Raw genomic sequence first — 72,089 nt, forward strand, 5'->3', positions numbered from 1 at the left:
CTTGGAATCAAATACACCTAGATGTGAATCCTGGCTCTGCCGCTTAGTCAGTGTCTTACCCCAGCCTCTTGCTCCCTCCATTTCCTCATCTGTGACCCAGGGGTAAGATTCAGGTATGAGGATTAAATTAAAATAATATAGAGAGAGTACCTGACAAAGTAAGTGGTAGTTTTTCTTATCTTTTTCAATTTGGCCTAATCTGGGTGAACCTTTTTAAAAATGAACTCTTATTCCATTAAAAAAAAAGTTTTAAAATTGGTCATCTCCATACATATCCAAATGAGTGTTGTTAAATTGTTAGTCAAACCTTTTGATAATTGTCTCCAAAATCAGTTTAAACCCAAATAGCAGCAAAGTCTTTCTTCTATTTTTTTTTAAGAAAAAAACAGCATAGCTGAGCCTTAAACTTAGCCTTGATTTGAATGATTTTTGGCAGATCCACTCTTAGAAGCAGAAATATATCCACCAATGAGTCTATTTCATAGTATTTTTCCCCCAGTGGCTAGTTGTTAAGCCCCTACTGTGTGCCAGAAAATGTGCTAGTTTCTGGGGACATATTGGTAAGCAGAAATGCACATGATTCCTGCTGCTGTGGAAGGTGCAGGTACTGAGGGAGACAGCTGAATCAATCACTGCAAATAAATGAAAAATTGCCATTTATAAGTTGTTAGGAAGGAGATGTACAGGTGATGTGAAAGTATGTGCAAACATCTTATGATCCGAGGTTGAATGGTGACTTTAGGAACAAAAATTGGCCAGTGAGTTGAAGTAAAGTGATGTTATGGGCATATGGTTTGAAATGAGCTCAGACACAAGGTGAGCCTGCCCTCAGCATGGACCAGAACATGCCACAGTCTCCAGCACACTCCAAAGTATGCATTTCATGATTTGGGGCCGTCTTTAAAATAAGTGCCCATGATATATAACTTCTCAATGTTATACTCTGAAAGGGGCTATATAATTTAGGAGTAATCTAATTATTTCATAATTTATTCATGCTATAATGATAAATATTAAATTCACATACTTTTTTTTTTTGATACACCAAGCAGAGGCATCTGAGAAAATTGGCTGTAAAGTAGGATCTTTTCAGAGAGTGTCAGAGTGTTGATCTGCATTACCCATAGTTAGAATTTGAATTTGAAGCCATTTGGCTGAATGGGGTGGCATAAGAAACACTGTTGGCAGAAGAATAGGTAGCCCACAAAGTAGCAGTGGAGGATGACCACAGGATGAGAGGTGTGAGCAATGTGTTCCAGACAGCAGCAGGACTGTGCTTGGGATGACCCATCTCAGAGCCAGCAGACGGACCCAATGTCCCATCTCTCCAAGGCATTCCAGGTACACATACACAAGCAGTGGGGTACCATTTCTCCTTGTCCTGTCCAGCTGAGCTAATGGGGCATTCTTTGGGGGAAATGTGGCCTCTCTGGTCTCTTTTAGGGTTTTGGAAGTTGGCTGGGAGGCTCTGCTCCCATGTAACATGTTAGGGAATGATTGAGCCTCGGGGGAAGAGCTGCCTGCCATTGGACTGTAGGTGGTTTCTTGTTCTGAACTGATAAATTTAAGATGAATTTCATTCATCTAAAGATTTTTAAGTTCATCTCTCTAGGCAAACCTAAATGAGTTTCAGTTAAATGAGTTACCAAGATAGGCAACTGAGCAAGGACTTGTCTTCCAAAAGCATTTGTGAGTCATGATGCAGTTTCTAGAGGCATAGTGTTGTGCATGGTGGGCAGGTTCACAGCCTTCCCCAAGAGTATTTATGCTAGGTATTTACCATAAGGGGTCACAAGCCTTTCACTTTCACCTTCCCAGGAATGCCATTGGAACTAGGAATTTCCCCAGCTCTTCAATTGCTCTGTATTTGGAATTCCTCCCTCAGGGTGCAGCAAACTTGTTTTGACCTCAGGGACTTCTCAATTGTTCTTTGTCTAGAACATTCTTCCCCTAAGAATCTGAATGACTGCTTCCTTCTCAATGGAAGGTCAGCTCCAGGGTGACCTCAGGGATACTTTCCCTAATATCTACATAAAGTACCACTGCCTGCCACCATCATAGTCCTTCACACCTGGGTTCATTGCTTGCTGACTTGTTCATATTCTGTTCCCCCAACACAGACACAAGAATATAAGTTCTGTGAAAGCATGGTTCTTGTTTCCCTTGTTTATCTGTTCTTAAGCCTGGTAGAGAATAAACTTCCCAACCTGCTGCATGTGATAGTAGGCAAAAAGTTTAACCCTTTGGACATAAATGGGGATAACATCACCTTTGCTTCCTGCTTCATAGAAAAAATGAGGACCTGTATTTTGGGTGCTGAAGATACTTTTTCTCCCTGAAACTTGAGATTAATTTGTTTGATTCCATATATATATATATATATATATATATATATATATATATATATATATATAAACAAATATCAATGCCATTTACCCAATTACATGACCCAAAAAGACTTAGAACACATTATGTGCTTCTCTTTGCTTTGCTTCCCACTAAACTACTTCTTAAACAATAGTAATCAGTTTGTCCAGAGGCCATAACCTTAAGGTTCCTCTTTTCAACGCCCTTCCATCACAGCCTCTTGATTGCCTTGTGTCTTTCCAGGACCACTGCTAATTGTCTTCTAACCAGTAGTTCAGTTTGTAGTCTTTCCCCTCTTCCACCTCCCAAATTTGCCATCCACACTGCAGGAAAATAATTGTTGTGGAAGGCAAATTCCACACCAATACTGCTTAGTTTAATAATCATGTAATGACTTGCTTTGCCACAGGATCATGTCCAAACGCCTTGGAAAGCCATGTAAGACAGTCTTCCTCTGTGTGCTTCTGCAACTCTCCAGCTTCATCTCTTGCCCCTCTGTCATTTCTAAATCATCAGTGCACACAACATGGACACAATGTGCACAGTCCTGTGCCATGCACCAACCATCTCATACTGTTTGCAGTGCACAGAGGAAGATTTCCAGGTGGCTTCACTCCCCTCTATCAGTGGTGTTCACATTGCCTTGTCAAACACCTGCCCATCTTTTAAGAGTCAGTTCAAATATACCTATTCTTAAAGACCATTCTAAACCCTTGCCCTCTGCCCACCAGTTTCAAGAGCTCCTCATTTCTTTCTCTGTACTGCCTCTGAGCCTTGTAGTACACCTATTATAATACCCATGGCAGAGATTATCTCTGCCTCCTCCTCAGTGCTCCTTCATGGTCAAGTTATTTTATTCATCTCCCAAGCTTCCTGGGCCAGGCATTATACTTGGCATGTAAATCAATATCTGGAAAAGAACGAAACAACCAAATTCAGTGTACTTATTATCTAGTAGAGAGCTTCAATCAATAAAATAGTTTTGACTGATATTTGAAAAATTGAAAGATCTCCTTGAAAGTTAGAGGTAGGAAGAAGGGATATTGTATTTATGCTGTTAAAATATATCAGTTGAATGGCCAAAATATTTTGTCAATGAGCAACTTTTAAGTGAACATTTACTGTGTTCAGAGCTCTGGATTTGGTCATTTGCAGGGGATGCTTGAGATAGCTTTTGGACATTTCTGAAATGACTCTGGCTTTATCATTTCACTGGGTCAAAATGTTAAATGGTCATCACAGGTTCTCAGCTTCCAGGAAGTTTAGAACAAAGTGCCTGAATGTTTTTTCATCCACTACCCTCTAAAAGGATTTTGAAACACTGTGTCCTTTCCTCATCCATTTAAAAAGATAATATCTAAAAATTTTATCTTGACTTTAAATCATTACAAAAGATGATGCTTCTGACTTTATAAATATTGATTTATGAAAACCACTCTTTTTAATGTACACAATGGAAGCTAAATTAAATACCAGAGTGATTTTGTATCTACCGTGTCATCATATTAAAAAAAACACATTATAAACAAACTCTTCTTGAAAAGCCAATAATTTTACATAGTTGTTTCCCTTGTGGAACTCATTTCATTCCTTTTCTCCTATAAAACTTAATCCTCATATAACATTCTTATGTTTGATATATTTTGTTGATTACAAGTGCATTCTTAGCTCACTCTCATCCATGTAAACCCACCCCTTTGCTCAGGATACCTGCTAGACATTGGTTAAACATCAATTTCACCTTTCCTGTCTCTTACTTCAAGAGACAGAAAAGGTCTTCACAAAATTGGGAAGGAGGAAAAAGAAAAGTAGAAAAGGAAATCAGTGCAGGATCTGACTTTTGGTGAAGGAGCCATAAAGGGGAAAACACTTTTTTACTGGGGCACACACAGAGAGATCAGTTGGGATTGAAGGAGATTCAATGATGGTGAGAGAAGGGCACAGCCTATGCATGGCTGACAGAACTGAAAGAAACCAGCACAAAATATCCCTGTAATCAATCCCCAGACCTTGACTTGAGCTGCTGATGCTGAGCTAGGAAGGTCTGCTGAAGCTGAGGGAGAGAGCTGAGGCTGATGGCACAGACTGAGTCTCATGGGTTTGGAGTGTGCTGTTTTCTGCGATTGGTAGTGTCTACAGAACAGAACTGCCTGGGACCTGAATTCAAAAAGCAAAATTGCTGATGAACATGGTGTGGATTACCTAGATATCTCATAGACATATTCACTATCTCTGCAGGTCCAGGGCCAAATTTGGCATTTTTGCAATAGAAGAGAAGCAGGGCTCTATCAGAACCATCATAATTTTGGTCTGAAGGACCCAGGGGAAGTTCAGGTTGAAATCAGAAACCATGGCCAAAGAATCTGCTCATTTCATAGGCACAACTGTGATTTTTATTGGGTTCAAGGAAGAGGTTGTGGATATGCTCTGTGGTTGTCTTGGTGGTCCCATGCCACAAGGAAAAGAGAGCCAATAGCAGAGATCTGGGTGCACAGAAGGGGAAGTTGAAGCCTTTCCATCAGCTTTGTCTACCACATGCAAATGTGACAATAGGGATGGCACTGACCTGGTACTGCACTGAGGACACAGCTGGGGGACTGAAAGATCATTAGAGCAGGCCCTAGTGCATGACATCTTTAGATTTGTTTCCACTGGTGTTTTGGTGTAGAATTTGGACATTCCCATGGCAATAGAAAGGACAAAGGAACTGTCATGAGTATGTATTGGAAATATTTCAACACCACATTCTACAGCCTGCACCCCAGAAATGGTTTTGAAGTCTTAATTCCAATAAAAGGAGGAGCCCTAGCCACTCTCCAATCTGTGATAAACACCTAATCAAAATGAGGCTCTGCTAAACAACAAAAGTAGATTGTGTTTTCCACAACAATAACCACATCAGCAATCATAGAAATAACAGGCAATGCACTTACAAGTATGACATGGCATCACACCATACCAAAAACAGATCTCACAGCAATATCATGGAACTGTGCACAGCCAACATAGGAAATCTTCCACTTAAAAAAAGCCCTTCAAGTCTAAAATAGATAACTGACAATCTTAACCCATAAAGATAGAGAGATATAATAAAATGAAAAAGAAGAACCATTCCCAGACCCAACCTCCATCACAATTGGAAACTGAACAAAAAATAAATTAAAAAAGGAAGCATGTGAACACCCTTTACAGATCAGACTGAAATAACAATTAGATAATGACTACTTCTTAAAAAAAAGTTTTGGTTTTCTAAAATGTATGAATTTTCAAAGCCACATTTTATATTCTCCACCACCTTTTTCTTGTCAATGAGCCTGAGTAAGGTGTTCACTCAGTGACCAAGAAGATCTCAGGTGTTGTCAGCAGGACCTAAAGCAAGCCTCTTCCTACTTGCTTCATCAAAAGATAATTGACCTATAGTTCCTGCCACTGAGCAGAGAAAACAGGCAGTGAAAAGACATTCAACATTGTTAGTCATCAGAGAAATGCAAATTAAAACCACAGTGATATATTACCTCGTGTCTATCAGGATGGCTATCATCAAAAAGACCACAAAAACACAAACATTTAACAACAATGTGGAGAAAAGGGAACCCATATATACTGTTGGTATATAGTTTATACAGAGACTAGTGTGTGAGAGCTGAGTCCTGGAGGCCTGTGATTTATCCAGGAGGTCAAGTTATTGCAGGCAGCATGTGCTGCTTGAAACCAGTTTTCAGCCCTGGCTGTCCACGGGTATCAGTCTCCCTAGGAGCTGAGTCCCCCAACATCACACACCCCCACTCAGAGATTCTGATATAATTGGCCCAGGCAACCAGATTTGAAAGCTTCCCACTTGATTCAATGTGTAGTCACATTGAGAGACACTGTGAGCAACTAGTTCACTCTGGGATAGTCAGTATAGTTTTTACACCCAAACTAGGAACAGTAGGAACAATAGAAATGCAAACTATTACAACCACTATGGAAAGCAGGATGGTGGCTTCTCAAAAAACAAAAAATAGAACTAATATATGGTCTAGCAATTCCACTTCTGGGTATTCATCCAAAGTAAATGAAAACATTAACCTAAAAAGATATATGCACCCCAATGTTCATGGTAACCTTATTTACAATTGCCAAGATTTGGAAGCAAACTAAGTGTCCGTCAACAGATGACTGGATAAAGAAGTTGTGGTATATATAAAATGGAATATTACTGAGCCATAAAAAATTGTAATGTTGCCATCAGCAACAATATAGATGGACATGGGGAGTATTATGCTGAGTGAAACAAGTCAGACAGAAAAAACAAATACTGCAGAATATCACTTATATATGAACTCTGAAGAAGAAAACTAGTGAACATAAGAACAACAACAACAAAAAGCAGACTCACAGGTACAGAGAACAAACAAATGGGTATCCATGAGACAGGGAAGAGGGGAGGGCAAGACTGGGGTAGGGGATTAAGAGGTACAAACTACTACATATAAAACAAATAAGCTACAAGGATATGCTGTACAGCAGAGGGAATATAGCTGATATTTATAATAACTATAAATGGAGTATAACCTTTAAAAACTGCAACCTGAAACTTATATAATATTGTACATCAACCCTACATCAATTAGAAAAACATTGAAGACCATTTTGCCCCATGTGACCCAGGTCCCTCCAGTTTTACCTCCTTTTCCTATCTGTAGGGTTCAGTGTCATCATCTGTTAAATACGGTACTCAGGCTAGAAGGCCAGCTGTACTTCAAGAATCCCATAAATCTACTGAAAGCAAACTAAATGATCAAATGAGAAACCTCAACCCCAGCATGAACAATCCTTACTGCTGGCAGAAGTTTCATCTCCACCATGATGAAATGAGGACTAAATAGTGCACACTTGTTCCTTGATTTCATGGACAGGAAGACACAGCTAATTTTATGTGAGATTTAAGAAGTAGGGAGAACAAGACACATACTGCACTAAACTTAATACTCTCATCTGCCTTTGCTTTCCCTTCCTTGCACATTTACTGAAGGTGAGATGTGTTTAATTAAGGTTATATACCAATAAAAGCCAAATTATAATTTTCTTTTACCCATCAAATTTGTCTATATAGAAAATGTTTTCCAATAATAAAAATAACATTTATTAACCATAAAATTTCAAATAATTTTAAAACACAAAGAGTAGAAAGTAAGAGTTATACATCTCTTGCACAGATATATTTTATTTCCTTTAAGGAGTTTAACAAATATCATACAAAATCTTTTCTTATATACATACATAAAGTATATTTTAAATAAAATGAAATAATACTATGTGTAAATTTTACAACTTGCTTTTTCACTTGACAATATATACTGTAGACATCTTTTCATTTGAATTTACATTGCTTTACCTCATTATTTTTAAAGGCTGAGTAGTATTCTACTGTCCAGATGAAATAAACTGTATTAAGCCTTCACTACTTAGCCTGGCCCTCTCCTCCCTAAGGTTCAGGTCCCTGCATCTATGAAGGGAAGACATGGTCTGGGGGAAGAGCAGGTTTTGCAGACAGTGGTGAGCAGGCAGGGAAGCAGGGCCAGCTGACTGCCACTTTTTGCCCCTCCCCTCTGGCTTTCAGCAACACTTCCTCATCCTACAGTTACATGAACTGCCTTTTTCTCCTTTCAAGTTTCAAAATTCCCTGCACTCAAAGAATTTCGGAGAAACATTACATGAGTATTTTATGATTGTTCATTTCAGATTCCTCCTTCTCTCTACAACAACACATCTGGCACTAATTTAAATACTCATGAAGCAAGACCAGCGACCTCACAGAAAGCAAGAGGGGAAGGATCCCCTTGATCTTTCAGTCAACATGGAGGGTTAAAATTGTCCAATTTAAAAATACAGCTGGGCAAATAAGAATAAGAGATACTAAAATATTTAAATCAAATACTTCTGGTTAACTGAGTCATATTGCCAAACATTTAAGTCATCCTCACTCCAAAAAAAAAACTTTATCAGGAATCTGGCCCTTAACAAGTCCTATAAAACAGAAGTCAAATAGGACTGGCTGCAGACTGATGGTAAGAGTCTATTTTTCTCAGAATGCTGGGCTTTTAATTCCAGAATGAAATCCAAGCATGTTACCCCAGCAGCTTATACCTTACACAGGAGATGGTGGACATCGATGGGACAGTTCTGTATTACTTTGTCAACAACATCTGAGATGGATTCCATAAAATCTGGGTTGGCAAACTGAATTTTATACAGATATAAAAGAAACATTACACATTTCTATCAACAACTTTTTAAAAAAGTAACTTTAACAAATACAGAATTCACTATGCCTTTAAAACTGTCACATTGGAATGAATGTGTCAAATTAATCCAAGTGACCGTACATGGAGTGATGGTGACATGTCCCCTCAAGAGATGAAATGTGTGGGTTTAGAGAGGGAGAATATCAAACACTAACAAAGACAGACCAGCACCGCGTTAGAATACACAGTGACTCACACATTTTATGAGATTTTAAAAAGCAAGTGCTCAGTGTATGTGACGTGTAATGAAAAATATTGTGAGTAGGTAATGAGCATGTGATGTATAGACACTAATGTCATGAAAAAGTTAGCCAGGATATAAGAAAAACCTAGTCAGTGACTCACACTGTAAATCTGAGCTAGAAGACTGGGAAGGGGGTAGGGTGGTGGCTTCTAAGTGAAACAATCAATACGGTAACAATCATGTTATTGAGTAAAAAATCTTACATTCAATTCCACAAGTGAAATAAGCTGAAGTATAAGTAATTCAGTTACAAAATTCTGCAATATGCTTTAAAAATCATGGAAAGTGTTGCTCAAGGGAAGAAGAAGTCACCATGCAGTTGTTCACTGGGCGTTGTTGGTTTATGTCTATTTTAACTGAAGAATATCACAAGCGAATGAGTGCCGTGCTATCAGGTACACTCAGACATACATTGTGTGCCATTTCCCTGAACAAACAGTCATAAACATCGAAGAACAGGCAGTGGTTTGTGTTTACCTATTAAATGTAAACTGAATGAGGCAGAAAATTATACCAAAATACAAATAAAATCCAATTTACTTAAACCTTAAAATATTGCCTCTTGTTACTGCTTTTGCAAAAGCAGTAATCATTCTTTGTGACTACTCATTAAACTGATAATATCTCTAATTCTTCTTTCCGAGGCTGTCCTCAGACAGAAGCTTTAACTTGCAGCAGGGAACACAGCAGGATCAGCTGTCCTGGGTTAAAAGTTGGAATGAAAACAGATCATCATGAGTGATGGGAAGGTTACATGTACGCTATCGTTCTCTTATACAGACGCAAATTCCAATCAGTCCTCGAGATAAACTAGTTTTCATATTAGTATAAGATGAATTTCAAATCCATTCTCTTCTATTGTTCTTAAAGCTTCTTCCTAACCGCTCTTGGTTTAATCAACCATTAACTGTTTAACAGATAGCCAGAGCAAAAGTGGAGCATGCTGAAACACCCAGTCAAATGGGTGGACCACGGAGGAGCCAGAGCAGCCACTGAGGCTGCAGCCTACACTCCCAAGATCCTCCCTGGAAGGTGGCCACCTCATTCGGGAGCCCCATGGGGGACACTCTTGCACACATAAGGTGGCAGCATTGCTCCACACACGTCATTCTCTGCACACTCAGAAGCAAATGTCTTACCTCTGGGTGAGAGAAAATTTCAGGGCCTGGGAATCTTTCCTAGCCAACATCGATAATGAACTTCTGGCTGATGGCATTGTTCCCTGTGTGCTGCGGATCCACGTCATACTTGGCAAACTCCTTGACTATATTGGGGCAAATGTGTCAGTAATTCTCCTGCAGACACACACACAGAAATGTCACCAGCCATTAGCCACCACCCAGTCTGCCCTCTGGCAAACACCCAGTATCTCCAGCACCACAAGCCCCCAACATCAGTCCTGCCCACGGCCGCAGCTCCAAGGGACACATACTGGGCTCAGTGATGTCTAACAGCTATGCTTTGGCCACGTACTCTGCTTTCGTTCCAGCTCTGCTGTTAGTCCCAGCCTCACATGTTGCTGCCCACTATCTGAGATGATGTCTGATGGTGCCTACCAAGTCCCTCATCTCCATCTCCTCTCTTCTTACTCCTTGTATGCCCCCACGTGGCACCTGCCCAGGCACTCGCTGCCACCCACTGGGACCAGCAGACCCGCATCACAGCCCAACCCAGATCTGAAGGCAGCAGATCTGGCCCTGTGCTCACCAAGGCTGATTGGCAGGTGGTTAACCTGCTGTGCGCTCTGACACAGCACACTCAGTGGCTGCACAACAGAGAGTTAGTGGGTGCCTAGGCACTTGGGATGCACAAGTGAATAAAACACACACAGACCCCTTCCCATTGGCCCATACACTGGCTGAGAGTCAGAGTAACCAGTGATGGTGATAAATAAGTAAGTGGAACAGCACTTTTTAAGGTGCTGGGACCATGAACCAAAGAAAAGCCCGACTTTGGCAGGATGGAGCTGCCACACATTGGGGTATGAGAACCCACTCAGTGCCAGCCCCAGCCTGTGTTGTACAAAATGTTTCCTCAGCTGGTGTTGCCTGACTTGGGGTCTCTGGGTTGATCATCTGTCCTTAGAGCTAACCTCACAAGCACAGCAGTTGGCCCCTGGGTACTGGATTCTGAAAGTCAGCTTCCTGTGGGCCAGATGGGCTTTGTTCAATGCCTACACTGTGCCAGGCCCAAAGCTGGTGCTCAGGAGGACCTCTGAAGGCATTTTCATGATACTAAGTTCAAAATTTCTTAGAATCCCTGAAACGAAACCTAATAACGTCCTCGGTATACTCTGCACAACTGTAAGACTGATGGGCCAGACATGCTACACACCCCTGTGCTCACTGATAACTGAGTTAGTGGGTCAGTCCATACAACTTCAAATCTACCAGGCTGAGGGCAGAAACTGTAAGTTGTCCTAAGACACCAGGTCAATGTCTCGTAGTATCTCAGAGGCATAACTGAAGGCAGGCAGTGCCTCCACAGAGTTGATGGTGTGCAGTGTGTCGGCCCCAAGACCTGGACCACCAATGCTCTCACCAACAGGACCCACGCATCCACAGGCCCCCTCCTGCCCACAGGGGCAACAAGACACGGGGTAACTCTGACTCACTCCCACAGACAGAAGTGGGGCAAGAACTAACTGACAGCAGGGTTGGGACAGGTGACCTGCAGGGAACACAAGGAGCTCTTCCACTTCCAAACTTCATGGCTGAGTGATACATTGTCACTGCCCAAATGGGCCAGCCCTGGTTCAGGGACAGAGATGGACCCCAGAGAGCCAGTGAGGAAGGTAAAGCCCACCACGAGGACTAAGAGAGCAGCCTCTGTCACAGTCAGCACACTTAGGGCCCCACTCACCTGCATGACCACCCTGATGATCAGGGGCCAGAGGCTCTGAGACACATTGGTAACAGGAGTGGGGTGGTGAGGGAACTTGGGTCAAATATCCAAATTTACTTCCTTGAAGAAAGGCAAGGAAAGGACTAGGGGAAGTTCTAGGAAACATTTTAATCTAAAAAAAGAAAGTCTTATGCTACTTCTCTAAACCTTCCCCCAGAGGGAAAGGATTGACTCCCATGGGCTGCCCAGGAACACACACCCAAGCTCTGAGGTGCCCCAGCCCTGGAAACTCTAGTCCTCAGCACACCCAGCCACCCAGCCACCCTACTCACAGGAGCCCTGACCCACACCAGTGCACCCTGTCCTAAAAATACCTCTACATCCACCAAGAGTGTCGTGAAAAATGTAGGACTCCCCCCAGACACTAGCTTTCCTTCAACCAGCCTGTTACTGGGTGCAAAGGTGGGAGGAAAGGGGGAGGCTAACCTCCCTTAAACTTCCCTGCAGCTCAGAAACTGTGTGTTCAAGGCCACATGTCAACTCCATGCTTAAATTCTTCTCCAAAAACAAAATCTTTGCTCTTTATATAATAATTATCCTTGTATTACTAAAAATATCTTCATTTTGACTAAAACAAAAACAAAAACAAAACAGTAATTTGTCCTGATTTTGCAACCTGAAAAGGAAGATGCTTTGAAAGGGATCTGTCAACTGCTACCTACAGAGTGACACAAAGACCAAACTGATGGATCAGTCAGGTGGACATTTTAAATAAGGACCAATGAACCATTTTCCTCTGAATCTTACTGATTTAATTTTAGAGCTTCCTGTAACTCCTCCAGCATGGTAACAGAGTCTAGAAAACATAGGAGGAATCTGTTCAATGATTCACCCTAGAACAGCATCACTCTGACTGGTAATTCTCAGGGTACAGAATCACACACAGCAAGAGATGGAAATGAGTTTGAATTCTGGCTGACTGCACAGGATTCCTCACAGTCACTGCTGCTGCTGTCTGCTCCTTACTCGGGAAATGAAGCCTGGAGGGAGAGGTGCAAAACACATTGACTAATTGAAGGTTCTGTCTAATCAGGCTCCAATTAAATGACATCGTACTACACAGGATGCTCAATACCAGTTATCAAGCTACTCTCATTTACAGCTGGAACCTCCACAAGCATCCATGTTCAGAGAAGAGGCTAAGCTTTCAGCCCCTTAACTCAAGTGGTAAACAGATGGAGACCCACCTTCATGGGGAGGGGAGGGAAGGCACGGTGGAGCAGGGGTGGCAGCCACGAGGGGTAGTGTGCAAACAACCGTTTCTCTCTCACACCCAAACTGGCCAATTTCCCAACTGTTTTTACCTTAATGGCCTTTGCAGACTCCAGTGGTTGCTCAGGAGGGATTCCCACCTCCCTCTCCCTTGGCAGCTGTTGAATGAAATACATAATTTCTCTACCTGCAACAGGGATGTGTCTGATGCAGCTTCCTAGTACCTAACCTTCCACCTGGGGAGACAGAGAGGCAAAACACCATGTGAGTAACTCCAGGAGGGAAGCCCTCCCTGGACTCTAAGTTAGACTTCTGCCCCCACCTGCCCTGGCAATGCAAGCATTTATTGAATCCCCACTCTATGCAAAGCTCAGGACTAGGGGAGGGAGGATAAAATGACCACGCATGCAATTCCGTTAGGAGAACCTGTGATGCTCTTTAAGCAACCAAAGTGGCCTTTCCATTAGGAATGTGAAGAGAAAACCACAGAAGGTAGTTAATTTCTAAAATGCTGCTGTCTGTCCAAACATTGGGTCATATTATTTTGTTCCTCTAACTAAAAGGAAAAAGTTTTAACTATTAATTTTTAAACACTTTTATTGTGTTTTAGGCATTTTACAATGTTGTGTCAAATTCCAGTGTAGAGCACAACTTTTCTATTATACATGAACATATATATATTCATTGTCACTTTTTTTTGCTGTTTAACTATTAATTTTTAAACCAACTACAAATTGGCTTGCATTTAAATGTCAACAACCTGGTTAGCATGTGGGATTTAGAGTGTGACAACCTGGACTCAGATCCTGGTTCCACATCTGTGGGAAGAGTAACCATGGCCATACCTGTTAACACATATATTTCAGCCTTGGCACCTTCACCCATCATATGGGGTGAGTGGCTGCACAGAAGAGACCCAGTAACAGGCAGCAGGTCAAGCACACAGCTTGGTGTAGGCATGCATTAAATACTAAGTAATTGACCTGCTCACTCTAGTAAGGGCTGCACTTGGTAGGAATGAACAGTCTGGCAAGTTCCCCTCAACCCTATGCTATGTGAGATCCATGCTGAGGGGAGTTTGGATCTGCTCACCCAGCTGCCCTCCCGGGCCAGTGACCAGGCTGCCAGCCATCACCAGCAGGGCAGGGCCAGGAGCTGCTGTGTGGCCCCAGGGCCTCACCAGCCCCGTGGGGTGCCACTCAATATGCAGGCCACAGGCTGGGAAGGTCCAGCTCATGCTGGTGGTAGCAGCCGTGCAGAGTGGACAATCCCCACCTGCACCAGGTACAGGAGGCACTCTGAGCTCCCTGATGGCACTGGCTGCTTGTCACACACTCATGGAGACAGGAGGCTGGAGCAAATCCTCATCCATCTGAAAGATGTATCAGTTCCACCAAGTACAAGCACAGACAGTTACCAGTGAAGTTGCAAGAAAAGGTGACTGAATTCCTCTTGTGTCTTCTGAGGTGCCCAACTTCTAGAAGTGAGAGAGTGTGTAGCATTTCTCAGGAGCCCAAGACAATTGTAGAATATTTAAGATCAATATAAAAGATATGTACACATAATTAAAATCAAAAACTTAAATTCGTAAGAACAGTAGCTCTCACAAACAGAAACTATTCACAATTTCTATACTCAATATATTATTTATAACATTTTCTAAAATTAATTCAACCCATGTTGAGTAAGTATCAGCTTCATCACAGATTAAATAAAACAACCCCCCACAGCCAATGGTAGGAAAATAAGTAAATGAATTGTGCTATACCCACATGATGGGCTGTTAGGTAGTTACTAAATATTTTTCCACAGAGCATTTAACCATAAAGATACATCAGGGATAAATCAATATGCAAAATACAACTTCAGGAGCACATTGTACAATTAGAACACGAAATCAGATGGAGGGTATCCCAACAATGCTTAAAACGTGTATCGTGTGTCTAAGAAAAAGAGCTCAGTAGACTATACCAAAAAAGTGTGGCACAGTCCTATGGCAGGTTTGTGGGTCACTCTATCTTCTTTTCTACATTTCTCCATTTTATCTAAATTTTGTACAGTAAATGCAATTTTTATAATTAGGGGGAAAAAACTGCACTAAGAAACAGAGAAAAATTTGAACAATAACTTTCTCTGTGGGCCTGCACATAGTGTGAAACTTGTTTCAGACACACAGGGGAGGCCAGGAAGCAGGCCCACAGGCACAGGCCCTGACCTCGGTCTGCACTGACCTCTGAGGATGTGACCTCAGAGAAGAGCCAGGCAGGGCCACACAGAAAGTGGCACCAAAACAGCTCACACCCCGAGACTGGCTGAAGGGGCTGCGAGCACAGAGCATGCTCTACAGGACTCCTGCCTCTCCTCATCCCAGGACAAAAGGACACTGGCAGGGTGCAAGGACACAGGGGAAGGATTTGGTTTTTTCCTCCAGACTGTAGATACGTCAGCCTCCCCCTGCAGTGATTTCTGAACTTTGAAGTATTAAAGCACCAGCATATTAGTACATCATCTCTGCAACGTCCTGAAATAAAACAGTGACAAATTTTTAACTGAAATAAGTGAATTGATTTTAAAAAATCCCAAGTTTGCATTTTTTAAATTTAAGTCTTAGTTGATTCGCAAAGTTATCTTAGTTTCCAGTGTATACCATAGTGATTCATTTATTGCATTTTTAAAAGGAGCTTAGCACATATACACACAAACCTATATTTGCACAAAAGATACTTGTAATACACAAAATAACAAACATCAGTATCAGAGGTTGCCTCCAAGAAGGGACCTGGAGAAGGAAAGGCACGTCTGACTTCCCGATGTAACCCCCTCCAGATAGCTTCAATTAATTAAAAAAAAGTTTAAATTATTCATTTAACTAGTCCATTGTACCAAATATATATATACACATATATATGTGTGTATATATATATAGTCTCTTGAAGCCTGAATTAGAAATCACTTCTGTAATATTTTGAAAATTAAAATGAAAAAGTGACATTGCAGAGCATCCTGCAAGTCAAGGTTAATAATCTGTCCTTCTTGGCTCTTAAATAATTTTTAAAAACAAAGAATCAAATCCTCTCCAGCCTGATCTTGTCACAGAACACAGAATCACCCTCCAAATGGTCATGCACCTCACCCACTGATATCCAGATGACAGTTCAGAATGAAAGCCAGGAAGACCCTCCTGACAAGGTGACACCAGGGTCAAGCAGAGCCCAGGGACATCAGACGACTGCTGACACCCGACTGCACAAATCTGCTACTGCAAATTTCCAACTGCCAGTGCCACAGACACTAGGCATCTCCCATTTTCTCACACACCTGGGTTAGAAAGCTCTTGTTACCTTTGCTAAGTACAGGTATGTCTTCAAAAGTGGTGCTTTAACAGAAGGGTTTTTTCTTTCACTGCTTCCTTCACCTCAAATCAGGTTAGGCCCACAGACAGAGCAGAATTCGGTGCCCTGCTGACCACTGGGATAGCGTGAGTGACCCCATCCCTGCTGTCAATGGTAATTCCTGTTAATGTGTGTTCACCAAATTGTCATCATGTCCAGTACACAGCTAAGGCCAGCAGTGCCTTCACAAATACCACGGAGACCATCAGCATGGGGACTTTCTCAAGTGTTCCACCAGCCTATCTTCAGGTTTGAGCAATAAGCCCTTTCTTTCTTACAGAGTCTGAATGACCTTTCCCTTCCCTACCTTCGATCTTCCTCCCAAATCCAAATTCCAAAGTGGACAACTAACATGTAAGTTTTGTGCACTTAATCTGGAGGAGTCAACTCAGTAAGAGAAATCAACGCTTTGCTAAGAAAAGCCAGAGAGAAAGGAATTTTATTGTAGAATCAGGAGGTTTTAATTTCTAATCCACTGGTTCCCAGTGTGGGTCCACAGATGGATTGCAATAAGACTACTTGTGGAGACTTTAGAAAGACAAAATACTGGGCCTGGCATCCAGAAATTCTCATCTGGCAGAACCAGGATGGTTGTTCTCAACCAGGGGCAATTTTGCCCCCAATGAGCACCTGGCAACATCTGGTGCCATTTCTCGCTATCACACTTGGGGGAGGTGAGACTGGTCGTGGTGCTTCCCCTGGTGGGTCAAGACCTGAGATGCTGTTAGACATCCCACAACACACAGCTCAGTACCCGCCCCTCCCACGAGGACTGCCCGATCCAAAATTCTGAGGCTGGAAACTCATGGTCTGATATAAATTCTGAGAATGTGTATTTTGAAAAAAAACTTTTGAGGAGACCTTGCTGCATAGAACACTTTGAGAACCACTGGGCCAATGTTTCCTAAAGTGTCTCCTATTCCATGGAACAAAAACAGCTTAGGAGTGGGGGAATATTTCTGGTTAAATTTGGAAGTTGTGGAATAAACAGAGTTTTCTAACGCAGGCATTTTCAAAGCCTTTAACACATCACTGTGTACTGAGAATCACCACATAGAGGACACAGCATGTGGAATCTTCCAAGTTAATCATCTATGCAACTCCTCCTCTTTTTTCCCACAAGCGAATAGAATATGCAGGAAACATTTTGGAAAACAATTTTATCATTTAGTCCCTCAAATTTCAGTCAATTCCCTTATATAGAGTGGCAGATACATTACACCTAAAACCAACAAAACCCCCCATGAAGAACAAGCAGCTTCAGGGGAAGTTCTGCAAACTCACGGAACAACAGGAGATCAGATCCACAAGGGGCAAACCTTGAAAGGAATTTATTTTGTTTTGTTTTGTTTTGTTTTAACATATTCTATAGTATATTTTCTTTTTTATGATCAGAAGTAAAAGAAGCCAAAGAACCACACCTACATCTTGATCTTGTCTTCCTTAGGATACCTTAGATTTTAGTGAATGTAAACAGACAAAAGCTGGACAAACTCTACACCAGCAGTAAAAACATAAATCACAGAACTTGCTCTGTACAGTGTTTGAGCTTGGACCAGAACGGGATGAGTTCATGTGCACTTGAGTGCGTGGGAAAGGAAACCACACCACACAATCTTTCAGAGGCCTCTAGAATCACAATTTCTTCCACATTAGACAACTAAGGTCACTTGGAAATCATGAAAGTCACTTGTCCTTACCTGAACTGCAATGTACAGTCCTGGTACATTAAATAATTTGAACATAATTTCTGCAAGATATTCTCTATTTTCTGGTGTATTCAGGGGAGGTTCTGTCTGTAAGGAAATATTCACTATATTTAGTGTTCACCAAAATTTCATGTAATTACATCAGAACCACAAAAAGTTAATCTAAAAGCATGTTCATTAAGATGCTGTACAACTCCTTAATTTGATAGACAGTACACCCAGAGTGATTCATTAAACTTATTTTGGCTGTAGGCTTTAAAAATCTTTGAGAAAGCAAACCCTCTCTAAACACTTCTGCTCTTACTAATCCACCCCAAAACAAGAACAAGCTACAGAAAAGGAAACTCCACCTCGGATAACAGAACGCCCAAACACCATGAAACTGAAGAGACGTGCAGTGAGCTGTCAAGGGCAATAACAACCCCACCGAGACCAGATGAGTGAGGACACGGAAAAAGAACACCAGTGACTTCAGATACCAGCTAATATCCAGTTCTCCAGAGAAAAGAAAAAGCAGAGAGCCCTTGCTTGGAACCAGAGCAGTCTGAGCAGCACAGCTGCAGAAGCCTCATTCCACAGGCCCTCCCCTCAGAGCACAGGTGGCAAGGTGAGAAGTTACACCTCCACCATCTACTGTGAGAAAGACAAGCTTGGGACAGAAGCTACTTCACCCAGACGCTGCCTGCCACCCAGCCTAAACTCGCACACACAGCCAGTTCAGGAAGAGATCCCCTCACTCAAACATGAGGAAAGAACACAAAGAGACTAGCCAAACACCATATAAAAACACTTATAGAAAAGGAGAGGGGAGAGAGATAATAGGAAAAAACAAATATCAGATAAAAAACATGTACCCAGAAAAATATAAAAATAAAGCAGATCAAAATCATGACATAGATATCTGAATTTTTTGAAATGTCTTTTTAAAATAATAACTATTATCTAATAGAAGGAAATTAACAGGAATACAGAAAGATAAAAATCAATGAGCCTGCTTTTTGTCATTCAGCAATATGTTGAACATTTTTCCATGTTAATAAATATGGATTTACATCACATATTTAAGCTGGGGGAAAAAAGAGAGAAAATGAAAAAAAAACAAAGAAAGGAAATAAAATCTAGGCCTTTTGACAAAAAATAAATAAAGAAAATTCCACATTACCCTTTGTTATAAACTGAGCTTTGTTTCCCAAATCTCTTATGCTGAAGCTGCAACCCTCAGGTGACTGTGTTTGGAGATGAAGCCCCTAGAGGGGTAACCCAGGATCAGTGAGGTCACAGGACAGCACTAACATCTCTGCAGGAAAAGACAGAGGGATCAGGGAGCTCTCTCTCACTCACACACAGAGGAAGAGCCACACGAGGACCTGGTGAGAAGGCGGCCGTCTGCAAGCCAGGAAGAGAGATCTCACCATAAACCAACCATTATGGTACCTTGATCTCAGACCTAAAGCCCCCAGAGCTGTGAGAAAACAAATGTCTCTTGTTGAAGCCACTCAGCCTATGATGTTTTGTTAGGCTTATTGAGCAGAGCAACATACTCTTATAGCAGGAAAAGGGCAGCCTGTCTTGGCCATTGGCACAGCTGCATACAGGACACTGGGACACACGGGGCCACATTTACAGACTCTTCTGGCAGGAAAATATGACCCCAGAATTCTACATCTGGCCACACTGCCAATCAAGTCTGTTGCAAAAACAAAATACCTTTAAACATACAACTTGAGAGAATTTGGTTTCTATGAACCCTTCATGAATTAACCATCAGAAAATAAGCTTAAGCCAAGCAATAAGAATGCACAAAGTACAGTCAAAGACTTAGGGTGAGCAAGTAGTCCATTTAAGATGTAGGGATAAATACATTTCTTTTCTGGGGGAATCTATAGCTATAGAACAGAATGTAACTATTATAAATTAAAACAACAGGAATAGTATCAAGTTGACAGGCACAGATGGAAAGGAGGAAAATATAAAGACACTGATGCCCTTGTGTCATGAAATCAAAAGATATTGTTTTCTTGGTTGAGCAGCAGAGACACCAGTAAACATAAAATCACAAACATAAATATCAGAGTAAGTTCACTAACATAAACAATCAAAAGCAGGTGATAGAAGAAAGGAGGAGGAGGTAAAAAATGTGGACATGTACTAACTTGGTCACTAAGCGCAGTAGGAAGGATTCATTCCTAAACAAATACAGGTAAATATCTTATGCAAATGTACAGTTATGTTAAAATATGTTTTACCAATTATCAGAACTAATATGCACCCAATATAAACCAAAGAGAAAGCCAAGCCTGAGTTTTAAAATATCCATACATAAATAAAACACACCAAAGCCAGAAAGCACAGCACCAGAAAAGCAGCTGGGACCACACATGCCTGCCACACAGCCCAGGCCATGCCAGCACAGGCAACGGGAGTGCTCCAACACCAATCAGCCCAGCTACACCCCACCTTTGATTTTACCAAGTTTGGAAAGTGATTTCCTCTCTCCATGCATAATTAGCACTGAGTTCACAGGAGTCTAAACAAAGTGCTCATCGCAGCACCTGGCATGGGGAACGTACTCAGTGAAAGTGCATTATTATCACTAAAATCATCAACATGTACCAGTGAGAAACTCACCTACTGAAGAGAAAGTCTCTGAACTAAGACTATGAGACAAAATCAAATTCCATCGTCAAGCCAAGGGACATGTAAAACAAGGTGCCTCAGAGAGGTGCACAGTTGTCACAGCTTCCAAGATCAGAAACAACATAACTGCACATAACTAGGAACTGATTACACAGATTAGGTCAAATCCATAAAATGTAACACATTTGCAGCAATTAAAATGGATGAGCATTGTGTCTGCTGATATGAAACAATATCTACTATAAATTTGCTACATGAAAAGAGGCTCTCCATACATACACATTCTTAAATATACTTCTGTATCTACAACATTTTTTTAAAAACAAGGTGTATGAGGGAGAGAAATGAAGAGCTGTTTATGGGAACAAAATTTTGATCTTGCAAGATGGAAAATTTCTAGAGGTCTGTTACACCATAATGTCAATGTAGGTAACATTACCAAATGATACATTTAAAACTGTGTTAAGTGGGTAAATTTCATATATTTCAAATTATAATTTCTAAAATTTTTAAAGTAAAAATCAAAATGTACCATAGTATGTCTATTTTGTTACCATTTTATGAAACATGTTTATGTATAATCCAAGTGCCTGCACATAATTATTACTGGTTAAGCACCAGTAAAGTTGGTTTCCTCCAGGAAGGGGATCTGGAAGGCAACACAGAAGTGGGAAGGAGACACTCTTGCACTGGAAATCCTTCTGCAACTTTTGAATTCTGTGCTGTGTGTATGCTAACTTTTCAAGCAAATAATCAAATCTGGATATCAACTAGCTGGGGGCTTTAGTTTATACTCCTATCTGATACAAAGCTCAAACATCATGCCCCAAGTAAGTTTTAGTTACTCTAATTAGAATCAATACATCCCCTGAATGGGAGAGAGAAAGCAATCTTAAGACATAGACAAGAAATAATAAAGTCATCAAAAGCAGATTGTAAGTGATCTAAAAGTCATTCAATAACACATTACTTATTTTATTGTGCCTGCCTCAAGGGGCTGAGATCAAATTATTTAATACCTTAATGTTCCCAGTACACATTTAGCACCGTGTTAGTGATTACTATTTCAGATTTAAATTTTTTTTACTTTTCTTTCATTTAAAGCACATGAAGAATAGCTGTGGGTTCCAATATTTAGGTTACAATATATCTCCTCATGGCACCTCCTATCAACCTGAAAAACAGCCCTAATAACTACCTACCTCACAATTGTCTGTGGGATTAAATAAGTGAGTCAATTCATGCAAATACTTGGTGGGGAGAGGGCTGGGCCCTTAGCAAGGGCTGAATATATCAACAATCAACTGTAATATCAACAATATATCTCAGACCAGAAAAAATTGAATGTATTAACTCCAGAGACCTAGAGTCTTCTCTTACCTTGAAGAGGAATCCAAACACCTTAATAAGTTAATTTTATAAACATAACATTTAAACTGATTAGAGGGGGGAATAGGATGAAGAGAGGAAGGCTAGAAAGGTATGCAAAGTGGGAGCATAGTTATGCAATGTTTCCTTCCTGACTGGTTTAAAAAAAAAGGTGAGCCTTTAGAAGACATTCCAACAAGTAGATTAACCCTGGCTCTGGATTCTTCCTGGGTTTAATTTCAGTGTCAGGTGATGTTCCAAATAAATCCCAGATGAATGAAAAATATACATAAACATCAAAGGAAAGTAGGTCTACTTACATAAAAATTTACAATTATAGATGTTCAAAATTATAACCTACAAAAAATCAAGTGAGAAAAAAGTATCTGCTTATGACAAAAACTTCTTATCTGTTATATGAAAGAGTTCACACCATAAACAGATTATGGCCATACATATAACAGAATATTATTCAGCCCTAATAAAGGAAGGAAATTCTGACACAAGCTACAATGTGGCTGAACCCTGAAGACCTTATACCAAGTGAAATAAACCAGTCATGAAAGGACTAATACTGGGTGATTCCACTTATATGAGGACACAGAATAGTTACAGTCATAGAGACAGAGGGGGGATGGTGGGGGCTAGGGCTGGGGGAGGGGGGAAGAGAGTTATTCTTTAATGGGGGCAGAGTTTCAATTTGGAAGATGAAGAAGTTCCTGAGATGGATGGTGGTGATGGTTACACAACAATGTCAATGTACTCAACTCACCAAACTGTACATTCAGAAATGGTTAAAATGGTAAATTTTATGTTATGTGCATTTTATCACAAAAGAAAAATTTAAATAAAAAAAGTTCAAAGAAATCATAGCAACAATAAAAGCAATAAAACACTGATATGTACAAAACCCAGGACATGAATAGGCAATTCACAAAGGAGAAAATACAATTAATAAATACATGAAAAAATGTTTAAGATCAAAGTTTCTCAAACTGCAAATTAGAAAGTCGAGTAATCAAAAATGATGTTAATCAATCCTAAGAGTTCAAATAATGTGGCTTCTTGTACATTGAAGATTTCAGTGTGAAATATTATACCAGAGATTCAAAATTATTAACACATCTGGACCTCCAAATTATATACATATATATATAATTTTTATATTCTTAATATAAAAATGCTCTAAATATAGAAAAAAATGTGCAAAGATTACTTTATGTTATGTCTTAGAAAACCAAGAAACTGGAAACAAAAGTAAACATCTAAAAATTGTGGGGCTACTAAACAGATAGGAAACAACCATTGGATACATGATTGTATGACCATTAAAATGAGGATTATGAAAACCGTGCAAGAAAATGGGCGAAAGGGATGGAGGACACAATATTGAATGCAAAATCATATAAAAACATGAGTGAAAAGATTAAGTAGAGCTATACTAAATGTTAATATTTATGATAATGGGATAGGAGTGTGAAAAGTCCCACAAGCATCTTCCAAATTTTCTAAATCGCACTTATAGTTCTATTATAAGAAAAAAAAAATTCTTTACAGGAGTTGTGAAACCCTGAGTTACAGCCTGTGAGTGAAGGCCACGGAAACTCCCAATACAACTTCCTGGCTTATTTCTCCACAGGCGGAGAAGATAACAGAAGAAAGACTTCAGCCCAGGGCAGAAGCCGCAGCACATGCTGGTGTGGCTTTTCCCTAGCCTGTTGGCTCTGTAACTTGGAAAACACTTTCCATATCCAACCACAGTTGTGAAGACAGCTGAATTCTTGTTCTGTCACTGTCTTCATACCTGTAGTCACATCATTATGGCAGTCACTGCAGTTTCCCTACCCAGTATCTATTCTGCCTTCTGCCTTAATGACAGACCACTGATCAATCACAGGCCCAGAAAACAGCATTTCCCAGACTTCCTGGTGGAAACGGATGGCTAAGTAAATTCTGGCCAATAAGAAGCAAAAGTTGTTGGAAGTGTCTTCTGGGAAAGCTCCTTACAAGGTTGAAGGTAGACTCATGTAGTAGGCCCACTTCTGCTCTTAACCCCTTCTTTCCTGGAATATGGAGGTGATGACTGGAACTGCAGCAGCTAACTTGTTATCTAAGGCAATCTTAGAATGGAAGCTGTATGCTAAATATACTACAGCACACAGATCCCTAGTGACACCAGGAAACTGACATACCAGCACTGCCCTCCCTACTACAAATGTCTTTAAGAAAAATAAAACCTTAAACTTGCTTAAATCACTGATTTTTACACTTTAGTACTTGCTGCGAAAGAATTCACCATCTTTGAAGAATTCACATTAAAACCCATTAACAGAATGTTTACAATAAAATTAGGTTCTCCTGGTTCCTGAATCAAATTCAGCATTATTAAAGGCACATACTTCTGGGTTCTCAGAACCATAATCATAAATCTATGTTTTCCTCAATCCTCATTTTCTCCTATGTTTACCACCAGTAATTGCTCCTTTAGAGGACTAAATTAAATAAAACCTTCCAAAAACCATTATTTATATATAACAAAATCTATATTGGAAATACCAAGTTTTTCATATTTTTTAAAAAACTGAAGAACATGATTAAAACTTCACATGAATGCAAGTTACATAAGCATTTTTATTCATAATGATGGTAAAATATCATCAAGTATTAATTCAAAAATGAATAATTAGTCAATACTATAAAAATCAATCCATATTTCTGGATAAAGAAAGCAAGCTGAACACATGCATCTAATATTGCTCCAGTCCCAAACTTCTCCATAACTGTAGTAAAGAAACATTTTTAAAAACATAAATCCTCAAGGAAGGGCAAGTAGGAGAAGAGATGACAATATTCTGAAAATATGAAGAACATGGGCCAGCAGTAACAGCCTCAGCAGTGCCAAGGAAGTCTAACTCCTCACCGGCCAGTGCTAGTGTACAGGACAGAGCAGGTCTGAGCCACCCTCATGAACCAGGAAGGGAGTTACTGTGATAAGCCAGGACAAACCACATGTCATGGTAAATTGTGTGTGTCAGCTTGACTGGGCTAAGGGATACCCAGAGAGCTGGTAAACCATTCTTTCTGGGGTGTGTCTGAGAGGGTGTCTCTGGAAGAGTTTAGCATGCAGTAGACTGAGTAAGGAGACCTGCCCTTGCCAATGTGGGTGGGCAGCACACAGGCTACTGAGGACTTGATTGGAACAAAAGGATAAAGGAAAGGTGATCCTCCATCCCTGAGGTGGGACACCCATCTTTCCTGCTCTCGGGTGGATGGCAGAGCTCCTGGTTCCCAGCATCCTTGGGCAGCAATGCTGCTTGCTCTTCCGCCCCTGATTCATATTCAAAAAGTTTGCAAATCTCCTCTACAGCTATAATTCAATTTCTCCTCCAGAGCACTGCAGTTCTTTAAAATATATGATTCTGTTTTGAACTCTGGGCAATTCAGTATTAGAGAAAAGAGCGTGGTTCCCATTCGCTATCTGCTTAGTCCACGTGACCAACATGAGTTGAGTCTCTGAAACTTCTTGAAAAACATGAGCCGTACTGAGCTCATTCCCACCATGGATGTGCAGACGTCTGTCATGGCAGTCAGAAGGGACAATTTCATAAGCTACTGAGGGAACTTTAATTTAAAACTTTTAGACTCTTTCACACCAAGAAGCCATTAGCTGATGTAGGAGTTCAGTAAAAGTCTTCAATGAATTTCTGGACATGGCCACAAATCCCTGTACCTGCTTCACTCCCCTTTAATTATCCCATTAACTCATGACAAATGACATAAGCCTGAGAGACACCTACCCTTGTCATAACTTCCTCTGTCACATTATGCAGCAAACCCAACTGGTAACTTCAAAGTACAATACACGTAGAACAATATTTTCTTATGTTTAATGTAATAAAATTGATTATTTTTGAACATTCACTTCAGATACTCATTTTTGGCAAAGACTTAAGCTTTTCCATATTCATACCAAACACCTCCAATTCCTTCCCAGCAATTGGTTTTATTGTATTGCAGTGTATATGCCAGCTAGAGCAGAAAAATTCCTGGTAGGAAAAATTTCCTGTGGGCTGTGTCCTGGTGGTTGCATTTGCTCCATGGGCCTAAGACTCAGACTCCCTCTGAGTAGAGTGGGATGGGGCATGCAGAGAGAGACAGCTGGGCCCCAGGACCAAGCCTGGAGTCCTACCCACAGCTAGTTATGTGATGTACGAGAGAAGGGAACATGCCAAGCATGGCAGGTGGGAGTCTGTAATTTTTTGGGCTGTAAAGACAAAGCCACTCAGACATATTGTCAGTTTCCTGGCTCCATGTATTTTACATAAACCATCATAGATACACAGGAGAGAAAATACACAGTGGCCTGTAAAACACAGTACATGGACATGGCAATACCTAGTTGTGAAGATACAGCCAGGAAAAAGCTTAGAGCACTTTCAAGGACTTGATTTAATAGACACAAAATATATAGATTCCACTAACTACCATAACAGCCTTGTTATTAACATATTTAAAGCCAGATAATTCTAAAGAATATTCCATATTTAACATTAGAAAGAATTATATAATTGAATCAGGGACCATTTGACAATGCACTAGCATGGAAAAATCCAAAGCTAAATTATGTATGTTTTAATGTGCAGCTTACGTTACATGCAATTGCTATCCTTAAAGTAAGTGTTTTATACATGTAACTAATTTTAACTTAAAAAGAACATAGAACAATGAAAACAGACTCCACAACCAAGAGACACTTCTCTTCATTTCTCTGTATTGTTTCATTTCATCTGAACAAGGTCAATTACATCTAGATTATCAGGGCCCATAACTCAACTCAGTGTTAGTGTGAGATTTAACCTTGGCAAAATAGCACCTTGATTCAGCTCCCTCTGCTGTAAGAAGCAAAGGTCAGAGCCATCCAGTTATTTCAGTAGGACACCTAACTACACAGGTGGTTTCCTACCCAAACCCATTCCTCCCTCCTCATTCCTTGCTGCTGGAGGCTGGTTTAGGTACTTACCTCCTGGGGCCAGGTGATGAGATGTGGTCCACTCACCAGCAACAGGAGAGAATCTTGACTCATCAAAATGAACTGAAGTAATTTCATTCCCCTCTAGGGCCCACACTGGGCATGGAGAGACAAGGCAAATCTGCTAGGAAGGTTTCTGAGGAAGAGAGCCTTAATTCTAAAACTCTGAAAGTAAATACACCAAGAGTCAGTACAGGAACTCGGGCAGCCACTCTGGGGTCTGAGGGGAACCAGCACAAGAGGCCAAACAGGTGAATTAGGCTGGGTTCTCACCTCCACCTCTGAGCTGCTCAAGTAACCAGCCCTGAGTGGCCTGACTCTGTCATCCTGTTTTTTGGGATAATTAGCCCTCTTCAGTTTTGGACATTTTTGTTGAGCCTTCTGTTATTTGCCCAAAAAGCACTCCAACCCATACAAAGAGCTTTAGTGGGAATTAAAAACTCCCCAGGGAAGAATATCCTGGGTTTAAAATCTAAGCAACCCAGAATCCACAGGGCCCTTCTCTCAGTCCCAGTTACTCACCATCAAAAATTGATGGCCCTCAGGTTCAGCTCAGGGAAAATTAAAAATCACTTGTTCCATGAAACTCTCCATTATATCCCAGTCTTCAATTATTCCATGTCTTATTGGCCACTAAAGCAAGAGAAATCAAACTATGTCAAGCTTCAGTTCATGTCAGTAAGAGCAACAGTTTTAAAAGCACTGGCCCAGAAGAGACTGAGTTATTAGAGAAAACAGGTCTTTTGCACTGGGTGAATGTTAATTTATGTAAAGAAATAACAGGCACTTTACCAGAAATATTAAGTTATATTATCGTTTATATTCTACTTCACATTTCTAAGTACAAAGTGTCATTTTAACAGTGGAGTAACAGATGGAAAATTACAGCTAATCCTCCATACCATTCCATTTGGAGTTTGGAGGTTTTTAGAACAAATACATAGTTAAACAATTTTAGTGCTTCTTTTTAATTAATCAATCTATAGCTCTTCTACATCTGACAGGTCAGTGAGTCAATCTGCAATTTTCCACAGAAGCAGGTCTTGCTCTCACATGAAGCCCAGCATTCCCAGAGTCAATCCTGCATTCCAGGGTTTCATAAATTCACTTGATTCCCCAGATGAAAAATGCCTTGTTCAACTAACACAACACTGTAAATCAACTATACTTCAATTTTGAAAAATACCCCATTCAAAACCAACAACAACAAAACCTCTTTCCCAACACAAGAATAAAATACACAGCTCACATGTACAATTGCTATGAAATCTACCATTTTACATGATTCATCCTACTGCTCTGTTCTTGGTGATACACTTACTGAAGCAAATCCCAGTGGGGAGTTTACCTTTATGGCATATGTGGGTTTATCTATGGCTTCATCCCCTATGAAAAACTCCAGGTCATAAACTCCCCTCAGCACCCTCCTTTGGGCTTGGTCAACAGCCTTTGCTGACTCTCTGATGGCAATACCTTAGGGAGAACAGCACAAATATTTCTGTCAGCATCCATACTCATTTCAAGGATCAAGGAAGTATAATATAACCCCTGTGTATGTACAAGTAAATTTTCAATGTCAGGGTCTTATTTGGAGATGAATGTGTTCACAGAAAAGACGCTATCACAGAGCACATAAAGTAATACAAAAACCTTTCTTATGTTCTGGTATTATTTTCAGTGTGGCACAGAGGAACTTAGCTGGTCTGCTTTTAATATTGACAAAAGATGAATTACTAAATTTTTCAGTTTCATCTGAAAAAACATCCCTCATGATAGTGAAATGAAAAGCACATATCAATAGGTTCCAAATTTTAGAATACAATGTAGAAGGACACAAAATTAAAAATATAATATGAAAGAAGAAAATAAACTGATAAATGCTCATACACTCTCATTTTAATAAAACTGTGTCACACAGATTTAAAATATATTTTTATTCTTCTTACAAAATCACTAATAGAAAAACCTAAAAGGTTGCTGACTAATATCTGGCAAGAAAAATTCAATAATAAAACAACTGTATTATGTAAAAATATTAATGGCTTTATGATATATTATTTTAATAACAGTTTAACCACTATATTTAGGAATATACTTATAGTTAATAATCATATGAAACTTCAAAGTAGAATTTAACATCTAATGAAATGTGGAAAGCTTCATAAAGATTCAATTTTCAAATTAAATTCCTAAAACCTGGTCACACTTTGCTTTCCCATAAACTCATCTTCATCAAATTTATTCCAAAACAAATGAATAAACATATACAACTATTTTTAAAAGTAGATTATTTGTAGTTCCCAATTTATTAGAACTGAAGTATAGCAACAAAGCTAAGGGAGTGAATTTTAATCCTTGTCCTCAGAAAGGCATCTTGAAATAATAGGTTGAAAAGGTAGAAAAAAAAAAGAGGTACAGGACAGAAATCACTTTGCTCACCTCCTCTTCTGACTCCAATTTTCTGCCGCACTTAGTCCAGAAGCTTTCAACTTACAGAAGGTGGCACAAATCCAAAGGGCAGGATTTCTGCAGGACTAAGGCAGCAGGGGTGATGTGGACGTGCTGGGGGCGGAGCCCAGAGAAAGCATCCAGGGCAGAAGCAGCAGGAATATCAGGACCACGAGGACGAGAGTGGGACTGGGGAGGTCTGGAGGGCCAGAACGGACTGGGGCAACTGCAGACACAAACACACCCGTCCCCGAACGCAGGCCCCGCCAGGGACGGCGCACTGACGGGCATCGCGCAGCCACCTGTGCACACGCAGCACGTCAGAGGGCCCTGACGGGACGGCCCGCAGCCGACCCCAGACGCCCGCGCGGCAGCGGCGCTGCTGCCGGGCCGGCGGGAGCCCCTGCAGCCGTCTCCTCCCGCCCTGCGCCCGGTCTGCCCTGGGTGGAGGCGGCGGCGGGAGGGAGCAGGGGAGAGCGGCCGCCGGCTCCGGGACTGACCGGCCGCACCGCCCTGAGCCTCTACTCGCCCTCGCCCCCAACCCCGGGCGGGGTAGCGGCCTCCGCAGGAGCCGCGGCAGTGAGAGCCCGCCTTTGCGATGAGGTCCAAGCCCCACAGTCTGCGGACCTAGGACCGCGAGGGCTTCAAGAAGCGGACTGCGTCCCTGTGCTTCCGGAGCAAGCAGGAGGATGAGGTGCTACTGGTGGGCAGCCGTTGGTCCCAGACCAATGGACTGACCCAGGAGGAGGACTGGAGCCCCAGGAGGAGCCTGCCGGTGCTGCCGTGAGGGAGGCTTACCAAGAGGCTGGAGTCAAAGGAAAGTCAGGCAGACTCCTGGGCATATTTGAGAACCAAGACAGAAAGCACAGGACATATGTCTACGTCCTTACTGTCACTGAAATATTAGAAGACTGGGAAGATTCTGTTAATACAGGAAGGAAGACAGAGTGGTTCAAAGTAAAGGATGCCTTCAAAGTTCTCCAGTGTCATAAGCCTGTACATGCAGAGTATCTGGAAAAATTAAAGCTGGGTTGCTTGCCAACCAGTGGAAATTCCACAGTCCCTTCCCTTCCAGATAATAATACCTTGTTTGTAGCTGCTGCACAGCGAACCTCTGGGCTGCCATCTAGCATAACATAGACAGGGTTGGAAGGACCTCTTTCACCATGTGCAATCTCGTGGGCAGAGGCTTCTTTATTTTCCTTGGCAAAAATCTTAATGACGCTTACAAACTGAATTTGTCATGCAGGATTTTTTTTTTAACAATCTGCATGTTTTTTAGGCGCTTTAAAATCATCTTAAAAAAATAGTGTAAAATATTTTAATAAGCCAAAGCCATGTGGAATTTTTTTTAGATGCCTTAAATATGCTCTCCCACCCAGCCCACCCACCTTGTTATTTTGGTTGACATTTTCACTTTTTCCCCAGTATTTTTTATCCATTTGATGTCAGTCTGTGGTTTTTTCAGATCAGCTTACTTGTGGGTATATTATCCCCGTCAATTGTTTTCTCTTTCACAATATTAACATATTCAATGAATCCATTTGTCAACTCATTTATCTCAATTTTCACAACTGGTACTATGTCACTAGCTACCTGATATGGCCAATTCCCCTGTAACTCAATAGTCCTTTAATACAGAGTTTAACTCTATAGAGCTGATGATTTTTAGACCATTACTGTAAGCAAAATGCATGTAGAAGATATCTTATCATGGAACCTGTATTCATGGAATTGAATTAGAGTGCTCAGTTGCCAATTCCCTTTATTCATAATCTCTCTTTACACAGAACACACAAGAACCATATTTCCCTCAATGTAAATTGCTGCTTTTAAATATATATTTTCAGTTTGAATTTAGTGACATCTCTTCAGTTAAACTTGCTGGTTACCAGTAAACACCTTAAATACCAGTCAGTGGTGATGGCATCACAATTGAGTAAAATGACCTTCTTGTTCAGCTGTTACAGACCTAGATTGTTAGGGTGCCTCAGAATGTCTCATCTCTTGTAGGTGGTCAGCAGATAGGTACTATTTATCATGTAACTAACTACTGGAACACTGGAATGTACCTGAATAAGAATTATTTTGTCTTATTTTTATATTCACATAAATCCAAGTATCCCATCTAAAACACATATATTCCTAGTCTGAAATGCCTGTACTTCCTCAACCAAGTCAGAGATGAGATGGGGCAAGTAAAAGATGGTTCTCTATGTAGATATTAGCTTTTTGTAAAGATCATAACTGTTGAGTATAAAGTAGGAATAAGCGTAGTTAGACATTTGTTCTACAAATTGTTAACCTTTAAAAATATAATTGCTGTGAGAAAATAGTGCTGTTATAAGGAAAATCAGTGCCACCATTTTGAAACTGAGCTCTTGTGCCATAAAAGCAGCTGAGCTAAGTACGTGTATTACTTCACAAATTAATGCTGTCAAAGGAATGAGTAAGACAGAAACACTTTAAACCAGTGACACTTCATTCTAAATTATGTAGTGTGATCAGACATGATCTTCCAGAATTTTTATATTTTTCTTTGTACAGAGGTTGTGTTCTGGGTTTTTTTTTAAGAAAAGGAAATATTCAAATCTCCCACAGATTAACATGTGTTGTCAATCTTCAGTGGACCAAGTTTTTTCCTCAGTAATCTCTGAAGTTTCTTTAAATTATATACTGAACACAGCAGAGAAATTGCATTGTTTTTGTACATAACACTGTCCACATGGAATGTCACAAGTACTGGGGGGGCTGGGTATCTTGTACATTGATATTCTCAGAGGTAATAATGCATGAATTTCTTTTATAAGCTCTTGGACTATGTATTTGTTGTGTAAAATATGTACAGTATTAATGTCAACTATTTCTTAAAGGTGAGCCTATAAATATTGTTGTATCATTTTCTTTTGTCAGTAATATTTGGACCAATAGTGCCACTTGGGTCAGGATTTTCTTCAGTGCCATTTGGCAAACCACCTGTCTTTGGTCTATGAAACTAGCAAAATTTTGTATAATGCATCAGAATACTTCAGAGTTGTCACACTTTAAATTTCACATGAGGGGTTCTTCACTATTCTTGATCTCAGCCCACTGAAGGTATAGGAAAAGCCCTGAGAAGATTTATTTCTGTTAAGAGAAAAAAGCCTACATTTGCAGGCTTAACAATTGAATCTAATACAGATAAAAATAGTGCCTACTCTCTCAGTCCTTCAAAGTTTACAGAGTGTTGGGACTGCTTTCTGTCAGGTAGTTGGATAAAACTGGGCAGCTAAAATTTTCAGTCCCATGTGCCTACTAAATTAAAAAAAAAGTTTGTAAATTGACTTGCAGACACAAAGTAGCAAGTATCCTACATATTTGATTTTGAGTTTTCTTAATTTCTTCCTTTTTCTTTTGTAAACAAGGTGAAATTTTCCAATTAGGCACATGCCAATCAATTTTTTGTCAATCACATAGTTGTATAAAGTAGCAAAACTGAAGGGGGGAATGATTGTTGTATACACTTTAAAATTGCTTTTCATGGTCTCATTTGAGATAACTGGTGTAAGAATCTTGATGTTTTATATATTTGGAAATATCAAATTAAAAAATTGAAATTAAAAAAAATCCTCACACAGTATATCAGTGAAAGTTCCAGCCTAACAGTGCAAGTTCCAGACTCCATCCTCTGTGCAAGATCAAACTAAATTATGCATGGATTTAGAATTAAACTGCCAAGTGAACATGAAAGACTATAAAGAGACAAAGGCAAAAAGTTTCTTCAATTCATGACTTTACTCAAGTTCACCAAGAATTTGAGGGCAATATTTCTACTCAAAAGAAAAAATCACCACCCTAAAGAAAAAGTGCTAATTTAGTGAGAATGAAACTACCACGCTCAAAAATTTAAATGATAACAAAGTAAATCTTATCTCTCCCAAAAGGTAGATACAAGTACTCTGACCCCAAATCATAGTAGACCTGTGTTTTTGTGCCCTTTAGAAATAAGAACAAAGCACTTAAGTTCTGTTATCTATTATGTGGAAGCACCTAAACCCATGAAAGTGAATAAGGATATATAGAGCTTATGCTCAAAATCTTTTGTTGGCACCTATGAAAAGCAATCTGTGGACCAAAGAGCCCTTGTGAACATGATGGAGAACCAAGTCTAGGAGAGCAGCTGTAATGAGTATCTCCAAATACTTATGGAGTATACAGATGACTTATCATAGAATGAAGACTTCATTCACCAGCAGCTGTCTCCAACAAACTTCAGCTTACACAGGACCCTGACTTAGGTGTACACAGAAAACACAAGAAATGTGCAGAAGCTCCAAGATGGAAGGGCAAATAAATATATCAGGTAACAGGACCAACACCTAAACAGTGCAAGTGGTTTCATACACATGGCATCTCCATGCACTGGAACAGCATGAGGCCATGAAAAATGGAGAAGCAGTTCTTCTTGTATGAATCCAGAAGGTTCACTAAAATGGAGTGTTATGAGAAAAAAACAGGATGTCATACGGTGTATGCAGTATGCCACCACCTGGGTAACAATGCATCTGTGTACGTCTGCTGGTATCTGTAAAGTTACCTCAGAAGGAAGCACACGTAACCAGGAGCACTATCGCCATCTAAGAGGGGAATTGAGTGGGAGAATGTTAATTTCACTGTAACTTCTTTTTATACCACTCAACTTGTATGTCACAGGAATGTATTATCCATTCAAAGTTAATTAAATTTGGACTTCTGCTTCTGGAAAGATGGATAAACATACTTTTTCCTGCTCCTCCCACTAAGCACGGCTAGACTCCCTAGGCTTTATATTTGAAATAAACATAAGAAATGCTGAGAGGTGAAGAGAATGTGGCAGACTGGCCAGGGATCTGGACCTGAGGAACTACACAGTGGTGACTTCCTGAGTTTTCTTTTTGTCTCATGCATCCCACACTAGGTGCCAGGGAAGCCAACAACCCAGAAACACCAATGGGAGCAAATGAAAAAGGTCCCCAGAAAGCCTGCTCTCTCTAGCCAAAGGAGATGAAAGGACAGTGGAAACACAGAAAACTTACCAGTAACTGCCTGACTCCAGCCAAGCATTACAGGAAAACAAGCCCCCACCTGCAGTGTAGACACCACATGCGGAACCAGAACCTCCATCCCCCTCCACTGCCTCCATGTTGGGGTTATGACAGGAGGCCCAGTGGAACATCAGGAATTCCACCAATGACAGCAGGGCACCCCTTGCCATCCCAGCCAGATGGTACCTGCAGAGGCCTTGGGGGGAAGCTCGAACTCTTGTCCACAATCAGAAGTAACATGGAGCCCCTCCCCAAATGAGTGTCAGCAAAGGCCAAGATTTAAATCTGAGCTTCAATTCCTAACTGGCATTATCCCCTTCTCCCTGCTGGAGCAATAACAGAAATGACTTACAAAAACATAATATTTAAATAAGATCTGGAACCTCATAATATAATACCCAAAATGTCCAGCACTGAATAACAAAAATTCCCTCAACATAGTAAGAATCAGGAACATCTCAACTGAAATGAGAAAAGATGATGGACAGATACGAACACTGGCATGACACAGGTAACAATTACCAAGCAAGACTTTAAAAGCCATCACAGAATGCTTCAGTGAGCAACTACAAACACACCTGAAACAAATGAAAAACAAACAAACAAAAAAGTCAGCAAAGAAACACAAAATCACAGCAAAGGTAAAAGGCCACATGGAAATTTTAGAACCAAATAACAATACCTGATATAAAAATCTCAATACATGGACTCAACAGCAGAAAAGAACAGAGGAATCACTGAACTTGAAGACAGGACAATAGAAATTACCCAATCTGAAAAACAAAGAGAAAATAGACTGAAAAATGAACAGGGCATCAGGGACAGATGGGCACAATATCAATGAATATGAAATTCATGCATTCTGAGTCCCAGAGAGGATAAAGAAGTAGGGCTGGAAAAGTATTCAAAGAAATAATGGCTAAAATTTTGCCAAATTTGTCATAAATAAATAAATATAAATAAATAAATAAGCAAACCTAAATATTTAAGACTGAACAAACTCCAAACAGGATCTTAACCCAAAGAAGTCCACTCTGACATATTATAGTCAAACAACTAAAATCTAAAGACCAAAGGAAAAATTCTGAATGCCTCCAGGAAATTTCTCATCAGAAATCAGGGAGCCCTAAAGGAAGTTACATATTTTTTAAGTTTTGAGAGATCTGCCCACTGAGAATTCTGTATTCAGCAAAAATATCCTTCAAAAATGAAGAGCAAATCAACTAACTATTATCTATATAATAGATAAACAACAAGGTCCTCCTGTACAGCATGGGAATTCAGTATCTCATAATGGCTTATATATATAAAGTTGAGTCACTCTGTGGTACACCAAAAAGTAACAACATTGTAGATGGACTGTACTTCAACAAAAGAAAATATTTTTACTTTAAGCATATATTTTTAACTGAAGTATAGTCAGCTTACAATGTTGTATCAATAAAGATTTTAAATAGCAAAATAAAACATTCTCAGATGAAAAAAACTAACAGAATATGTCAACCAACATATATACTGTAAAAGAATGGATAAAACAAAGAGAAAATGATAAAAGAAGGAATCCTGGAACATCAGGAAGGAAGGAAGAACAATAAAAATAGTACAAATATGGACAATTACAGTTTCTTTCTCCTCCTGTGTTTGCTAAATTTTGTTTGGTATTTGAAGCAAAAATTATAATGCTGTTGTGCTTCTCACTCTGTGAAGAGGAAACATACAAGACTATCATAACAAACTGGTAAGTGTTGACAACAGCAGACTAAGAAAAGTTATGTGTATATAATGTAATAGTTACAGTAACCACTTAAAAAGATACACAAAGAACTGCAGCACAGGGAACTATATTCAATATCTTGTAGTAACCTATAATGAAAAAGAATATGAAAATGAATATATCTGTATGACTGAACTACTATGCTGTACACCACAAACTGACACAACATTGTAAACTGACTCAACTTCAATTTTAAAAAAAAAGATACACAAAGAAAAGCACTGAAAAACACCACAGATAACTCAAAATTATGTTCTAAAACATTTTCAGGTAATCCACAAGAAGTCAGGTAAAGCAAAACAGAGAAGTGAAAAGCAGAACAAACGAAAAAGGACTAATCGATAACTACAATAAATCTAAGTGGTCTAAACACACCAGTTAAAAAAGTCAATTAAAAAAATGACTGAGCTCTGTGTTGTCTATAAGAATCTCTTCAGTTTAACAGTATATAAACATACTTGTTTTACTACCCTTCAGTTTATTGAGTTTTACAATTTGAAGGTTTGTGGGAATTCAGAATCAAGCAAGTCTATCAGCACCACTTTTCCAACAGCATTTGCTCAATTGGTGTCTCTGTGTCACCATTTGGTAATTCTCAGACCACTTCAAACTGTTTCATTATTATTTTTTTATGGAGATCTGTGATCACAGAACTTTGATGTAACTACCACAACTCACTGAAGGTTCAGGTGATGATTAGCATTTTTTAGTAATAAAATATTGTTAAATTAAGGTACATACATTGTTGTTTAAGACATAATGCTTTTGCACACTTAGCAGACTACAGCACAGTATAAACATAACTTTTAAATGGACTGGGAAACTAAAATTTCATATGACTGGCTTTCTTGTGATATTTGCTTTATTGCAGTGGTCTGGAACCAAAACCACTACATCTCGAATGTTTGCCTATATGTAGGTTAAAACTAGAAAGATGAAAAATGATATTCCAAATAAGCATTAATCAAAGAAAGTATGAGCGGACACATTGCTATCAGATAAATTAAAACTTATGGCAAAGAAAATTACCACTAACAGAGAGGGATATCAAATAATGATCAAAAGTCAATCCATCAAGAAGACATAGCAATTCTAATTTTGTATGTACCAAAGAAGAGTGCTGCATAGTACATGAAGCAAAAACCAAAAGGAGAAGTAGAAGAGTGCACAGTTACAGCTGCAGACTTCAATCCCTTCTCTCAGCAACTGATGGCACAAGTAGAGGGGAACTCAGCAAGGATACGGGACTCAACAATACTATCAACCTGCAGGGTCTAACCAACACGAAGAGAGCACTCTGCCCAGCAGAAGCAGAATGCGCATTGTTTTCAAGTGCACAGAGGACCAAAATAAACCTAATATTGACCATAATAAAAACCTCAACAACTTTAAAAGAATGGAAACTATACAGAAAATGCTTTCTGACTACAATGGAATTAACCCAGAAATCAGCAACAGATGGGTAATGAGAAAATTCCCTCAAACACTTGGAAACTGAAAACATGGTTCTAAATAATCTATGGATCAAAGAGGAAGGCTCAGGGAAACTAAAACCTATATTAACAGGATGAAAATGGAAAATACAAAATATTAAAGTGTGTGGAACATAACTAAAGCAGTGCCAAAAGGAAAAGTTTTAGAAAAGAGAAAAAGTCTCAAATCAATAATCTAAGTTCTCACCTTAATAACCTAGAAGAAGATAAAAATAAACCCAAAGCAAGCAAATGAAAGGAAAGAAAGAGAGGAAATTAATGAAATGTAAAATAAAAAATAGAGAAAAATCAATGAATCAAGAAGACAATTCATCAAAAGTTAAAACTTTTGCTCAGCAAAGGACCCTGGGAAGAAGATGAAAAGGCAAGCTATGTGATGGGAGAAATTACACACATCTGACAAAGTACTCATATCTAGTATATACCAAGAATCCTTGAAATAAAATTATAGAGATGGAAACAGATGAGTGGCTGTCAGAGGTCAGGAATAGTGGAGGGGAGAGGGAGTGTGTAATTATAAAGAAATAGCTCAGAAATGATCTTTGCGATTATGAGGCGGTTCTGTATCTTGACTGTAGTGCTGATTACAGAAATCCACACACGGGATGAAATAACGGAGAACTGCACTTACATTGTATCAATGTCAAACCTCTGGTTATGATGTTGAACTATATTTGTGTAAGATGTAACCTTTGGAGGAAACGGAAAGAAGAGTAAATAGAAGATTCTAAACTCTCTTTACAACTCCCTGTGGCTCTAAAGTTGTTTCAAAATAAAATATTTTAAAGACAAAAAAATGTTTTAAATAATTTAAACAAAATAAAAATTAAAACACCTCAGCTGTAATGATGAATCAAAACTAATGAGATTAATCTCAATAAAGAACAATGTAAAATTTTTGAAGATTTAAAAAAAATAGAATGTGTGTAACCAGAAGAGACATGCTATTCTCCAAGTGCTAAAAAGTCATCTAAAGGCAATCTAAGGAAGACTATTAGAGACCATATATCTAAGGAAGATTTCATCTAAAGATTTAGATATAAATTCTGGATCTTATGAACATCTGCTACAGCAATTGACACTAGTAATTTTTGAAATAAAAATATCCAATATGTTTCCCAAAAGAATGTCATATTTTACTAAAGCTTTACAGAATAAATAATTCCTAACATATAAACTGTTTCAAAGAATAGAGAAAGAAAGCTAAAAATTTCATTTTACAAAGGCAGTAAAATTCTGATATACAAACTGCATTAAACTAGTACAAGAAAGGAAAATTATCTCACTTTTGAATATTGATACAGAAATCCCAAATATATGCAAATACAATTTAGAACGTACTTGATATTTCATAACCAAGTAGGGTTTACCTCAAGAATGAAATAAAAGACTGTTCAATACTTGAAAAGGTATCAATGTAATTCACCACATTAAGAGCTTAATTATAAAAGCTATATAATCATCTTAGCAGATATACAAAAAGCCTTAAATGTAAACATCAATTCATAATAAATTTTTTATAAAAAACCTCTTGGGAAACTAGGAATGCAAAGGCACCGTATTAACCTGAAAAAGCATTTCTACAAAAACCTGTACTAATCACCAGTGAACCACTAAAATCATTATCTTTTAAGTCATAAAGACAAAGGTGCCTGCTACTCCCAAGTTCTAGCCTGTGCCTCCAGGCAAAAAAAAAAAAAATTGGCATGAAAAGAGACATGATAACCATTATCTGCAGTACATCTTGAAGGATTTTAAAAGATATTGTTCAAAAATATTTACACACTGCACATAAAAAATAAGTACATTAAAAAATGTCCAGCCTCATGACATGAAATGAAAATAAAAATCACTATGAGATACAACTTCACACATACTAGGATGGTTAAAATGGAAAAAAAGGACAATAACAACTTTTGGAAGGATGTGGAAAAGTTGGAAACTTCAGCTTTGCTGGTGTGAATATTAAATGGTGTACCCACTCTAAATAACAGTTTTACAGTTCCTCAAAATTTAAACACAGAGTTATTATGTGTGTAACAATTGCATTCCTAGGCATATATCCAAAAGAATAAAAACATATGTCTACACACAAAATATACACGAATGTTTATAGTAACCAAAAGTGAAAACAACTCAAAAAGCTATCAGTTGATGAATGGGCAAAAGCAAAATTGAATACCTATACAAAATAGAATTATTTTTTTTACCAATTAAAATGAATAGAGTACTGATATATACTACAATATAAATGAATCTTGAAAACATTACGATAATGAAAACAGCCTCCAGTTGTAGGGATCAGTTTATATGAAAACGTCCAGAATTGCCTAAACTATTGAGATAGAAAATAGGTTAGTCTTACCAGGAGCTGAGGGGGTGGGGTGATAGAAGTAACCACTAATAGCTATGGAATCCTATTATTCTAAAGTTTAATAGTTTTCATGACTTAATAATGTTGGGAATATACTAGGAACCACTAAATTGCACATTTATGGGGTTAATTTTATCACATGAGAATTATATTTCAATAAAGTTGTTATTAAAAATAAATTATGTATGGAGTACATAAAAATGAAAAGTTAATTATATTAAAATAAAGCCATATATCACTTTGGCTAATGGAATCCTTATGAATTTTTAAAAATTAGAAATCTAGAAAGAATGATCAATATGTTTCTCTAAAGAAGAAACACTGAATTACAAAACACTGTAAGCTTGAAATATAGTAACCCCAACTATGTATGCAAAATGAAAAAACAGATCATCAGTGCATTTGAATCCTACTTACATAGCAGCTATTATATGCCAGATACTTAGTCTAGGTAATCCATACATATTGACATATTTGATCTTATAACAAACCAATGACAAGAGACTACTACAATCCTCCCATTTTAGAGCAGAGGATACTGAGAAGTCAAGTCATCTTCTTAGTTTCACTTGGCCCCTAGTTAGCAGAGCTAGGCTCAGACACCAGTAGGTTTCCTCCAGAGGCCAGGCATTTAAGCCCCTACACACACTGCTGACCTTGTCAATCATGAACTGAAATAGGAATAAAGACAGGAAAGGAGAACAAAGAAGCAAGCAGAGAGAAAAATGCCCAAATCAAAGGAGGTCAAAAATCCTGATAGATCTGAAGAAGAGAGGGTAGAAATACAGTGGAAATGCATGGGTAAAGGGAAGAAAAGTTGACAGATCTCCTGAGGTCAGGAAAGAACAAAATGTGAACTAGAGTCAAAAGTGGTGTCTTCACTGTCTCAGCAGCAGAGAATGAGGATGACCAGGAGGAGATGGTGCACATGTCTTCTTAAGCTGTGATTTGCACATTTTCAGTATCTCTTAGTATAGGTGTTATTTAAATGTTTTTGTTCATATATTTGGTAATGATTAGGATGTACCCTCTAAGAATCGTTTATTATCTTTTCCAGTTTTAAAGTTTTGAGTTTACTATTTTTCATGTTTGTTCTTCAATTTTACTTTTAATGTATGCCTCATCTTTTAATTTTTGTGTAGAACATTTTTGATTGGGATTTTTTTTCATTATTTATGTCAACTTTATGATTAGAAAACCCTTTTTCATTCTAATTTAATACATTTCCTGATACATTTCACTCATTCCCTTATTGTTGAAACAATTCCATCAAACCCTTTAACATTTCCTTTCAATTTTTTTTAAGGAAGTAAGTATCCATCTTTACTTCTTTTTCTAAACTGTAACTAATTGTGTCAGCATCATTTGTTTAAGAAAACTTTCCCTCATCTGTTATTTTTTATCCCTGTATTTTTAAAATATGGTAGTATCCAGGGACTTAGCAATATCCACAAAGCATGGCTCCAAAAATCTACTCTATTGTATTTCTGAATTTACATGTATTCACAACATGTGCATATCTGTTAAAAATGGCTTCCCTCCAACTGATAGACACAGACTGATGGCAATCAAAAAAATTATTATGTGGCTGTTGAATCTAGGTCTCAAATGATGAAAATATTCTCACCATGAAGAAAGTCAAAGAGAGGGTGAAGAGGAGGGGATGAAGAGAAAGGGAAACATCCTGTGTGTTCTGGAGTCCATATTATTTAGCTCAAGAAGAATATACTCTTAATAAATATCAAATAAAATAACATTTCTCAATGTCATATTATAGAAGATTATGCATATCATGTTTCTGAAGCTCCCAGGGGGAGCTTTTGTGGACTTACAGGAAAAGCCTCATGACCTGGACAATGGGAGAGGATCTGAGGCTTAGACCCTAACAAAGACATCACCATGTAGCACTACTGTTTGATAACACCCCCAACACCACCGCAGGCTATCATGAATAACAGGGTTCCTGGGCTAGGATTTAGGCAGTAGAACAGAGATTCCAAACAGAAAGGCCAGAGTCATCCGTCCATTTAGCACCAAGACAGGTAGTGGACACATGGCCGGGTATCATATGAAAGAGGTCAAACCTCTGCGGGTATCAATTCAGGATGATTCAAGTTAAAAATATTTTGAAAAATCTCACAAGCCGAAAATAATTCTCGATGACCAGAAGTGTAACAGTAAGATAACCTGTGTGTAATATAGACAAGCCCACCCTCCTACACTGCTGGTGGGAATGCAGTTTGTTGCAGCCACTATGGAAAAAAGTGTGGAGATTCCTCAAAAGACTAGGTATTCCTAGACTTACCATATGACCCAGGAATCCCACTTCTGGGCTTGTATCCAGAAGGAACCCTACTTCAGGATGACATCTGCACACCAATGTTCATAGCAGCACTATTTACAATAGCCAAAACATGGAAACAGCCTAAATGTCCGTCAACAGGTGACTGGATAAAGAAGATGTTGTATATTTATACAATGGAATACTACTCAGCCATAAAAACGGACAACATAATGCCATTTGCAGCAACATGGATGCCCCTGGAGAATGTCATTCTAAGTGAAGTAAGCCAGAAAGAGAAAGAAAAATACCATATGAAGTCGCTCATATGTGGAATCTAAAAAACAAAAACAAACAAGCAAACAAAAACAAAGCATAAATACAGGACAGAAATAGACTCATGGACAGAGAATACAGACTTGTGGTAACCAGGGGGGTGGAGGGTGGGAAGGGATAGACTGGGATTTCAAAATTGTAGAATAGATAAACAAGATTACACTGTATAGCACAGGGAAATATGCAGAAAATGTTATGATAACTCACAGAGAAAAAATGTGACAATGAGTGTGTATATGTCCATGAATGACTGAAAAGCTGTGCTGAACACTGGAATTTGACACTACATTGTAAAATGATTATAAATCAATAAAAAATGTTAAAAAAAATAAAAAGATAAGACAAGCACACAGGGATGCAAGTATGAGAAAGCTTTGTCACAAGCAGAACAGTTCAGGGGACCATATCAGAACAAAGATGAGCCCCTTTGCTGGATGAGAATAACTGGAAACGATCATCCAAACACAAAGTATATCTGGTATTTGTAATTACATTTATATATTCTTTTATCCCAAACTGCATAACGTATTTTTAAAGTCTATTTTCAAATAATCTTTTAAAAATAACCCTTAAGACCTGAAATAAACAAGTTTTCCACCGTTTTCCTATATGGCTGTCTAGAAAGCACAGCCCTTCGCTATCTGCTATAATCAAGATCCCTTCACCAAATGAAGTGAAAATTATCCAAAAATATAACCTTGAGAATGTTTATTAAAGTATCTTATTTTGCTATCTGTGTCATTCTGCAACAGGAAATCCCTTTAATTTAGATATTGTTTCAATCAGAATATTGTGTGATCATTTCTAACTTATATATCTTTTCATGTTTTTTCCTCTTTCTTCTAATTGGAAGCAGAATCTTCCAGATTCAACTTTACAATCACCATTCCAGACAGCATTTCTGAATAAGTCATATTTTAATATTGCTTCCCCACTTTGAATAAAGCATGGATCTTTTCTCTACACTTTAATTAAAACTCGATAAATATTTATTGATCACTTAAATATATCAGGCACTGTGATTAAGAATTTAAATAAATAATTAAATTTCATCCTTTAAACTATCTTTTTAAAATGCACTACTATTAGCCCCATGTTATATACAAGCAAACTGAAACATACTGAGGTTAAATTAAGTTTGGGGGTCATCGACTGCTATGGGCTGAATATTTGTGTGCCCCACCGCACAGTTCATCTGTTGAAATCCTGGTGCCTGTGGGAGGTGATTAGTTTGTGAGGGTAAAGCCCCCAAGGATTGGTCAGTGCCCTTAGAAAAGAGACCCCACAGAGATCTCTCACCCATTCCATCATTTGAGAACACAGGAGAAGACTTGCTATGAGCCATAAGGTGGGGCCCTCACCCAGGACATTAACGTGCTCATACCTTGATCTTGGACTTAGCCTCAGAACTGTGAGAAAGACATTTTTGTTGTTTATGTCACTAATGTGGTAGGATTTTGTCACAGAAGCCCAGCAGAATAAGACATCTGTCAAAGCAATGGTCTAAGATTGGCATCCAACCAGTCAGAATACAGAACTGACCTGCTGTTGTGATTTTACAATTACTAACCCATCTTCCTCTTTCCCAATTCTCCACTACTTTAGCCAAACATCAAAATCACCTGTTGAGTTATTCTTTAACACAGATACATCAATTCTACTCTTAACCTCCATCCTGATTCAGCATTTCTGATTTTTACTCTTTGAATTTCTCAGCATTCTCCCAATCTTAAACAGAGGAAATCAAATGTGTGATTGTGATGCTCAGTCACCAGGGAGAGCCACGGCCTTAGAACCGACACTTCTTATATTCAGGGACAAAATCTTGACTTATTCAGAACCCCTATTACATCTCTATGGTCTTGCTGCTAATAGATACTCCATAAATATTTCCTCAGTGATTAAATCTTTATAGGCCTCAACACTAATAAACAGTTGCCTTAGGGTGCTAGTATCTGGAAAGTTAATAGGAAAAACCTAAAATAATGTATTATATTGAGTTGATTGCTAATTTTATTTTCAAGACGGTACAGAAGGGAACTGGGGAGAGAGAAAATTTCTAGTACATTTCTAAAATTTTGAAAATTGTATGGCTAGTGCTTATTGACTGTTATATATTGTGTGAGAATAATAATCACAAGGTTTGACAACCTGTAGGTGATGAACACTTTTCAGTCAGAATATGCAAGGCAGTAAACATCAGGTGTGATTACACTGGACTCCAGCAGCTGAATTTCAGACCTGTGTTTAATCACAGGCATTTGTCACGATCTAAAAGATAAATTCTGTCTGTTACAATGTGGTCAATTTTAAAGTTAAGTTTATTTTCCCATTTCATATTAAGTTTGCCCTCACGGTTCTAAATAACATGGTCTCTGCATAGTACACTTTAAATGTGGTTTTCTGTGTAATATACATTGCTTTGATATACAGTGACATTAAAGTCATTTCCTTTCTAAGTTTGATAATGTCAGTATGATTTTTACTTTGCAATATTGTGAAAACTATTTTTCTAGCTTTTTATGTGTACACAATATATGTTTATAAAATAGCAATAAAAGTAATTTAAGTAAGCTTCTAATTATTGAAGGTCAAAGAAATACTATTATCTAAAAATTTATGTGGTTTTCTAAAAATGATGGAAACTTCTTACTGGCCTATTTACTTAGATATTTAAAATAGCACAGTGAAATATAAATTAAACATGTATATTGAATTTGATAGATACATTACTCTTAACACCTTTCTTTCCAAAAGTAAAAGAAATTCATGTATCAATTCAAAGAAACAGAGCAGAAACCGAAATGTACAGGAATTAAAATTTTTATTTCAAATTGGTAGCAAACAAAAAGTGAAGCAACTGCGTTATTTGGTAGAAAAGCTACCACCAGGCGGCGCAGCTGAGCCCCCAGCCAGGAGTGGCCGCACGCTCCCGCTCGCGGGCGCCGCGCTGGGTAACTGAGAGCCGGATCGCTGCCCTCTGCGCCTGGGCTGGCCGCCGTGGGGCGCCAGCTACCGGCTCGGGTGGGGGCTGGGTTTCTCGCCGGCCCTCGGGGAAGGCCGCTGGAGAGAGGGGGAGGACAGGGGGTGGGAGCGGCGGGAGGGCAGCCGGAGAGCAGGGCGAGGAGGCGGTAAGGGGAGGGGCAGGGGAGGGGCTGCGCGAAGCAGGGGCCAGGCCGGGAGGGGAGCTGCCAAGTTTGGGACCGAGAGAGAAAGTAACTCCAGGACGAGACCGGAGCGCCCCGCGCCGCGGGCACAGGCGGAGTGGCTGCGCCCAAGGCCGCTCCGCCGCTCCTGCTCCAACGTAAGCCCGGCGCGGGAGCCACCGTTCAGCGATGCGCACCCCTGTCCCTAACCTGGCTGCGACGCTCAGAAAGTTGCCCAGCCGGGATTCGGACCTGGGAAGGGGCGGCAGGACACGCGGTGAGGGGACATCCAGCATCTAGGCCTGGCGTGGAAGGGAGGACTGCCCACTTGGCCGGCCCTGGCCCCGGGTAGACCCTCTCCAGGCAGGTTGAGGGCTCAGGTCCTGGCACGCGGGCCCCAGTGCAGGGCTGGCGAGTGTCTGGGGTCAGAGCACGGCTCCAGGAGCTGGGGCTTTGGGCTGTCCGTATCAGAGAGAGAAAATGTCTCCAGCGGGACAGATGTGCGCCCTCTGACGCCCACCCGCGAGTTCGAATTGGAGTGGAAGGGGCTGGGGCGCTGCTGGTCGTCCCAAGCGTGCGGGGTCTAGAGACCCAGGGCGGTAGCTGGGAGACGTGATCGCCCCGCGGGAACCCCGCTGCCTGCGGGCAACCCCGGATCTGGACCGCGCATCGCATACACTCGCAAACAGCCCCCTCCCCCGGAGCTGAAGCGTGTTTCCCTCCCTCGTCCCCCACCCCTGACTGCAGAAAGATAAGCTTCAAATTTTCACTCCGTGTCTCAAATGTGCCTGAAGGAATTTAACTGCACTAGTGAATAACAGCATTAGTTTCAACTTCGTTTTAATCCCTGCAACAATAAACTTTGAGACCAACAACAACAAAAGAAAACTAAAACCAAAACTATGAAAATTCTATGTGACAATATTATTTGATGGTACGTGTAATTAGTTAAATTATATTTTATTTCACTTAAGGAAACAATACTGTAAAAATTTCTATTAACATGCGCAATAAAAATACATAAAAATATCACTCACTTTTACAGAACTATTATTCAAAGTGTTTTACATATGCAGAGTCAGACTTGCCATGAAGCTGATGGAATTTGTTTCTGAGCACCTCATTTGTACAAGCCTTTCCAGGGACCTGAAAGTAGTCCTAGAATGAGTTTATATAGGCAGTTTTTTTTGTTACATTTAGAAATACATTTATAATTGTGATTTTTTTCTTATTGTAGTTAATATTTTATTTTGTCACTGATATTTATAATCTGTCTTCTATTCCTTAAATAAAGCCGCTTCAAAATGGAGGGGCTTTAAAAATTAAAGGGTCATATAGCCTTGAGCTGTGTTAGTTAGCTATATGAATGGACTGCATTAATTTGTTTAATTAATATGACAATATGCTTTACACACAAAGAAACAGGACAGGAAAGTTAAGGAACTTCTCTATGAAGGCTGTTTAGTTAATGATATAATATTCAAAACAAGGCCGTCCGGCTCTTGAGTCCCCTGTTCTGAAAGTCCACACTTATAGACATAGATATTAACACAGATGGAACTCCAGACTCTGTCATATATGTATGCAGTATGGCTTAATTTATGTAAAATTCCAAACAGGCAAAAATAAATGGCATGTTTCACAGATACATATATTTACAGTAAAAATACAAAGACTAGCAAAGTACTGGTTAACATAGGACCCATGGTAGGAGTTACCTCTAGAGAAAAAGGAGAATTTAGTGGGGAGGAGCCTCCAAGGGCTTCAAGTGTCTTTGCCATCTATATTTTTAAATGATTATTAATTCTACAGTTATCAGAGTATTATTTTACTTTAAGTCATATGGAGCTTATAGATACCCTCATGTGTGCAATACGTATAAAAAATTCAATAAAAAGTTGTCACATATTTCAAGTACATAGGTTCCCCTAAGTATATGTAGAAAATCCCAAATCTCTTTCTTATTACTTTAAATAGACAGGAACTGTATTTTTTTAATTTAATGGAATAAAAATAAAACATTTAGATTTAAGCTATATTTTGGCATATTTCAAAGGAGAACACATTTTTATTTTGGTTTCATCATGAAATATTAATAACATAATAACCAAAAGTACCTGGAATCTTGGTAACCATGAATAATTAGTGATTTAATCACATGTATTACCGAGACCTGGTTCCATCTAAGGATAGACACATGGAAAGAGTGTAATACTTATCAGACCATAAGAAGAAGCTAGGAAATCTGCAAAATCACACTGCTGCTGAACCCATCAGAGTGCTGACTTTGAAGGGCTATCATCAGGGTAAAATTTGAGGAACGCTGGCATGAGCCTCCAGACAGACAAGACACTGGCAATCCCTCACCTCTCCCAGAGCACTGGAAGTGTTAGGTATTTAGATAAGCAGGGCCACGAGGCTGACAGGTGGAGGAGAGGGAGGATGGTCCAGAAGATGGTGGAATGCCTGCCTCCAGCATAAAGGGGCTTTACTTCTTTTAAGTGAGTGCCAGCAAGAAACCAGTTAGAACTAAAAGGCTGGAACTGCATGGTAGTGACAAGAACCTAACCGGACAAGACCCAGTGCTCATTGTAATATAATTAGCATTGAGGTTCAGGCCCCTCCATGGGTTTTTCTGTGTTCATCATGGATAAGGGCATTCACAAAAGGGGACAAACATGACTGAGCACTCCAGGGGCAAGAGCCATCGATCAATCAAAAGACCACCTTTAAGTGAGGGTACAAGAGGAGGGAGAAAAGACCATTGCTGTCTGCACTTGGATCAGCCTGCCTCCTGTTCTTGGAGGGGTACTTCACCTTTCCTAATAAAATATTTCACTGCACAATGCATTCATCTCCCATTTGAATTCTTATCTTTCGGGTAAGTCAAGAACTGGGGCCTTTTCTTTCCCCCTTTTAGGGTGACAGAAGGAGACAAGGTGGCCATGCAAACAGATACAAAAGTATCAACTAACTCCTTAATGAACTGCTCAAAGCTGAGCACTCCCAGTTGGAAGAGTGTGGAGTCCTGCGAGCACAGATGGTTGCAGCTCCTTCTCCATGGACCTCACTGTTTGCTTGTGAAAAAGCCTGGGGGCAGGAAAGAGTGGAGAAAACATCCCTCAGTTGGTGTGTTCCTGTTGCCATGGAATGGCACTGCTGAGGGAGAAAACAATTCTTACCTGGATGCTTTCCCCAGTGGAATAATGTCTTAAGATGCTGAAAATAAAGGGCAGTAAATCCTGTCACTTTCAGCAGGTGAAAACTCAGAGTTTGATTAATGGAGACAGGCAGACATCCTCCTTGTTTCAGAAAATTAAAGATTTTTTTACCATGGAATGCTGGGCAGGATCACCAAGGAATCTTGGCTCCAAAGACTCAGAGACATGTGAGCTACCTATTACTGATACTAAATGAGGAAAATGTGAAAAGCCTCTTTGTTCCTCACCATCTGGAATAATCAGGACAAAGAAACCAGCAACAGCAGACCAACCCCCAGCAGACGGATAAGAGCACACAGGGACCAAGATTCAGGGTCACAGGGAACATCTACAACTGAAGGTGGACCAAGCACATTCCAGAATAAAACTCAGATAGTCTGTCAGTCTAGCTCCCATCCTAACCACAAGGTGACACTGAAGGAACCTGAAGTTAGCCATGCATGGCAGGTAATTGAAACAACCAGCAAAACACAAACACAGCTCAGCTCCCCAATGAAAGCCTAGCAGGAAAAGAGGCGTGCCTATTTCCAGCCTTAAACATTATTTACTTAGGCTTCTTACCCTCTACATGGAATATGTAGATTTCAAATAAAAGTTATGAGACCTATGAAATTGAAAGAAAAAATCCGCTGTTGAAATATAAAACAAATAATAGAAGTGAAAATCAGACGGGATATAAAATCTCTATGATTAATACATCACAAGTTCCAGTGAAAAGACTTGAAGATATTCATGAATAGATGGGTCATTTCAGCAGAGAAATGGAAACAATAAGAAAATGTCAAAGAGCAAGCTAGGAATAAATTTAAACACATGCCAAGCGAAAGAGATGAAGAACGTCTTTGACAGGCTCATCAGTAGGCCTGACACATTCAAGGAGAGACTTGGTGGACTTGAATTTAGGTCAACAGACATTACTCAAATGAAAACAAAAGAGGAAATTCTTGGAAAATTTTAATAATTTAAATTTAAAAGAACAGAATATCCAAGAGATGTAGGCCAATCAGTCTGAATTATATTTAATTGAAGTCCCAGAAGGAAAAAGAAAGTAAAAGAATGAGGAAAAAAATATTGCAAAATGAATGGTCAAGAATTTTCAACAAATAATGAATTAAAAAACAACCTAGAAATAAATTCATACTGCTAAAGGCCAAAGATGAAGGGAAGCATTAAACTCTGTCAGAGAAAATATATGATCATCTTTAGGAAATAGGGTGTCTCCCAGGTGCTTTAGACCAGGTGGAACCAGAATAAAGTTATCAACGTGCCGAAAAAAAATTATGTATAATTTAGAGGAGTGAATGATCTGCAAAAGGGGTTAAGAGAAATCAGAGAAGGGAGGTAACAAGGTCAGTTATACAGTGTAAAGTATGCTTTTCCTGGTTAGAAGTTGGATCACCCAGTCATATATAGTGTACAAATCAATGAATCAACTAATTAACTGTATGAACATACATAAATAACAAATAAATACAATTTAAAATTATATTCTGATGCTATTATATATCCAAATGATAAAACAAAATATGTCTCGGTATTTGTACTCAAATAATATACATTTCTGATGATTTTTTTTAATGTAAGTATAGTTAGATTACAATGTATCAATTTCTGGTGTAAAGCATAATATTTCAATCAGGCATATAGATACATATATCCCTTTTCATACTATTTTTTATTATAGGTCACTGAAAAATATTGAACATAGTTCCCTGTGCTAAACAGTATAAGCTTGTTGTTTATCTATCTTATACATAGTAGTGTCAGCAAATCTCAAACTCCCAATTTATTCCTTCCCACACCCTTTTGATTTGATTTTCAATAACATTTGCTTCTTTCTTTCAATGTAATTTCAGTAATTATGTTTCCAATATCTTAGGTTGATTTTAATATTCTACTAAGTTGAGCTTAATATTCATTGACAGATATTTTAAATTTCATAGATTAAACTGACAAATATTACTATGCAAAGTGCACTCAACTTTACTACTGTGAATCATGTCTTGAATCAGAAGAGTTCTGGGACCCTGAAGGAAGCAACCACATCAGTCAAGCACTAATCCAGAGGCAGGAACCATGTGGTACCTTGAATGTGGACATTTTAATTAAAAGTATTAACTATAACAGGGAATCATCTACTAAAGTGTAAAGGGTCCTATAAAAAATCTAGGAATAACAGATAAAAGAACAACCAGCTCTCCTAGAGATGAGATCATGAACTACAGGGAAAGACTCATTTCCTGAAGTGTGGAGAACACCCAGACCTCTTTTTAGATGGTGGGTATATCTATGGCTCATGAGAGAGTGGAGAAGTTCACTGAGGCCACAAGCCTCCCAGGGAGTACAGGAAGAAATTTTTAATAGGAGGAACCCTGCTGGAAAATCCCCACTAAGAAGCCACTGTGGAGTTGCTGGAGAAATCTATCCCCAAGGAATATCCTGAGCTGCTTATAAGTCAGGTGCTTCTGGAGTCAAGGGACTGGAGGAGCTATGCCCTCTGCTGAGCTTGGAATTTGACACGGTGCAGGAGCCTGCCTAGGAAAACAGAGCAGACTTGGAAGAGAAACCCCTTTCTTACTCTATTGTCTCTCTGGTACTCTCTACTAACAAAGCATGCCATCTGCCACAGGAAAAACATTTACAGGGTCCAGATATATTATTTCAGAGCAGTCATTTAAGGGTGGTTTGCAGCAGAGAGGCAATGCACTAATAACAAGTATATTACATTTTAATGTCTCCCAAGAAAAATGCATCTGGAAAAAAAAACACTGTCAGCCATCTGGTCTAATGTGAGCCACACATTTTGCACTACATGCACTTGCTATTCTAAGTATTTGCCAATAATAAGGGGAAAGAAAGGGACAACAGAGAGAAAACATTCAAAAGCGTCCCAGAACTGGTTATGTCAGTGCTTTCAATTTGTGAAATCTCATCAAGCTGTAAAGTTAAGTTTTATGCACTTGTCTTATCATTTTTATATTTCAATAAAGACTTTTAAAGTAAGGCATATATGTGGCAAAGTTTAATTTCTGATTACGTAGCACTCCATGGAATTCATATATTTAACTCTATTGGCACATGGATTTCTTTATATTTCAATTGCCAATTCAATTGCAATGACTCTGAATTGAACATAATTGTATTTCCAGGCTCTCAATAAAGATTTTTTTTTTAAAAATTGAAGTATGAGTGTATTTTGGAAGGGAAGACTTGTCAATCATGCAAAATATGTGTTTTCTTTGGCTTCTTAGAGTTTCCTAGGTTGCCTCTAACTGAAAGTTTTAGCCATTATAAATGCGATCAAGAAGCTAGTAATTATTGTATGGTAATTACTTTATGGTAAAAAACCAAATGACCCTCATTTCATTCACTAAGTTCTTTCATTTTGAACTGAAGTATTTTTGACTTACAATATATTAGTTCAGGTGTACAGCATGGAAATTATATATTTTTATAGATTATACTGCATACAAAGCTACTATAAAATAGTGACTCTTTTCCTTGTGCTATCCATTAGGTCTTTTTGTATCTTGTTTTATGCATAGTAGCTTGTATTCCATAATCCTTTATATTAGCTTTGCCCCTCCCCACACCTCTCTCTCCTGACAACCAACAGTCCATTCTCTGTATCTGTGAGTCTGTTTCTGCTTTGTTATATCTGTTCCATTATTATTGTTGTTGTTGTTATTATTATTATTATTATTACTATTATTATTATTATTACTGTCTTCACCATTCAATGGAGAATCAGTCCCTGTCTTAGAAGACATGTCTTCAACATTGTTATTAACAAGTGAATCACCTTTTGTGGTAGGCTAATTTCATTCATGGTCTCATTAATTCTTTTCTAAATCCTGTCATTTTCTTTGTAATTTTCTGCTCTTCCCTTTGACAATGGACTTTTCTACGTTTCAAGCTCTGGTCAAAACAATGTTAACAAGTGTGATATAAGCTGAAAATTCATTGAAGATAGAAGAGTGCACTTTTGCTTGTCCTGTTCATGACGTGACCTACTCTCTCTTGAATCCTCACCATCAACCTGAGAATGAGCTGAGACTAGCTTCCTGGCAGCTAAGAGACCGCATCAAGCAGGGTTGTCACACCAGCTAAGCCAGCCAAGTCTGATCAGTTCACTAACCCATAAGCTTATTATACAGGAGAGAGAACCTTTAGCAATGTCAGTCCAACTCAATTCAGATTAGCAAGACCTCCAAACTGAATCAAAATCTTGCAAAAAATAACAGGTAGTTGTGAAATTTAAGTCATTATATTTTGATATGTCATGGGAAAATATCTAAATAGCATAACTTTCACTTCTGACAGAAGTTTTCTCTCTCACTCAATATTTTAAAATTTAAAAAAATGTTTTTTATTTCCTTAGGAAATATTATTCATAGGACTCCTCTTGAGTTTTATGCATTGACAAGGAATTAAGAACCAGAAAAAGCAGTGATATTCTTACATGAGATGGTCATGTGAATTTATTATAGTTAGAAAACATTTTTCTTCATACTAGCAAGAGAAATTGTGAATCTAAATTTCACTATAACTAAGATACAGAATATTATGTACTATGAACTTGTAGGGTTCCTTGGGAAGAGTTAAAAATTTAAAGTTAAAATCTACAAGTGTTGAGTCCAACAAATGAGAGAATTGATTAGAAAATAATAATGGTTTTTATTATTTACTTTTGGACATAGAGATGATCATATTATCTGAAGTCAGAGAAAATCAAGTATCATATTATATGCTGAATCTAAAAATGATAGAAATGAACATATTTACAAAACTGAACCAGACTTAGAGACATAGAAAACAAACTATGGTTACAAAAGGGGAAAAGGCAGCGGAGGGATAAATTAGGAGTCTGGGATCAACAGACACACAAGGTATAGCACAGGGAACTCTATTCAATCTCTTGTAAAAACCAATAATGGGAAGGAGTCTGAAAAATTATATATATATATATACTAAATCACTATGCTTTACAACTGAAATTAACACAATATTGTAAATCAACTATACCTTAATTTAAAAAAATAAAATAAAGCCAGCAACCTCTCAGTGCTGGTCATTGGCAAAACAAAAACAAACAAAAAAACAAAAAAGACAATACTGGTGATCTGATTCCCTCATTAAGAGATGTTGCAAGAGTTAAGTGAATTTTTTTTCAAAATTATTTAGAAATATTTTACAATAAAAAAGTGATTATTGAATAAGTGTAGGCTTAATCATTGTTACACCAAGTGTGCATGAACCCATAGGTTATTAAAAAAAACAGGGCAAATTTAATGACTGACAATTAGGGCAATAATGATGAACAGCTGCCCAAACCAAACTGTCCCAAGTCCTGAATCATTGTGAAATCTCAGGGAAACAACCTGTGACTTGATGAATATCCAATAAATATAATTTATGTGAGAAATGCATTACTATATTTTATGAAGATTTGTGTGTGTGTGTCACTCGGTGATGCCACATGTTGGGCTCAGCTGTGATTCATGGGTCAAGAGGGAATGGGGAGCGTTGTTCTGTTAATTGCACACACAACAGCTAAAACATACATTATATTCCAAAACAATGACTCTTTTTTTTTATTTTTATGCTGTCTGTCTGTTTTGGAGATAAGAATAAACAAGAATTTTAAAAATGAAGAGCACTAAAAACATTCTCTAAGACTATTTTTTTGAGAAATGTTTGTTGAGTACCTCTTCTTTACCAGCTACTATGAGTCACAGGCAGAGAATGCCTAACTCTCCTTGCAGAAGTTGGATGGGAAGAAATAATATCCTTTTAACTAATCACAAAGAAATAGTTATAATTGATGTTGAGGACCTGAAAAAAGCCATCTGATTCTTCTTCTACTTCTAGTCTTAAGTAATTTCAACTCTCCAATTTTATGTTTGCTTATATAGCTAAGAAGATATTTACAGTATTCTTGAATGATGATTATTTATCATCTCTAAATGTTTTTTCTTTTGACCTATCGTTTCTGCTTCTTTGAGCTACATTGGATGACATTATCTACCCACATGTGCACAATAATTTTCCCATGAAAATTAAGCTTCTTAGAGAAAACCTATTGTTGCTTGGGTTAACTTTACAGCACTTCAGATCCAATTATTTATTTAGGCCATTAAGTGTTTGAAAAAGAAAGGCTTAGATTTGAAACCCAATTTGGTCACTGACTGGTATCAAGAAATTGGAGGAAATTATTTCCTATCTCTCTCAGCTTTGATTTCCATACGTACAAAATTGGAATTAAAACATTTGCTCACTTTATCTCACAGATAGTTGTAAGAAGAACATGAAATGCAGTTTCAGAAAGAACTTTGTAAATTACAATGAAACGTGAAGCATATTCCCTTAATGATAAGGAATTAAAAGTTCGTACATTGACATATCTGATTTCTCATGCATTGGAAATTTCTAAATGGGAGTAAACCTGTTAGGGTTGTAAGGATGAAAGTTTTATAATTACTTCTAGCCATTCATTCCAATATCACATCCCTGTATTCTTTGTGAGGTTGGTAAATTTAGGTTGTTCTGGGTTCCCTTATAAGTGAAGCTGCATATTCTTGCTTTCTCATGGAAGGACTACTTTTCTAAGGGTCTCTTTCATTTTGTCTGTGAGGTATCAGACAGCTTCATTGTTCAGATGATAGCTTAATATTCAGAGAAAAATAGGAAGGCAAAGGATAACTGGAAATCAAACTATTTTCACAATTTGGAAAATTTATGCACATTTCTAAAATCACGAAAATTCATACAGTAAAAAGTCATGACTATAAATCTTAAAAAAGTAATCTAGTGGGTTTCTAGACTTTATATTATATTGCCTTTCTAGGAAATCATTAGTACATATCATTAAAAAATATTTCATATCTTAGGTTAATAGTTATAAGGGGGGAGACATATGGTACAATAAAAGAAAATGTCATGAGTGATTTGTTTCCTGAGAGATTTAAAATTTATATCAAAAAAGAATATCTGATTGCCTCTCCACTTTTATCTCCTGCCATCAGGCTTGGCCCAGAGAGGCCTCATCTAGACCCTCCAGCAGCCCAGGATCCTTGGTATCTTGTGGTCCACATATTTGTCACCTGTGATACACTTTTCAGAATATCTCCTATGTATCCTTGAGACATTAAGTCTTTTCTGGGATAAAATAAATTAGGTCCCCTTTGTAAAATCTATCACTTGACATGTTGTTAAATAATAATAATAATAATAATAATAATAATAATAATAATAATAATAATAATAATAAAAGTCCTGTGTTTGTGGTGAACATGAGGTTGTAACATTCTTCTGAATACAATACTCAAAGTTATATTTTTATAGTTGTATAATGGGTATATTTTTGCTGAATATCTTTCAGGTTAAGAAATATCATGTTGCTTTACTTTCCTTAAATCAAATCACTTTTATATTAACACCTCTTCCTTATGTGGTGAGAAATAATTATTCTATTCAGCCCAGTTACTCAATGGGGAGATGTTTCCTCCTCACTGGCATTTTTAAATTTGACCCTTGGGGACTTTCACTGGCTGGTATGTTAGAAAATGCACTCCCCTGCACACAGACTCCCTCCCTGACATGATCTATTCAGCACATAATCTTAGGTCTCTGCTCATTTTGAAAGCATTCAAACTAGTTGGCTAATGTCCTATCACTACTATCACTCACATAGACAGAATTGAGGTTGTCAGGCTCCAGGCCAAAAACCTATGTCTAATTTAAGTCCAGCCATAGGAAATTGTAAAGGATTTACTTGAGGAAACTCACAGGGGAAAGCTGCTCAGCCCACCCTGACTCAGTGCCCAGCCAATGAATTGCAGTCTCAGAACCCAAGGCCCCTAGTCATGCATGCCTTTACACTTACCTCATTTCCTGACCCAGGCTCTCCTCTTGGAGGCTTCATCATCAGGATCTTACTGCAGGGGAGGTTCTTGGACACCTCTGCCCAGATAACCTTTTCAGGGACCCTTGAAAATATTTTTCTCAATGCTATACTTGCCCTTACCCTTTGGCTCCACACAGACCTCAGGTCCAACGTGACAGGAGCATTCGGTTTGGGGGCTCCCTGGAAAGTAAGAAAATATTTTCACTGATCCACCTGACCATTGTCTTGGGCAATATCCTGGGGGAAAATGAACCACCATGGGAGCTGGCACTTTCTCCTGTTTAACTTCTAACTGTGTCATCTCAGCAAGTGATAGAAGGCTTGACTGTTACATTCATCTGGCCTTTTGTCTTGATCAACTACTTCAACATCTGACAGCTTATCTCTCTTTAGCTTAGAAGGCTCTGGGCAAGGCCCAGAGATGGTGCACAGCAACAAATGATGCACAGCAACAAATGAAGTGTATAGTAATAGAGCCAGAGCTTAGGAAAATACTCTATGAACATCATCATTTTCGGCCATACAGCTGTCTTTTATTTATACCCTTTTTGCCTTTACACATTTTGGAATACTGTAATTCTAAAATTTGAAAATTAATATTAATTTCTCACCATTGTCCTTTTAAGTACAGAATAGCCACAATTCCCAGGACACAATGCTTCTCTGACTTTGAGGAGGGTTACCATGATCTCTCACTCTTTGCTGTGTAGGATAGAGTTGAAAGAATAAAATAGAAATTAACATTTATTAAACAATCCTGTCAAATGTGTGATAGGAAAATCTTCTTTCTGTGTTGTCCATCCAAGCCTTAATCTCTCCTGTATCTTAAATCAATTGCTCCCTTTCTGGGTCACACCTGCTTCTCTTTCCTGTGTGTTTAATATTTATGCTAGTGGGTTTTTGACAGCATTATCTCTTATGATCTTCCCCTCCCCTCTACTCTTCTTCTCCTTCCTTATTTTTTTGGGGTTTGTGTTTTGCAATTGTACTTATTTGTTTGTTTGTTTGTTTATGCATATATGCTTTCTGATGGAAGGGATAGTTCACCAACTTCTGGCCACTCTGCACTGTTACATAGTGTGAGAAGTTAATGAGAATACAATGGGGAAATGGAGAATGTGCACACAATCAGAAAAGTGAATCTTGTGTCACTCTTGTTGTCATGCTTTATTCCTTTTGACACTATATTTTTTTTATATTCTGGAATTTGCCATGCATCAGTGTTTCATGCAGATTGATTGGGTGGGAGCAGTACAGGGAAAAAGATACCATTTGTACCCTTGACTCATACAGCATGGTTCCTTGACTCTGTTGAGAAATTCCAGATCTTTTTTAAAATATAAATATTTTTTCCCTAAGGGAAAAACTAGATTTTAAAAGAAATAAAATCAGAAGAATATATGTCCTATGGATAAACATGACTGGCAGCTTCAGGTTTACAACAAGAAAGAAAAGAAAATTGTAGAACAAAATATATGGTTATCCATATTTTTTTTCTAAAACTGAGTTTCATACTTGTTTCTATTTATTTGCAATCCCCAAGTTTGAAATGGAGAATAAAACTAGTCTCTTAAAATATTAATTCTCAAATAGTTTTTTAATATTTTAAAGAAGAAAATATTTTGAGTTTATTCCTTTAATAAACTTACAACAATTAATTTTTGAAAGTCTTAAAAATAGCTTTTTAATGCATCTGAAACTATATACATCAGACATGTTATTAGGATCTGATAGCATAATATCAATAGATGAGAAATTGCATCTGCAACCCTTCTTGTCTTCCTTTATGAGTATGGAAATGAGATACTGTCAAATATCTCTTTTCAATTATCCATTTTCAAATATCCATTGTCAATTGCTCAAACTTTTGACATTTTCTGGGGGTTTTTTTACTTGTAATAAATCACAATTGTATCAGATCCAAATTTTTTAAAAAGAAACTTCCTTAGAAAAAAGCATTCCCAAATTTGTATTATAACCAAATAAATTAAACTGACTTTTTTTTTCTTTGATGTAGGGCAGCTCTCATAGGGTATTATGTCCCTTTGGAGAATTACCGAGGAACAACACTGATAGAAATTGAACACTGTTTGGAAGAAATCTGTGAGAATCAGATTTGTAAGAGGACAATAAAACATATTTTACTGCTGTATTATTCAGTAACCATTTGGTTAAAAGTGACATTGACTCAAACTAGTTTAAGCCATAAAAGATTACTTATCAGTCCATACATTGAGAAAGATAGATACTGTGATAAGGGAAATAAGAATGGTTCATAGTGAAATGAAAAAAAAAATTGAGAGGCAGAAAGTGTGATATAAGCAAGATGTTTATTAGTAAAGTAAAAAGGTACTAAAAGAGTACACTACTGAGAATTGGGAGCAGGCCAACTGAGAGGAAAAGTGCTTATTTCAGGTGAGAATGGATTCCAGGCTACAAATATGTCACTAGCAACTTGTATCATTTTCTGCATCTCGTTTCTGACTTCTTTCTGAGACACCCTCTCTTCATTTTTATGAATGCTGCTCATAGAGTTCCAGTTTAACAAATAACTTATTTTTCAGGACCTCACATGTAGAGAGAACCCCCTTTCCAAATTCCACTTTGAAAATCCATATATGTCTACTTCTACCACACAGAAAAAAGAATCAATCAAGATAAATCAAATTAATCAAGCAATCAGGCAAGCAAGCAATCCCAATTCTGTCTTGCTTAACTTAAACCACATAATCATCCTTAAACCAATTGCAATCTGTGGAAGATACATTCTAACAGAAATGTTGGTCTCTGTGTTTTGCAGTGACTGCTTCTTGACAAATTATCCAAAATTCAGTTGTGAAAATTCATTTTGCTTGTTGGTTCTGTGGGTCAGTGATTCAGACAGGGAATGGTGGGGAAGCCTTGTCTGCTTCACTTGACATCTGCCAGGGTATTACAGAGGCAGGGATCTGAAGTAATCTGAAGTCTCTCTCACTCATATGTCTGCAGATTGAAGTTAGAGGGTGTTGGACAGCTTAGGGACAGAATAGACAGGAATCCTACAGCATCTCTCTCTTACTCCATGTTGTCTCATCACCTGACCTCATTATGAAGCTTAGGGTAATCAGGCTTTTAATGTGTCAGCTCAAATGTTCCAGAACAAGAGATCCAGGTGGAAGGAAGTAGCGTTTCCTTTTTCTTAGAGTCAGAAGTTATACAATGTAACTTCTGACACATTATATTCATTAGAAGTGAGTCAATAAACCAGTCCATATTCCAAAGACTCATATATCTTGTGAGAATTTGAGAACATATTTGAAACAAACTCAATGTGCCTAATTTCAGGAATGGTAAATGACACATTTTGATAGAAATTTCCACAAAATAGAAGAATAGATAACCAAAAAAAGGGGGGGTGTATATGTTTGTTACAACCATGTAAGAAATAAATACATAATAATCACAATCAATTTTAGTTTTAATAGCCCAATATGCTATAGATATTTTCTTATTAATTATAATTTGCTATTACAGTTCTAATAAAGTTAACAATTATTTATATCATCTCTGAATTATCACTAAGCCTTGTTCATTGTTAGACATTTTAATCAATCTTTCTATTTATGAGTATTAATTTTCATTTTTCTATCAATTGGTTAAGATAGATCTTTATGATTTTTTTTTAGGCAAAGTAAACAGGTTCGAGTTCTTCTTGAGTCCTGTTTACTTTAAGTGGATTTTATCTTGAAAAGGAATATCTGATCATAAGCTTTTATTTTCAACATTAAACTATGGATGATGCTGTGAGTTTGTTTTTTCTTCTATCATTTTGTGTTTCAAAAGAAAATGTGAGGAATATGAGTTTGTTTATTTCCTATTTTTAGTATGAGGCTAACCTTTATCATTGACTTTTCTGTTATGTATTTTATGGGATGAAGTTCCTTCGTCTCTCCTCTGTGTTTACATGTAGGTGTCTTAAGAATTATATTACATGTACCATAGTGAGCATTTCATTACACATGCAATGAATTTTAAACATTTTTATTTGTCTAGAAAACATATCCACACTATAATTTTGGCTACCACTTCTTCCCTTTTTGTTCTGTTCTATCAGTAATCACCTGTAATCTGCATTTTAGAATCACCAGTTTAGAGCTTCTATAGATACTTGCATCTTTTTTCTGTTAATTTCATTTTGTCCTTTGAATTCAGGGAAACATTTTCAAATTGTTCCCCATGTCACTTAATCAATAACATTCTTCTGAGAATTCAAAACAATTTCCCATTTTCCAAATTATGGAATAGATCAATTTCAGAATTAATATCCTCATTTAAGTGTTTTGTATTTTGTTCAATATATTTGATTCTGTACTATAATTTCACGGCTCACAAGTTGTTAGTAACTATGTTATTCTTTTAATATCATTTGAATTGTAATCCTTCCAACTTTGTTTATCAAGAGGTGGGTTATGTTAACTTGATCTGTATACTTCTGACAGTGTCACACCATCTTGAATAATGTAATTTATAGAAAGTTTTGAAATTGGGAAATGTGAGTCTTCTACCTTTGTTTATCTTTTCCATTTTCATGGTATCCTGGGCTCTTGAATTTCCATATCCATTTTACAGTCAGTTTATCAATTTCTGTGAAAAAGTTAGGTAGAATTTCAATAGGGAATTCACTGAATCTAAATCAGTCTGGGAACTACTGATGCTTCAAAAATATTGTTTGCTAATTTATGAATATGATATCCCTTTCCACTTATGTAAGTTTATCTTAATTCCTTTAAAAGAGGTTTTACAGTTTTCAGTGTACAAGTCTTGTAGTTCTTTTGATAGATTTTAAACATTTTATTCTTTTATATGCAAGATCATAAACGTATGGAATTTGCCCACTGCTATTGTATAGAATTTCAACTAATATTTTATACGGATTTGATATCCAACAATCTTGCAAAACTCATTTGTTACTTCTAATTGTGTTTCAGTGTGTGTGAAATCCTTTGTAATTTCTGTATCCACTCACATGTCATCTTTAATTATATGGAAACATCTTTATATTTGGCAAGGCATAACTCTCATGTTTTCCTTTAGTTCATGAAACATGATTTAGTTCCTGGGAGATATTTGTAGAAGTTGATATAAAGTCTTTGTAAAGTGTATCCCAAATCTAAGTTTTCTCAGAGACAGTTTCTTTACTCTTTTTTTCCCTATTGTGTAGCATAGTTTTGTGATTCTTTGCATGTCTCATAAACTTGTTTTTTTTTTTTGAAAACTGAACATTTAAAGTAATATCATGTGGCAATTGTGGAAATAAGATTTTTGTTCTTACTGCTTTTTTTTTTGGTACATTTCCTGAACAAATCTATAAAGTCTGTGTTCTATATTACTTGTCAACAGAACTATCTCTTTTGTTAGCTTAGCGGTCACCTAATAACTTCACACATTTTACTTAAATGCTATGTTCCAATAAGTCTCCTGGATATTGCTGAGTGGTTTTATGTGCATGTTAGACACATTTTAATGCTCCTTCAGTTTACAGCTATGCTTCATCTCTCACTTTGGAGTTTCAATATCAGCCAGAAGTGAGATATTAAGACCTTCTCAGTTCCTCCTGGGCTTAAAAACTGCCCTATACATGACCTTCCATATTCTCAGGAATACATCAGAGCTATTTAAAACCCCCTATGGATGTCCAATTTTACAATTTTTCCTTTTAAGTCTTTTGGTCTTCTTCCCATTTGCCCCAGTTGTTGTTATTGGCTCAAGCAGTTGTGGTACTAAACAATTATCGCTGATGGTTTTTAACACGTGTCCTGGGGTAAAAATTTCCACTCTACATTCTGACTTATATCAAATAAAAAGCAGCTGTTGAATTTGGGTTTACAGGGGGCTGCCATGCCAAATAATAATAAAATATCTGTAGGAATGAGGCTCTATGGGGTAGTCCATATCTATTCTACCCTATTGGGACACCAACTTCAGGAAGTGCTTCATATTTGTTTATATTTAAATAGATACAGAAAAGTACTTAAAGAATATTATCCTATTAATGCAGTGAACAGAGGGTAGCTATTTCAAGATTGTAAATGATATATAACTTTCTGTAAAAGCTAAATGTACTAGAAAATTTTATATAGGTTTTCTTGGTATTAGTTTCAGGTATGCAGCATAGTGATTCAGTATATTTGCAGAATTTATTCCAGTATATGTTATTACAAGATATTAGGTATAATTCCCCATGTTATACAGTAAATCCTTAATGCTCATCTATTTTATATATTGTAGTTTGCATTTGCTCATTCCATATTTTCTTAAGATTGACAATAAGACCAGGTCACCCATTTCATCATAACTTCAGTGAAGTTTAAATTATAATTCCTGACAAATTATTTTTAGTAAATACTCAACATACATACACAAGAGCATCTATTTAATAATAGTTCAATCATTTAAAAAAAAAAAAGAACCTGGAAGGCTTTTCCTACCTGAGAAGATGTCATATTTTAAAGAAATAAAACAATGTAGTATAAACATCACAGTCAACAAATCAGCTTCTTGGAATAAAATGGAAATTTTTAAAATAGAAATAAAACACATTTGAATGAATCTATTCTGTGATAAAACTATCACAAAAATTGGACAAAGTGCAGCTTGTTTAAGGGAAGGTGTTGGAAAAACTGAATCACAGAGAAGATTATAACTTTTGATCTCTGCATATCAAGATCCACAAAGACCTATATGGGAATAGTAAAATCGTAAAGGTAATAGAATAAAAACAAGGAAACTATATGCAACATTGTGTTCAGTAAGGGATTTTAATAAAGCATTTGAAAGCATATATACAAGGCCAAAATTTAAAAATTCTGGTTCAGTATTGGCAAATTTAATATTGTTGTTCAATCAAAGGCACAATTGGAAAATAAGCTGAGATGATAGAGAAATGAAGGTATTTGCAAAATTAGTATCTGAAAAATACTTCACATCTACACTATACAAGTTTATATCAACATAATAAAAAACAATTAAGACCAAATGCAAAGAGGACAAATCTCACTAATAAGCAAAGGAAAGAGGGACCTCTGAACATATTCTGTACATAATATGTCCTTTAGTGTATATTTTCAAATGTTTATTACAGCATTCTATGTGGAAGCAAATAATTGGAACCATCCTTGTTAGTGATTACTAAAAATAACAATGCAAATGTAGGATATGTGTAATACATATGATGCCATAATAGGTAGCAAAACAGATATGTATAAACTAGAGTCCCTCAGAGCATTTTGATGAATCTTAAAACATGAAGTTGAGTAAAAACAAGAAGAAAAATAAAATGTCATTGTATTGTCATTTCTCAATCCCATTTATGCATGTAAAAAATGAAGATATGCAAGAAAAATACATTATACTTAAAAGGATACATAATATTCAACATATGTGTGCAGACACATATATTCAATTATTCATGCCCAAAGCATTAGAATATCTCTGTTGGGGGAACTGGGGTTATTGAAAGCATGTAGAAAGTAGAATTGGGAAATATGTACTTAATTCTTGTACTACTAGTCTGCAATAGTGAGAGGAAAAACAAAAATACAGCTATTCTAACCTAATGGGTAAAACTTAAATCTTAACCTGTGATACACTGGTTTTATACTTTACCTCCTACAATCTCTTTTCACAATCAAACTATTATTTATATAACAAATAAATGTTAATTTCCTGGATGCTGATGCCCAATATCTTGGGTGTGTTTTCCTATAATATCAAGATAATAAATAAACCTAATTCATTGTGCTGTTTTAAACATTACATGATTTAATATGTGAAAATATTTAGAACAATGTTTGAGACATATTAAAAGCTCAGCAAAATTTCCTTCTTGAAATTTTTGATTGTTTATATATATAAACAAAATTTTAAAATAAATAAAAATATATGTATACGATAATATGTACATTATTTAGAATAAATGATATTGCAATGTTATTTTATCACTATGAAGTGATTAGAAATCTGAATTCAGTATTGTTCCACTTACTTCTAAGGCTTACTGATAGTCTCAATTTTAAACTTGGTTTTTGAAAAATTTAAGGGTATTATAGTTAATTATGACTATATACATAATATATTTAATATATGAAATATTTGTAAATAAATGTATATATATTCATTTAAATAAAAAGGTAACTGATTAGATCACAGCAGAAAACCTTAAAGAGACCTGGATTCTTTTGAATATTAATTTCCACATTCACACATCCTCACAAATTTTGCTTTATTTCTGTGTATTCTCTGATGTTTTGGGCATTTTTCTCCTCTGTGAGTCACTTTCACCTTTAGGACAGCTCATCTGATGAGTAAAATATACATAGGAGTTCCTAAAATCCCTATGCTACTCCAACCAGTCCAATATTCTGTTTTTCTCAAGGAGTTAGACAAAGCTTCTTTCCTTGCTGCCTTAGCTAAGTGTTCTCAATGTCACGTGACCTGGATTAGATTTTGTGGTCATCTCAGAACTGAATTCTGTGGCTAGGAGAATAGGAGTCCTTCACGGAGTTTAAGATTACTCATTCCCATCAAACTCAAGGAGAGAGTGGAATGGGAATGCCATTTCACAAAAGAAAAGCTGAGTGCTCTAGTTAGAATTCTAGGGAGTGAATCTTAAGGAAAGAACTAACAAATAGAACCCTTAAAATGAATACACAATAGTTCTATACATTCCCTCTAGAGTCTTCTTCTTTTTTTTATTATAAAGGATTATTCAAGATGTGTATCTCGATTTAATCTGTTTTCCTCATGTTTATAAAGACTTTCCCAATATATCTAAGTTCTTGGCTTCTCCTTATGACAACATTTCAGATATTGACAAATCCATTGGTTTAATTTTTTTCATATTGTTTGTGGAGTATTTAGAGGCTCTGCTGTAACAGGCAAAAAAAGAAGAAGAAGCACATATATTTTCCTGAAAAAAAAATCTGTCCTACAAAGATATTCAATGTTGTATTTCTTTGTTATTTTTAGCTTTAGATGAACAAAACCAAGTGCATATAGTTTGATGAAGTCTAACTGAAATTATCATGGTCAAGCTAAAGGATATAGGTTGGTTGCATCACCTAACTACATATTCAGTTTTCTGTACAGTGCAAGCATAAAATCACTGATGCTGACACTCGGAAATGGCCTATCAACATGATGCTGGAGATGTGCCTGGTAAGGGAACCAGGAAAATTTCAGAGGATGTACTATGCTTTTCTTCAGAGGCATGATATATATTTGAGAATGCTTTCAGAGAATGTGTATAAAGAAAGAAATGAGTGTAGGGCTTTTCTCTCTCACCTATAGGTGTCAGAATGCAGAAAAAACACAAGCAAAAAACCTCATATTTGGGGGATTGGAAGATTGTTTAGATAAAATAAAATATAACAACATAAATAACCATAATAAATTTATCTCTTACCACTGAATGGCAAGGATTATATTTCATCCAGGAAACTTGGACTTTTTTTCATGATTAGTCTAAGCTGCAAGTGAATATTTTACTTGATGTTGCAACATGTAACATGAAAATCATTAATTCAGCTTGTTTTGCTCCTTTCACAAAGTATTTAATAAATAAAGAAGGTACAAAAATTAGAGGAGCATATCTCAGTATTGCAAATTTTGCCGTTTGAAAATAAAAGTTAGAATATATTAAGGTACAGATTTTAAGCGTTAGGCCATAGTTTATAAAATTCAAGAGTTATATACAAACCTTCTACATCCCAGAAACAATATTGTAAGGCAATAAAGTCCATCAGGAAATTTTCTAGAGAATCAAGCACAACAGGCCAGTACATATTGTTAGATTTCAAATAACAGAAGACTCCAAAACAATTTGCATTTAACTGTATTTATATTATTTGTATACAAGACATTTAGAGACAGGACATCTTGAAACTGTATTTGTTGACATGCAGTGAACAAAGACCCAGTTCTTCTCAACTTTCTTCTCTGCCATCCTGAGGGTGTTTGATTTGTCCAGCCCTCAGATGAGGCTAATGGCTGATGAACAGGAAGGAAGTTGCTGCATACTGATGTAGCCAAGGTGAGTAAATTCATCCTGCAGTAAAAATTTCTTTTTCTGAAGACAAAGTCATTGAATTTATCTAGAACAAAGACCACAAGCTGGGATTAATAGCCCAGTGGCCTGCATTATCAAAAACTCATGAAAATGATCCCATAGTGCCTTGCACAGCCAAATAAGCACATGAAAGACTGGGCTAGACTAAGAATTTCAATGAGATTTGTGTCCTGAATGGGTGAATTTTTTTCTGCACCCAGCAGGAATTCCTACAGAATTGAGAATTTTCTTAATAAATCTGAATAAGAATAATAAACTTTCTCATCTAGTGTGATATTGGAGGTCATGAATGTGGTCATTCTTTGATTCCTATGTGTTCAATTCTGCTTTACAGATTTTTTGGTTGGCAAATTTTTGAAGCTGGCTTTACTTGTTTTTGTCTGGGAGTAATTTTTTTAATGTCAAATCTGTGAGTAAATTTTAATCTATTTTGCTGATAGAAAATTTTACTTATTTTCTATGTCTTGATGATTTCATTAGAAATGTAGAAGACTAAGCCTGTGGGTGGGAAAACACATCTGATTTCAATATGTTTTACTCTTTACATGATACTATGTGAAGGTTTTATTTTATGCATATGGACATTAATACATTAAAAACATTTTTCATCAATATGAATATTTTGATCAGCTGTTTTATCTTAAATTACTTTATAGAAAAAAATGAATTGTCATTGATGGTAGTACTATAGGATATGTAATTATTGCTATTCATATAATTCATTAGGAGGAATAGATAACAATTTATTTTAATGAGTCTCCCAGACATAAATTTGTTTCAATCTACAAACTCATGTATGTTTTTGTGATATATTCAAATTAAGTTGTCACTCTCTGATATTCTCAGAATGGTTCTTTCTTGTAAAGTAATAAATATAGCACATAGATCAAAACAATTTCTTTACTCAAGTGTTATAGCACTTCCAGGAAATTATTAACACTTCCGGCAAACCTTCTACTTATGATTTTAAAAAACAATATTATTATTTTCCATTCAATATGGTAAACTCAGACATCACTGTATGATGATGTGCAGTAGAACCATGAAAAGCCACTTATCTAAAGAATCTTATTTAAAATAGTTCATAATTATTTTATCCAAACAATTGCAGCTATCACTACATAAATGTACAAATGTTTAAAATAGTAAACTGTAGAGTAAACTGCATGGACTGGAATTCTGGCTCAGGCATGTTCTAGATATAATCAAGTAACTTAAAGCCTTTATGTGTTAGTTTCCTTATCTGTAAAACTAAGGATTATAATAGTACTTTCCAAATGAGTGATTATGGCAATTGACATTACAATACAGATAAAATGCTCATTGAAGGCATATTATTTTAATTATTAAATACATTTTCTTATCTTGAGTGTATGAATATATATGAAACATAGGATATATATTTGGTCTTTGCTGCCAATTTCTGACACAGAGCTTCTAAATCTCTTGTAACTTCCTGGATGATGAGAATATCTTTTGTTCTAATGAGTAAATTCTTGGTGGCTTTGGGATAGCTTCAGCTTCAGAGCTGGTCACCAGAAAGACCAAGCCATTATCAGAAGTTTGGAACTTTCAGCCTCATCCCCTGTTCTCCAGGGAGGAGAGATAGGCCAAAAATTGATTTAATAATCAGTCATTTCTACCTGTATCTCAGCACCTCCCTGTGTCTCAGGGCTGACAGCTTTTCATTTTCTATGTGGAAAGAAGTGTTTCCTATGTTCTGTGCATTCTCTGAAAGGCAGAGAAGGGCTCCTTGTTTCCTTTTTTCTGGACCACTACTTATCATCTACTTCTAAGCAAAGATCACTCATGCTATTTAAACTTGAAAAGATTCAGTGCTACTATCTTTAAGGTGTTAATAAGAAAGAAAAAAAGAAGAAAGAAAAAAGAAAACAGACAAAGGTGGAGAGGACAAAAGAGAAATAAGCAAAGAGACGAAAAGGAAGGAAAGGAAAGGAAGGAAGAAAGAATGATATAGGGAAAATGATAGGCAACAAAAATAACATTTAACAATGTTTTGTTAGCTAAACTATAGAAATAGGATGCAACAGAAACATCAGAATTCTTTGATATGACCCTTTAACATCAGATGAGAAAACTGAAGAACTGCTGTGCTTGGTATCCTTGAGTTCATTCATCAGTGCTTATTTAGTGCTAATAAAAGTCAGGCTTTTGTCTAGATGCTAGAACACAGCAGTAAATAAAAGAAAGTCCCTATTCTGGGGATCTTCTTAGCAGAATTAAGATTCTTGTTCTGATTTCCCAATTCCCAATTACTCTGCCTACCTCATTACACCCATGCCCTAGTGAAAGTGACCTCAATGATGCCATGAGTCTGGTGTGTATTTTTGGAAGAAGTGGCTACATTTAGCATTTTAACATGCTAAGAATTTAATTATTTAAAACACCAAATTATTAATTAGAAAATTATTTCCATAACATGTATTCTACTGAATGTGTGCTGGCCTCACTAAAAAAAGAATAAATGACTTGTGATTGGTAGATAAAAGCAGCAAAGGGATCATTCTTAGAAAGTTACATTATTCTTTGTTTATGTTTCCTGTCTTTTAGTGTGCCAGTTATTCTGGCAAACAAGCAAGCAGCCCTTAAATACTGTTACAACACAGAAAACATGCTTAGGAAAAGATAAAGGCTATATTAGAGAGGATTTTAAAATACTTGGAAATATTGCATATGCAAAACAGATAGAGGAGTTGCAGAAAATGTTACATTTTTACTTGTGTTGATTAGCATAGGTAGGGGAATGTAAATTGCTTGGGGTCCATCAAAACATGGCAGGTGACTCAAAGATGCCCCATGTGACATTGTACAAGCTAGACAATTTGTCACTAGAAACCTCTTTTCATTTTTGAGTGTGTCTTTGTTTGGAATCTTATTGTTGAATTATCATATTTTATAGTGCATTCAGTATGCATTTATGTAAAAAATAAACATTATTCTGTAAAAAATGTTTTCTGAGAAGAGATTAAAAAAATGTTTAAGAGCTTTGTAGCCGGAAAGCATAAACTGAACAGTCCTATGTCAGGAAGGTCTACAACCTTCTCCTGGTTTTACCTTCTTTTCTTCCTTATCAGAGTCTCTGCCTTTTCTTTTCATTTTTTACACCCATGGGGAAATGTCTGTCTCTTTATCAAGGTCAAATTTAAATGTCAGCACATTGTGAGGCTGGTCTCACCTTCAGTTCTGTCTTTCTTTTGTCAATCTCTACATTTCCTGCCATTCTGAATCCTTCACATTTACTTCCTTTATAGTAGTTTAGAAAAATCATTCCTGCAGTGTTGATAGGATTAGAGTAATGAGATGAGGAGGCAGGAACACTAGTTAAGAGTCTGATTGTATAATCCAAGTAAGAATTGATGCTGACCTGATATAAAGTAATGTGATGGAGATGAACAGAAAACAATCAGACAGGTATTAGGTAATATAAAATAAAAATATGAAATTAAAGAAAGTAAAGCACAAAACCAAAAAACAAAATAAAGGCAAAAACAGAAAACCAGATGAAATAAACTAACAAAAAACCCTTGATTCATCAGACTAAAGAAAAACAGTAGAATAATTTGGGTGAATATATAATATATCATCTGAATCAGGAAACAGTTTAGGGTGAAAAGGAACACTATTGATAATTAAATCAAACAAGAAGCTTCTAACTAGAGCAGGCTTGTGAAAACCTGGGCATCTGGTCACCCTGAAGATAATGGAATCATTGCTGAATTATACATTAAAATGTATTTAAATCCTAATCTTAATTAATCACTACTTTTCTGGGAAAATTTTTGAAAATTAGCTAAATGATTTGAGGGTTATTTTTATCTTGTCAAAATTGTTCTAGATGTACTGAAGAATGGTGGGTGAAAAGGACTGAAATCTAAGCATCTAGCTATTTTTCTAAGATTGTATGAAAACAAAGAGGATGAAAGCTCTCCTTCCTCTCCCTTCCTTCCCCACCCATCCTCCAACTCCTGAACACAGATAAGCAAACCAGACCTCCTCTGAAGAAGCCAGGTGCTCACCATGTTCACATTGTCAAACCATGGGAAGATGTTACTCCTTGCTAACCACACTCTTGAATCAAATGATTAAGTTCCAAAGCTTCAACATCGTGCTTTTACTGATGCTTTCAAAATGTGTATCTCCAATCTCAATATCTCCAGTGAATGGAAGACAATATATTTTATGGGGTACTCAAATCAAAATTTTGAAAACTAGCATGTATTTTACACTTAAAAGATACCCAATTCAGATACTAGATTTTCATCAATTACTTGATCTCTATTGGATTTTATAAAATTTGCAGTTCAGAAAGTAGAGTCACAACCTAATTTGATCCAAATACAAGGAAAATTTTTCAGTGAGTTGAGTAGCAGCTTTAAATTTAAGTTTAACTTCAGTAGATTAAATAAAATGTAAAATTTGGTCTCTGATAAGTACCAGAGGCTACCACACAAAACAATGTAGGAAAAACAGGTGTCTCAAAGTTACAGATTCACAAATTGCATGTTTACCCTACCCTCAAATCTGTTTCTCTCCTAGGCTTCCCGACTACAGTACCTGGCACTGTCATTTACCTGTGGGCTAAGGTCAAAAACTTGAAGTCAGACAACTATAGGCTATTTCCACCCTTCATATCCAGTGTCCAGGAAATTGTGATATAAATGTAAAAAAAAAAAACTGACCACCATTCACCACCTCTGCTGTTAAAGCTCAAATATTTATTGATTCTTCTTCTTTCACTTTTAGTGCCTATATGCTATTTCCCAGGCTAA

The 72,089-nt window shown here is 37.5% G+C and overlaps 2 pseudogenes; one reads left to right on the plus strand and one right to left on the minus strand.

The window, feature by feature from the left end:
* Positions 1 to 8,493: 8,493 nt before the first annotated feature.
* On the minus strand, positions 8,494 to 28,923 carry LOC140692745 (actin-related protein 3B-like; annotated as a pseudogene).
* Positions 28,924 to 30,198: 1,275 nt separating this feature from the next.
* Positions 30,199 to 30,836, plus strand: LOC140692746 (diphosphoinositol polyphosphate phosphohydrolase 2 pseudogene; annotated as a pseudogene).
* The last annotated feature ends 41,253 nt before the right edge of the window (positions 30,837 to 72,089 follow it).

The sequence above is a fragment of the Vicugna pacos genome, unplaced genomic scaffold, assembly GCF_048564905.1.
Source record: "Vicugna pacos unplaced genomic scaffold, VicPac4 scaffold_16, whole genome shotgun sequence".
NCBI lineage: Eukaryota > Metazoa > Chordata > Mammalia > Artiodactyla > Camelidae > Vicugna > Vicugna pacos.